The 72,089-nt window shown below is 37.0% G+C and overlaps 1 protein-coding gene and 1 non-coding gene across 2 annotated transcripts; one reads left to right on the top strand and one right to left on the bottom strand.

Moving 5' to 3' along the window:
* Nucleotides 1-330: 330 nt before the first annotated feature.
* LOC144999192 (small nucleolar RNA R71) lies at nucleotides 331-437 on the bottom strand. The gene has a single exon (XR_013660712.1). It is a non-coding gene; the product is annotated as a small nucleolar RNA R71 (small nucleolar RNA).
* A 30,485-nt stretch (nucleotides 438-30,922) lies between these two features.
* LOC144997621 (uncharacterized) lies at nucleotides 30,923-34,805 on the top strand. Its single transcript, XM_078957509.1, has 4 exons — nucleotides 30,923-31,046; nucleotides 31,125-31,303; nucleotides 31,389-31,596; nucleotides 34,390-34,805. The coding sequence occupies exons 1-4, from the start codon at nucleotides 30,968-30,970 to the stop codon at nucleotides 34,671-34,673; spliced, it is 750 nt and encodes a 249-aa protein (XP_078813635.1). The 5' UTR covers nucleotides 30,923-30,967; the 3' UTR covers nucleotides 34,674-34,805.
* The last annotated feature ends 37,284 nt before the right edge of the window (nucleotides 34,806-72,089 follow it).

Genomic DNA, 72,089 nt, shown 5'->3' on the forward strand with positions numbered 1-72,089 from the left:
ACAATGGCCCGGGACTTGTGCAACCCGCAATTCCCGCAACTGCTACCTTCGAGCTAAAAGGTCATATCCTAGCTTCACTCAAAGAAATACCTTTCTATGGGAAAGGTCATGAAGATGCCTACAAACATTTGGATGAAGTCAATGATGTAGCTGATTACTTCAATATTCCAAATGTAACCCGCGAAACTCAACTACTTCGTATGCTTCCGGTAACCTTTAAGGGTGCTGCTAAAGACTGGCTCAAGTCACTTCCCCCCCGGATCAGTCACTACTTGGGCCAGAATGAAGGAAGAATTCGTTTATCACTTTTGCCCACCGTCCAAGATAGCCAAACTGAAGAAGGCCATTGCAAACTTTGAACAACAAGCTGGAGAGTCGCTATATGAAGCATGGGAGAGATACAAAAGTCTGCTAAGAAACTGCCCATACCATGATCTAAACAGCCAGCAAGAAGTTTCCATCTTCTATGATGGAGTCAATGTCACAACCCGGAAGTTGCTAGACTCGCAAGGCCCACTTACAAACAAGCCACCCCCGGTGATTAAAGAATTGATTGAAGAATTCTCTAAACACTCTAGAGAATACCACAACCTTAGGCATGATATCACGAGGGGAGCCGCTTATGCTGCTACTGAAGACTTATCCGCGGTCATGCTATGTTAAAAACCATGGATAGGAGAATGGACAAAATGGATCAAACTATCCATGCTATTCGGGTGGGTTGTGAAAACTGAAATGGACCTCACCTCACTAGAGATTGCGATTTGGATGAGAATGGCAACAAGAAGGCGCAAGCGTGTTATTTGAGTGGTGACCGATATGATGAGGACTGGCGCAAACAAAAGAAAGAGTGGCTTCCTTACAAAGAGTACAAGAAGGCCAAGGAGGAGAAGTATAGACAAAAAGGGAGAGGATTTTATCAAAAGGAGGAGCCGGTGCAAGAAAGGAAGCCAAGCTTAGAAGATATGCTTACTAAATTTGTGGCTGCTTCCGAGAAAAGGCATAGTGACCATGATGCTGCTATCCAAGAAACAATAACCATGCTCAGGAACCAGCAAGCATCCATCCACAACATAGAAACGCAGCTTGGGCAACTTGCTCAACAACTTAACCAAAGGTCACCGGGTGAACTTCCTAGCAAAACCGAAAACAACCCACGAGGCGCACAAATAAACATTGTCACAACGAGAAGTGGGAAGATCATCACTCCCCTGGCCCCCATTCGAACTTAAGCAACCAGGGACTCGCAGAAGGAAGGAACGGAAGAACAAGCAGAAAACCAAGAATCACAATCTGAGAGTTCTACTCGCCGAGTAGGGCCGACGGACTCGGCGAGTACCCCATCAAAAACGAATGAACAACCTCCCTTAAAGCCTTACCAGCCTCCAATGCCATACCCAGCCCGAGCCAAGAAAGAGAAGCAGGAAGAGGAATATCAGAAGTTTCTAGACCACATTAAAACTCTTCAAATCAACATTCCTTTCATTGAAGTCGTCATGCAAATGCCCAAGTATGCAAAGTTCCTTAAGGAACTCCTCACCAATAAAAAGAAAGATGGAGGAAGTGCAGAAGGTAGTGCTTAATGAGAACTGCTCTGCCACAATGCTAAACAAGCTACCAAAGAAGAAGGGTGATCCGGGGAGATTAACTTTACCTTGCCAATTTGGCAACTTGGCTGCAATTCATGTCTTAGCTGATTCTAGAGCAAGTGTGAACCTTATGCCCTACTCATTCTTTAAGAAGCTAGACCTCCCGGAGCCAAGGCCAATTCGCATGGCAATACATTTGGCAAACAAGACTGTCACCTTCCCAAGAGGCATATGTGAAGATTTGATAGTGAAAGTGGACAAATTTGTCCTTCTGGCTGATTTCATCATTCTAGACATGGAGGCGGATCCGCAAGTGCCAATTATACTTGGAAGGCCTTTCCTCAACACAGCTAGCGCTATCGTAGACATGAGAGATTCTAAGCTCACCTTGCGAGTTGGGGACGATTCAGTAACATTCGGGGTAGACCAATCCATGAAGTACTCTAGGAGTAGTGACGACACGGCATTCTCAATCGACATGCTCGACGAACTATTGGAGGAAGACATACCTGAAGATTCCAGCAAGTTTGCAGCTTTAGATGAAGCATTTGACCCAGAAAATGACTTATTAGAGATTGAAAGACTGTTGGAAGAAGCGGAGTATGAAGAAATAATGAAGCAATCGGACAGCCCTACTCGCCGAGTAGAGTCGATCTACTCGCCGAGTACATCTGAAGAAAAGATAGAAGTCGTGAATGCAGCTGCAAACTCGCCGAGTACCACACCTGCACTCGGCGAGTCCGTCACTAAGAACAACCAAACAGAGCTTAAAACGTTACCTGACCATCTGGAGTATGCCTTTCTAGAAGAAGGAAATCAGAAGCCAGTAATCATAGTCTTGGATCTATCCAAAACGGAAAAGGAGGAACTAGTACACGTGTTGAAGAAACGGAAACGAGCCATCGCATGGAGCATCTCCGACATCAAGGGAATAAGCCCATCCTATTGCTCTCACAAAATCAATCTAGAAGAAGGAGCAAGGCCGGTGGTGCAACACCAAAGAAGATTGAACCCGAACATGCAAGAAGTCGTCAAGAAGGAGGTGGTCAAACTTTTAGATGCAGGAATCATCTACTCTATTTCCAATAGTCCATGGGTGAGTCCGGTCCAAGTGGTGCCCAAGAAAGGAGGAATGACGGTCATCACCAACGAAAAGAACGAGTTAATTCCGACGCGAACGGTAACCGGTTGGCGAGTGTGCATCGATTATCGAAAGCTAAACGATGCCACTCGTAAAGACCATTTCCCCCTTCCGTTCATAGATCAAATGTTAGAGAGACTATCTGGCCATAGCTATTACTGCTTTCTAGATGGGTTTTCAGGGTATTTTCAAATACCCATAGACCCAATGGACCAAGAAAAGACCACATTCACATGCCCAAGTGGGACTTTCGCCTATAGACGCATGCCTTTTGGACTATGCAATGCACCTGCGACATTTCAAAGGTGTATGACCGCCATATTCCATGATATGGTGGAAAAATTCATGGAGGTCTTTATGGATGACTTTTCTGTATTCGGATCTTCTTTCCATGACTATCTCACAAATCTTGACTCAATGCTTGCTAGGTGTGAGAAAACCGACTTGGTCCTAAATTGGGAAAAATGTCACTTCATGGTCAAGGAGGGTATAGTTTTGGGACACAAAGTCTCTAAAAAGGGAATTGAGGTGGATCGGGCAAAGATAGACACCATTGCCAAATCACCCCCACCAACTAATGTGAAGGGCATTAGGAATTTTTTGGGACACGTAGGTTTTTACCGGCGTTTTATAAAGGATTTTTCCAAAATCACGAAACCTCTAACACAATTATTACTTAAAGATGCACCCCTTTAATTTTACTAAAGAGTGTTTACAGGCATTTGAATTTCTAAAGGAAAAATTAACTAATGCCCCGATCATTATTGCACCAAATTGGAACTTACCCTTTGAGATCATGTGTGATGCTAGTGACTATGCATTAGGAGCGGTTCTTGGTCAAAGGGTTGATAAGCACTTTCAACCCATCTATTATGCTAGCAAGACCTTAAACCCCGCCCAAGAGAATTACACTACTACTGAAAAAGAATTGTTAGCTGTGGTTTATGCTTTTGACAAATTTCGCCCTTACTTGGTTTTATCTAAAACCACTGTTTTTACTGACCACTCGGCTATCAAGTATTTGTTTTCCAAACAGGATGCTAAGCCAAGACTGATACGATGGGTGCTGCTTCTTCAAGAATTCGATATAGAAATACGAGACAAGAAAGGAATGGAGAATGTAGCGGCTGATCATTTATCTAGGCTCGAGAACCCGCAATTGCAAGAAGATAAGGATGGCGACAACTTTCCGGATGAATACATTATGGTGTCAGTGGGAGAGGAACCATGGTTCGCAGACATAGCTAACTATTTAGCTACAAATTACATCCCGAAGGATTATAATAGTCAACAAAAGAAGAAATTCTTTGCGGAGATCAAATATTACTTTTGGGACGATCCATACCTCTTCCGAAGCTGTGCGGATGGAATCATAAGAAGATGTGTGTTCGGGAAGGAAAGCCGAAGAATATTAGAACATTGCCATAGCGGGCCCACGGTAGGACATCATGGAGCACACTATAATGCAAAGAAGATCTTTGACATTGGGTTCTATTGGCCTACAATCTTTAAAGATGCAGCCCAATATGTCAAAGAATGTGATGCTTGTCAAAGGGTGGGAAACATTTCATCTCGAAATGAAATGCCACAACATAGCATCCAAGTATGCGAGGTGTTCGACGTATGGGACATTGACTTCATGGGACCTTTTCCCACATCCAAAGGAAACAAGTACATACTAGTGGCGGTCGATTATGTCTCAAAATGGGCGGAGGCGCAGGCTTTACCAACAAATGACGGACGGGTAGTGGTACGATTCTTGAAGAAACTATTCTCACGGTTTGGTGTTCCGAAGGCCCTAATCAGTGACCGAGGCACACATTTTGCCAATGATCAATTGGAAAAGGTGCTCAAGAAATATGGGGTTACCCATAAGTTCTCCACGTCATACCACCCACAAACTAGTGGACAAACTGAAGTGACCAATCGAGCCTTGAAGCGTATTTTAGAGAAATCAGTGGGAAGCAACCGCAAGGAATGGTCGGATAAATTGGATGACGCGCTGTGGGCATTTCGTACCGCTTTCAAAACACCTATTGGTACTACACCATATAGGTTAGTTTATGGAAAGCAATGCCATTTACCGGTTAAGATCGAGCATAAGGCATATTGGGCTTTAAAGAGGTGCAACTTCGATATAGAAGAATTGAAGACCAACCGGTTGATGCAACTGAATGCCCTTGAAGAACTCAGAAATGATGCTTATTCTAGTTCGTGGCTCTATAAAGAAAAGACCAAGAGATGGCATGATAAAAGAATCAAGAGTAAAGACATTCATGAAGGCCAAAAAGTATTGCTTTTCAATTCCCGATTAAAACTTTTCTCGGGCAAACTCAAATCAAGGTGGGATGGTCCCTTTTTGGTCAAGACGGTGTTTCCACACGGGGCTATAGAGTTGATATCAAGAGACGGCACACCATTCAAAGTCAATGGTCATAGAGTAAAGAAATATGAAGAAGGTGTCCCCCGGAATGAAGGATTGGAGGAGTTGCTACTGTGCGGGATTGCAAATACGTAGACGGGGCGGAGTCCAGCTAATGACTCCATCAAAAGAAGCGCTTCTCGGGAGGCAACCCGAGTTTCAAGTTTGCATTTTCTTTCCTTTTCTTTATTTTTCATTTTTTTTTTTATTCTTCTTCATTTATTTTATGTCTCTAAATGCTTGAGGACAAGCTATGCTTAGAGTGTGGGGTGGATGGGCTAAACAAATGAATTATTACATTAAATTTTTCCAAAATACAAATTTTTTCAACCTGTGACATCTACTCGGCGAGTATATCGATTATACTCGGCGAATAAGTGCCCGATTGCAGCCAAACGTTGATAATAAGCGTGTTTACTCGGCGAGTAGACCCACTCTACTCGGCGAGTAGCCGGTTCAAATTCAGTGAAATAAAATCTGTAAAAAAACGTTATTATTCACCATTTCATCCCATTACTCGCCGAGCACTTTCTCTCAGCCGCCTCTCTAAGCACTTTTCAAGATCTCTCCAAATTTCTACTTGTTTCTCTTCATTCAAGCAACAAGGTAACATCTTTACCCTTTAATTTCATGAAAGGTACAATCTTTATCACATATCTGCCCAGATTTGATGTGATTTCGGATTTGGGGAGTTTTTCCCAAATTCTAGGGTTTTGATTTATTCATGACTTAGATGTTGTTAGGAGTAATTTCTTCAAGATTTATGGTTAGATAAGTAATTACAACAAAACCCTATTAACAATTTGGACTATTGCACAGATTACACAGATCCGATCTCGATCTGTCAAGAAGTTCATACTACTCGCCGAGTAGGTTCGTGTACTCGGCGAGTAGGTCACAGTCAGATCACATATTTTCTTGTTTTAATTACTGGGTGTTGTTTGTTGCTGTGTTCTTGATATGTGTATGCAGGTAGTATGGCAAGAAGAGGCCAATCTTCACATGGGGGAAGCCATGGTGATATGTCATGGTTAGCTTTTCAACAAATCACCTCCAAATCATCCAAAACACGAGCTCTAAACAGATTGGAAGCACTTCGACAAAAAGAAATCCACCTTCCAAATGCAGTGGATTGGGGATGGATGGGCAATGTTGGCTTGGAAGAAGAACTCACCCCATACTTGGTGAAAGATTGTAATTTGGGCTATGCCAACATCACTTGTGATGGTTGGTTGCAATTGTTCAAAATCCAAGAGCCGGTATACACGGAGTTGTGCTGGGAATTCTTTGCTACCATCTCATTCCGAGGAGGTAGTGAGTTTTACAATCCTAACACGATCTCGTTCTCTTTGGGCGGGGAGCTGCGACAATGCAGCATGGTCAAGTTCTCTTGGCGGTTGGGTATTTATGACCAAGACATGGCGATGACGGATTATTTTGAAGCCTTCTTGGAAAATACCTACAAAGAACTTCCCGAGGAGGTGGTGGCATCGACATGGTGGAGTACAATTACTAACCGAGTCTACATACCTTCCACTGCGCAAGAAGGTCACATCCGTTCTCCGATCCACCGACTCATTCACCGGTTCGTAGCAAGCACGATCAACATGCGGAAGGATGGGGACAAAGTTCCCACCCTTGACATCTTCTACTTGTGGAGTATCATCACTCCAGACGTTTTCTGCAACCTTCCTTACTGCATTGCCAAATTTCTTGCGGAGGGGGCGGTCAAGGAGAAGATAAATTCGAAGATACATGGGGGCATGTTCATTACCCGACTTGCCAAATCATTTGGGATCTTGGATTTGCCGCAAGCTCAAGCACTAACGATTATCCACCCTCCTCCGTTCAACACTGCACTTTATAGGAGGGCGCGAATAGTTGAAAAGTTTGGTGATTCCTTTACTATTCCGAATGAAGATGAGCCGGCGGTCCTCGAGGAGCCGGGAAGGCGGGTTCGGCCAAGGAGAGAACGGGTACGGGAAGAACCACCAGTTATTCCGGTGGAGGATAACGATGGTTGGAACCAAGTAGAGTACCGACACTACTTGGATGATATTGGGCGAGGGGTTAACTACACTAATCAATCCTTCGAGTATCTTTTCCAACAAATGCACATTGCCCCGGGACCTGGACCCGGCTACCCTTATATCATGGATTGGGATGAGAGGATGCGAAGAAGGGATGGAGAAGGAGGAAGTGGAGCAGGAGAAGCTGGAATGGAAGAGGAAGATTGAAGACTTTGTTTTGTTTTTATTTATGATGTTTTGTTTTAAGACAATTGTTGACATTTTGGATTTTGTTATGGTGGTTGAAATATTAGTGTCACTGTTAGTTTTCTTTTCAGGTATTGAAGATAGGAAGCATGCTAATTAGGAAGGGTCAAGAGAGGAATGAGAGACTTTTTGAGTAATTATGGAGTCTTGTCCCTAGGATTGAGTCCGTACGAGTCAAGAGTCTTATGGAGTGTTGCTGCTTAGGAAATTTGAGTGAGAGTACATTTATATTTCCATTTCAACACCAAAGTCAAGAGATACAGCAGTTAAAAGAGATCTGAAAATATACGCCCTACTCGCCGAGTGCACTAACACTACTCGGCGAGTACATATGCTTTTACACGAACTGCTTTGCCATCGAGTTCTACTCGCCGAGTCTTCGAGCCTACTTGCCGAGTAGTCTGCTGCTTGAGGAGTTTCTGAATTACTCTGGCTATTTTTACTGCAACATTTGTACATTCTTTATGAATTACTACTAAAGATTTTCCGACAACCCTATTCCTTGGAGTTTTCGAGCTATCAACCACACGAGACGTATGACACCCGTGCCATGGATGAGCTGTTCCCATGGCTAAAGTCAATAGAAGAAGGAGCTGAAGAGGAGAGTGTTAACCTAGCGACTGCTACCCCAGGGGAGTTTGTTCCAACTTTCTCTTTATTTACATTTTTAGTTGGTATAATATGCAATGAGGGCATTGCATAAAATAAGTGTGGGGTAGGGGGTTAGTCACATCTTAGAACACTTAGAATCTTAATTTAGGCTAATTTTTAAAAATTGTTGCATACCAAGAATGCTTAGGTCTTAATTTAGAAAATTTTGGTAAAAAAATTAGGATTCCATGTTAGAATTGTGTTAATAATGGCATGAAGACCCAAATGTTTAGTTGAGCCTATATACGTTTTAGTGCATTTGTGGCTTCCTTATTTCAGTGAAATCATGAGACAAAAACACAACCTTGCTCAGCCTGAGGGATGCAATATGTTTAGCAGCCTAAACCTGAAATGTATCCAGGAAAGTTTTTATCATTAGCCAATAAAGGTTGAGATTGAGCGCCCCTACTTAAGCATGTAGGGATTTGAGTGAAAAAAAAAATTGAGAAATACATTAAAAAAAAAAGAATTACTAGAAAAAGTTATAAGAATTTTGGAGCAAATGAAGTAAAGACTTAAAGATCAAAGTTCTGAATTCAAAAAGTTGAAGATACCAAAAATAATCAAGACAAGGTGGTGAATTCAAAGATATCAATGATCAAATATCAAGAAAGTGAAGAATTCAAAGAGCTCCATAGTGGTATCGAAAAGTTGTAATTCTAGAATATGTATGCTTGGGTTGCTTAATTAAAAATACCTTGAGGGTAAAGAGATTTTTTGAGGATGGATTCGGAGGGTTGCATAAAATGAGCATAGTTCGGGGTGAGTGGGCGAATGTTTATGAGGATTGTGAGTATTTGAAGTATGGGGGGTTTTTTAGGAAATTTTAGACACAAATGCATGCGTTGCGGTCTTAGCATAACGGCTGGGTTGGATTGGAGTTATTATATGTGATTCTAATATGTTTAAAATTTAGTTTTGCTTGGGGGCAAGCAAAAGTCAAGTGTGGGGTATTTTGATATGTGCATAATTAGTTAATTATTTAGCATATATTCTTAGTTATTTTTGATTAATTACGTGAATAATGTGGACAAAAGGTACTTAAAATGTTGTGAATTTTGTTTTTAGTCCAAAAGATATGCTTGGAAGTAAAAGGGAGAAAAGGGAAGCAATTGAAGATCAAAGATTGAAAAAAGGTGATCTACTCGGTGAGTAGATCGACCCTACTCGGCGAGTACACGAGGATGTTCCAGAAGATAAATACGACTGCTGATTCAAGACGGATAAGTATGGACATACTCGGTGAGTTGGTTCTGCTACTCGCCGAGTACACCCTGTTTTGGGATATCTATAAAAGACGAATCCTTATCTAATGGGATCACACTCCTGGCGATTTTTGAAGGTTCAGCTGCGACTAAGAACCACAGAAGACGCTAAGGAACCCTAAGCTTCAATATTTGGAAGAATTCAAGCAATTAGGTTAATTCTACCACTTAGACTTAGGAATTGAATATGTTTGCTTTAGTAAACTTTGTTTTTATGTTTTTTCTACTGCAATTATGAGCTAAATTCGTTTTTGTTTCTATTTGGGGAATACCAAAGAACTCCTATGGTTTGATTATTGATTTTTGCTTAATTGTCTATTGGTGATTTATTAAATTAAGTTTGTTAAAGAACCTTATGTGTTAATCACAACTATTTTCTGTTAATTGGAAGGCAATTGGGTTGCATGAACATCTCTTAATTGTTAACCTCATATGTCTATGTGAATACTAAACCATATGCTTAGAAGTAATGATTATGAAACTAAGATTAATAAGAAAATAGGAAGATTAATGTGTGAGCTTGTTTGAGAAACCATCAACAAGAGGTTAATTGAATTAATAACTTAATTGACCATTACAAATCTTATTTAATCCAAATAATTAATCTAGGGAATTAATTAGTTTAAACACTTGATCAACGCTTAAATTAGTTAACTGTCTAAGGGTTAGGAGTAATGAACATGAACCTAACTATTATAATTGGTAACCAATAGCAATTAATCTACCATAAACTTAAATAACCATAGGAGTGAATTGGTTGCACCTAAATGGAAACATCTTTATCAAATTTAGTGAATAGTTGTTGCTTTAATTAATTAGTTAATTTAGTTTGTCTAAGTTTCTGGTCTTGCAAAACTAGAGAAAAACACTTTACTTTTATTATTTGTTTTAGTTAAAATTAGTTATTAGTTTAGTTTTCCGTTCCCTGAGTTTGATACCTTACTTATCGATCTAGACCACTAAAAGACAGGTTCACTGCCTTTGTGTTCTCAATTTATTAATTAAAAGTAGGGATAAAACTAGTTGGTTTTACACACATCAAGCTTCCTTTAGTATTAGATACTTATTTACTTCGGGATATTAAATTTATCTGTTGTTTAGTATTTTAGTGCGGTTATAGTGTATTTCTTGTATGTTACCAATAGTGTGAGTAATAGTGGACCCCCATGACCTTCCCGGTCATGTATAGTGTAGTGGAGTAAAGCGATCCCTGGACCTGTGCGGCTTGAACTGAAATTAACAATCGGGATGTAATAGCTTCTGCCCCGTATAGATCTATACATATAGTGTCGTCTTCTTATCGGAAAACATCGGGCGTAGTGCGTAGCGAATAGAGTATCTCGTAATGGGTTAATGAATTATCTCATGATTAGTACTTTTTCTTGTATTATAGTGTAGTAGTCTTTTGTATAACTCGTATTGTATTCTCTTATTAGTGTATAGTTTCATAATAGAGAGGATTATAGTAGTGTAGAGTAGTAGTCAAAACAAGTGATAGAGACCTTAACTATACCTATTATAGTTAACTTAGTGTGTGTAGTTCTAGTCAGGTTAGTGATTTAGGCATCTAATGAAATAAGAAATACTCGTAATCCGTACTAATATACGAGATATATAACTAAGAAATCAACGACATTCGGACAGATACCCACTACCCTAAGCCCACAATCAAACAAGAACAGGAAATAAGGCGAGCTATCAGTCCTAAGTCCTTCAAGTCTTACTTATATAAATATATCAGTGTGGTTACATTTTTATAAGGAGATTTATTAAATAAAAGTATTGTACAAAAGAAACATTTAAAACTTGTTTGTTTATCCAAAATAGTTTTGAAAACAAATGATTTATTTATAAGGCATAGTGATAAATCACATGTGATTTGAACTACAGGTAGTGAATCACATGTGATTAATTTTGTAACATGAAAAATTGTCTTGTATAACTTTTCATAAACATGTATATTCAACTTGTATCCCCCCCCCCCTAAAACATATAAAACATTTGAAAGGTTCATTAAAGGGATATGAACTCACCTGAATTCGCGTAAATCGGGTGAATCGGGTAAATCGGGTAAAAGTGTCGGTTGAGCGTTTTGTGCCAAATAATGACTTGTGCACCTTTTAGGACCCTAATGTCATATGAAATATGTATTTTAGAAGAAATTAATCATTTTATGCTTTCCATTTAAGTATTTAGGCATTCTAGCATCAATTCGAGGTTTAAGGGCCTAGAAAGGGTTCCTGTGAGTGGTACAAGGCCAAGAGGGGTTTACGGAGAAGTCCATGAGTTCACTCCCTTGGAGTTTATGGCCCAAAGGCCACTCCTTGGGAGTTTACGGTCGTAAGCCCCCTAGGCTTGGCCGTAAACTCAAGTGGTCCTCTAAAATTGCATGTTAAGGCCTTTAATCACTTCCCTAATTTACTAGCAAGTGTCTTGAACTAATTTGGAGGGTTTAAACCATCATTTTGGGGCATTTTGGGGAGTTTACCGCCAAAGCTTGTGCTTAGGCCGTAAACTCCATTTTGTTCTTCAAAATGATTGTTTAAATGGTCCAAAACACACTCCTACATCTTAGATAAATGTATGAAGGCCTTATGTGGATTTTTGATGCATTTTGACATAAAAATTGGGGAGTTTACGGCCCAAGTATAGTCTTGGCCGTAAACTCTTATTTTGGCTTCAAAATGAGATGTTTAATGGTACAACACACTTCCATTCCCCTTACATAAATACTAGATGACCTTAGGTGAAGTTTTAGGGGCATTTTGGCACATTTATTGGGTGTTTACGGCCCAAGAATACTCTTGGCCGTAATATCCTATTTTTCCCTTAATTTGTGTTGTTTGATGGCCTTAAACATTTCCAAGGTTTATAGCTAATTTATTCCATGCCCTAGATGAGTTTTCGGGACATTTTTCAAGGGTTTTTGGGTGTTTACGACCTAAGCATAAGCTTGGGCTGTAAACTCCTTTTTAGGCCTCAATTTCTTATGTTTTAATGTCCAAACTTCCTTAGGTATATCCCTTAATTAGTATATAATCTTAAAGGAAGGAAAAATGGGACATTTGGCAAGGTTTTAGGTGTTTACGGCCTAAGGGACTTCCTAGGCCGTAAACTCCTTTTTGTCCACTAAATTCCTTGATTTTGGGCCTCTAAATGTTATGGACAATGTTTAGAACAAGATAGGGAAGAAACCCTTACGTTTGGAAACCGGAATTCGCGGAATTGGGGTCGGTTTCGGGTCTAGAGAGAGAAAGTAGTGAGAGAGAGTGGAGAGGTGGTAAAAGGCTTAAAAGTAGTGTTTCATTTGCTTATATATGTCTCGGTATTGCACCCGGTACACGGCTACCCGATGCTAAAGTTTAACAGGGTTAAAACTTTTTACCCGGGTGAAGTGGTTGAAAAGTAATATAACTCTATTTAGTTAAACGGGGTTAACATTTACAAGTTATAATTACTTATGATAATATCGAGACATATAGATAACTAGATATTTGTTTATTGACGACTCCAAACATTACAGAAAATAACATATAGTGATGCATTCCGTTAGTGAAAATGGGATTTGTAACGACAATATATTTGGGGTTGTCACATCATCCCCCCGTTGGGGGAAATTTCGTTCCGAAATTTAGAATTCATACGGATTAGACTTACAGTACTACTAAGCGAAGAGATGCGGATATTTGAGTTTCATTTGGTCTTCGCGCTCCCAAGTGAATTCCGGTCCTCGTTTGGCGTTCCACCAAACTTTCACAATTGGGATACGGCTTTGTTTCGTTCGTTTTACTTCCCGATCCATAATCTCCGCAGGCTCTTCCACGAAGTTGAGGCTCTCATTGACTTCAATCTCGTCGAGGGGAATTACGAGTGTCTCGTCTGACAGGCATTTCTTCAAGTTCGAGACATGGAAGGTAGGGTGTATGTTGCTTAGCTCGTGAGGTAGGTTGAGTTTATAAGCTACGGGGCTGACTCTGGTGAGAATCTCAAAAGGCCCTATGTACCTTGGGTTCAGCTTTCCACTCTTTCCAAATCGTATCGTGCCCTTCCAGGGCGAGACCTTCAACGGGACTCGATCTCCCACCTGGAATTCCAAGGGTTTTCTTCGTTTGTCGGCGTAGCTTTTCTGTCGATCCCTAGCGGCTTTTAGTCGTCACGTATCTGTACAATTTTCTCGGTCGTCTCTCGAATGATTTCCGGACCAGTGAGAGAGCTATCAGGAACTCTTCCTTTAGCTAGCTGAGTGTCACCCACCTCAGCCTAGCACAGAGGGGATCTGCACTTACGGCCGTAGAGGGCTTCGAACGGAGCTGCCTTGATGCTCGTTTGATAACTATTATTGTAAGAAAACTCCACAAGAGGTAAGTGTGTGTCCCATGATTTGCCGAAGTCAATCACACAAGCTCGCAGCATATCTTCTAAAGTTTGGATCGTCCTCTCACTTTGTCCGTCGGTCTGCGGATGGTACGCTGTACTCATGTCTAGCCTCGTCCCTAGCGCCTTTTGCAATGATTGCCAAAACCTAGAGGTGAATCTACTATCTCTGTCTGAGATAATAGATATAGGGACGCCATGCAGTCGTACTATTTCTTTAAGGTATGTTATGGTGAGTTTCTCCATCTTGTCTGTTTCTTTGATGGGTAGGAAGTGTGTGGACTTGGTCAACCTGTCAACAATGACCCAAATGGTATCTAATCCACCCGCTGTCTTGGGTAGTTTGGTTATAAAGTCCATTGTGATCCGCTCCCACTTCCATTCTGGTATCTCAGGTTGTTGGAGGAGTCTTGATGGTTTTTGATATTCGACCTTGACCTTCGCGGCAAGTAAGGCACTTACTCACAAAGGTAGCAATCCCCGCTTTCATGTTCGGCCACCAGTATAGATTTTTGAGGTCCAGATACATCTTATCTGAACCCGGGTGGACGGAGTAGCGAGTGTTATGTGCTTCCCTCATAACCAAGTCTCTAAAACCTCCATGGCGTGGAGTTTAGATTCGGTCCATGAAGTAGTAGGCTCCGTCACCCTTAACCTCCAGACTTTTATCCATTCCGCGCAGGGATTCTCCCATCACGTTCTCAGGATTTAAGGCTTCCAGCTGAGCCTCTTTGATCTGTGTGGATAGATGCGAATGGATAGTTATCGCCAACGACTTGGTCTTTTGACCAGTATACTCCTTCCTACTCAGTGCGTCTGCTACTACGTTGTCTTTTCCCTGGTGATATCTAATTTCACAGTCGTAATCGTTAAGTAGCTCGACCCATCGGTGCTGCCTCATGTTGAGTTCTTTTTGGTTCAGTATGTGTTGAAGGCTTTTATGATCAGTGTACACCACACTCTTCGTCCCGTACAAGTAGTGTCTCCAGATTTTTAGTGCGAAGACAACCGCTCCTAACTCGAGGTCGTGAGTAGTGTAGTTCGCCTCATAGGCCTTTAGCTGCCTCGAGGCATAGGCGATAACCTTACCTCGTTGCATCAAGACACAACCGAGCCCCTGATTGGATGCATCACAATATACAACAAAGTCTTCTGTCCCTTCGGGAAGGGATAATACTGGTGCGGTGCATAGGGCTCGCTTCAGGGTTTGGAATGCCTTCTCCTGTTTCTCTTCCCAGTCGAACGATACGCCCTTCTGTGTCAGCATAGTGAGAGGCTTCGCAATCCGAGAGAAGTTTTGAATGAATCTACGGTACTAGCCAGCGAGGCCTAGAAATTGACGAATTTCCATAGGCGTCTTCGGTGCTGACCAGTTCTCAATAGCTTTAATTTTGGAGGGATCCACGTGGATTCCCTCTTCACTAACAACGTGACCTAGGAATTCAATTCTTCGGATCCAAAACTCGCACTTAGAGAACTTCGCATACAACTTTTCGGATCGCAACGTTTCCAGGACTCGTCGTAAATGATCCATGTGTTCTTCCTCGCTCCGAGAGTAGACGAGAATATCGTCAATGAAGACGATGACGAACTGATCCAGGTATGGACAGCACACCCTATTCATCAAGTCCATGAATACTGCGGGGGCGTTAGTCAGTCCAAAGGGCATCACTACGAATTCGAAATGCCCGTAGCGGGTTCGGAAGGCTGTCTTCGGAATATCTTCCTCAAGCACCCGTAACTGATGATACCCAGATCTAAGATCAATCTTGGAGAAGTAACTTGCTCCTTGTAGTTGGTCGAATAGATCATCGATACGAGGGAGAGGGTAGCGATTTTTAACCGTGAGTTTATTGAGTTCCCTATAATCGATGCACATCCGAAACGATCCATCCTTCTTCTTCACGAACAAGACCGGAGCTCCCCAAGGTGAGAAGCTCGGTCTTATAAAGCCCTTGCTGAGCAGTTCGTTGAGTTCACCGGATAGTTCTTGCATTTCGGCGGGCGCTAGACGGTAGGGCGACTTAGCTACGGGGGTAGCTCCTGGGACTAGGTCGATTCTGAACTCAACCTGACGTTTGGGAGGTAAGCCGGGAAGATCCTCTGGGAAGACATCAGGGAAATCGCATACTACGGGAATGTCTTTTGGATCTTTCGATTTCTGGTTAGTGTCGACGACGTGAGCAAGAAAGGCGCGATATTCCTTGCGTAAGTATTTCTGAGCCTGAATACTGGAGATGATACGAAGACTCGTACTCGGCTTATCTCCATATATCAATAGGGTTTCGTGATTCGGAAGGTTCAGGCGAATGGCTTCGTCGGATCATAGGATATCTACGCGATGGAGACTCAACCAATCCATACCAACAATGACATCGAAATTTTTGATTGAGACTGGCATAAGATCGATTGGAAATGAGTGATCGTCTAATATGAGAGTGCAATCTATGTAGATTTCGCTAGAGCTTTCTGTTTTCCCATTAGCCATTTCTACAACAAATGTTTCTTTTAGTGGTTGAGGGGTTTGTTTGAGTAGGCGTTTAAAGTTATGATTTACGAAGCTTCTTTCTGCACCACTATCAAATAAGACATACGCATAGGAGTTGTTGAGAAGAAACGTACCTGTGACTACCGTGGGATCCGCTACCGCTTCATTGTGACCGATAGCGAGTAACCTTCCAGTTCCCCCAGTATTTGTAGCCTTCGGACAGTTCTTCTTGAAATGGCCAGCTTCGCCGCAGCCATAACATGTCGGGGTCACTCCCAAACCCGGAACTTGAGAAATAGGTTTGGGAGGGGCTTTGCAGAATCGGATAGTATGGCCCTTTCGGCCGCAGTTGGAACACTGCAATTCACGGCAGGGGCCGTTGTGGTGGAAAGGGCACTTGGGACACTTGGGTAGATTCCCGCTATAAGCTTTTGGCGGGGTTGGGGCTGCTGGAGTGGCTGGGATAGTGGCAGCATGGACCGCCACGATTTGATGGTCCTTTGAGGAGGTTTGAGTTTTCTTTCCCTTCTTCTTATCCCATCGCTTCCTATTTCTATCAGATGAAGCGGGTGGTGCAGTGGTTGTTGTGGTTACTGTTGCTGGAGTGGACGAGATTTCGTGGTTGATCAGACTCTGGGCCAATTCCTTGGCGCTGTCAAAAGTGGTAGGGCGTGAGGCTAGAACATTTCCCCGATACGGGGGCACTAAACCCCAGATGTACCGTTAAATCTTCTTGCTTTCGAACAGGATCATGTTGGGACACATAGCCGCCAAGTCGCAAAACCTGGCCGTGTAAGCTGTTATGTCAGTTCCTTTCATCTTGAGGTTCCAGAGTTCTTCCTCAAGTTTCTGAACTTTGCCTCTAGGGAAGTATTCCCCTCTCATGAGGTCTTTTAGAGTGTCCCAGCCCATAGCATTGGCTGTGACCAAGGAGAGTGAACTGACATGGCTGTTCCACCATGTCAAGGCCCTGTTAGTGAGAGTAGCAGTAGCAAATTTGATTTTGCTCTCCTCGGGGCAAGAGCACATTTCAAATATAGCTTCGGTTCTTTCGAACCATTGGGATAATGCCAGAATTCCTCCAGTACCGTCGAAGAAGGTAGGTTTACAGTTCATGAAATCCTTATAAGTGCATCCCTGCACCCTTTGATGGACTTCACCGAACCTGGAGTTACCACCGCTCGCGTCCCCAGAGTTCATTTGGGCCATGGCTGCTGTCACGGCCGCGGTCACCGCTGTTTGGAACAACACCGGTTCAATCTGCAGAGGAGAAGATGGTGGAGGAGGGGTTTGGGTTGCTGGTCTTCCTCTGCTAGGACGCTTTCGTGGAGGCATCCTTTACTAGAAGATCATAGAAATGATAGCAGTAGTAAGAGCCTATTGCAAATATGAATAGAGTGTCTCATGGATTGAATCACATAATTCAAGATCAGAATGAGAGCCATAACAATAGAGTAATTAACTGCCAATATACTGGTATTAATGATGTAATACAGGTTCATGAAAATTGACCTAACAGTAGGTCTTACATCAACCATAGAGAAAATGCTGGCAGGTTAGAGGTTTAACTAGAGTACTTTTAAGTTAGGAATGTTTACAGACGGGGGATCTACGGAACATAGAGAGAAAAAGGCTAGTCCTTTAAACAAAAGGATGAGATAAGTAGACGTCTTCTACTGGCGATGGTTACTTGTTGGATGAATCCTCAGATCCGCTAATTGACGCATAACTTCTTGAAGGTGTCGATCGTGAATCCTTTGGTGTGCTCGGAGCTCCCTAACTTCGGCTCGAGATGCAGTCAGCTGATGCTGCAGAGCCTCGTTGGTCCTCCTCGTCCTGTCCATGGCTTCTTCGAGTTGACGGATGCGAACCGTATTGAGATTCGAGTTGGCATCCACTTCTACAACTCGACCTATAGCAGCTTGAACTTGCTCGACATTCCTGGAAATCCTTCGGATCATGATGGGCAGAACCCGATCTGCTGATCCTCCTTCGCTTATGTTGTAGAAGCTTCGGTCTCCATTGTATGGCATGGGCTGACCCTGCTCCTCGCTCCATCTGTGCAAGGATATGGCCCACATAGGAGTGGGACCCTGAAATGTCGGACGGGAGTTGGGGTTCGGAGCTCCGGGAGGTAGGTTATTAACTTCTGGCTCGAAGTCGGAGTTATCCGAAAAGCCTTCTGCTCGGTGGTCATCCAGAGGGATTGGGTGATCATCGTCCAACTCTTCGCTGAGCCATCCTCCATTACCCTGGTTTGGGTAGTACAGGTCGCCTGGAGGGTGGAAGCCAGCCATGATATCTATGCGAGAAAAGGGAAAAGAAGATTAATAGGCGCACTAACCTAAATTACTTATAAGATGATCGTCACGAGTTAGACCAATACTTGCATAATGCACACTAATTACATGTGACCCAGGCAGGATAGTCCGTCGAATAAGTGACCCTAACTCTAAATCCAGAACCAAACAAGGAACAGGAAGTAAAGCAAAGATCACAGATTCTAAGTCTATAACACCCTAATCACATGTAACCGGAAAGTATCCATTTAGCAACTATTGCTCCATCAGTAACGACCCTTTTTAGTTCTCACACATGTATGTTTCAGAGGTACAGAATACTCTTATAGTATTCTTATGCTAACGTTATTGTGGTAGTGTTGGTAAGTTTTAGAGTTGTTGTAACACCACAACCAAGCTTAGGCACATGCTAGTCACTCCCAGGAAAACGTAGTTGATCAGGCTACATCCCCCTAAATGTGACTATATGTCTCTAAGCCCAATCGTGCTATCCAACAATCTTAATACTTTTGTTTTGTTCTAGGATGATACTGACTTCTGTGTTTTATAGTGATGTGTGCATATATATATATATATATATATATATATATATATACTTAGTTAAATCCTTTAGATACTTAACAGTATATATTCTTGGTTAGAGTGTTTTACTCCCGAAGTGTTTATAGTTTGTATATCTTTTATAGGTTGATATACTTGATTCACTATAAACAATGCTCTGATACCAATCTGTCACACCCCAAAACCGATAACGGCGGAATACGTTTCGGGGTGGAGGACGTAGTGTACGGTATCATCACAATTGCATAATAGTAAAAGCAAGAACATACAACCATTTCATTTACATAGTGAGTGTATTTACAAGTATGTGTTGTAATGTTCAACAAACACCAAAAGTAAACAAAAATAAGAGATGGGTCTTGCATGCTCCATCTTCTCCAAAAATGTTGCAGTTGTACCTGTCTATCTTTGACCTGAAGATACAAGTTATTTTGAAAAGAATATCAGCATAAAGCTGGTGAGTTCATAAGAGTTTAGTGTGAATTCTTATATAAAAAGCATTAGAATTGATAGTATGAAGGCTGAAGTTTACAGTCATAAGTAGTAGTAAAACCTAGAAAATCCTATATTTTCCAGAAATGTATAGTAAGTGAAAACCTTTAAAAAATATGACATTTTCATCTTTGAAAACCATTTAACGTGGAAGTATAATAGTGACTCACCAATAAGTAAAGCAATATGGTAAGTTATACTTGAAGTAAATAATAGTGGTGCAGCTTCCTTTAGTATTAAATACTTATTTACTTCGGGATATTAACTTTATCTGTTGTTTAGTATTTTAGTGCGATTATAGTGTATTTCTTGTATGTTACCAATAGTGTGAGTAATAGCGGACCCCCATGACCTTCCCGGTCATGTATAGTGTAGTGGAGTAAAGGCATCCCTGGACCTGTGCGGCTCAGACTGAAATTAACAGTTGGGATGTAATAGCGTCTGCCCTGTATAGATCTATACATATAGTGTCGTCTTCCTATCGGAAAACTTCGGGCGTAGTGCGTAGCGAATAGAGTATCTCGTAGTGGGTTAATGAATTATCTCATGATTAGTACTTTCTCTTGTATTATAGTGTAGTAGTCTTTTGTATAACTCATATTGTATTCTCTTATTAGTGTATAGTTTCATAATAGAGAGGATTATAGTAGTGTAGAGCAGTAGTTAAAACAAGTGATAGAGACCTTAACTATACCTATTATAGTTAACTTAGTGTGTGTGGTTCTAGTCAGGTTAGTGATTTAGGCATCTAATGAAATAAGAAATACTCGTAATCCGTACTAATATACGAGATATATAACTAAGAAATCAACGACAGTCGGATGGATAACCACTACCCTAAGCCCACAATCAAACAAGAACAGGAAATAAGGTGAGCTATCAGTCCTAAGTCCTTCAAGTCTTACTTATATAAATATATCAGTGTGGTTACATTTTTATAAGGAGATTTATTAAATAAAAGTATTGTACAAGAGAAACATTTAAAACTTGTTTGTTTATCCAAAATAGTTTTGAAAACAAATGATTTATTTATAAGGCATAGTGATAAATCACATGTGATTTTAACTACAGGTAGTGAATCACATGTGATTAATTTTGTAACATGAAAAATCGTCTTGTATAACTTTTCATAAACATGTATATTCAACTTGTATCCCCCCCCCCCCTAAAACATATAAAACATTTGAAAGGTTCATTAAAGGGATATGAACTCACCTGAATTCGCGTAAATCGGGTGAATCGGGTAAAAGTGTCGGTTGAGCGTTTTGTTCCAAATAATGACTTGTGCACCTTTTAGGACCCTAATGTCATATGAAATATGTATTTTACAATAAATTAATTATTTTATGCTTTCCATTCAAGTATTTAGGCATTCTAGCATCAATTCGGGGTTTTAGGGCCTAGAAGGGGTTCCCGGGAGTGGTACAAGGTCAAGAGGGGTTTACGGGGAAGTCCATGAGTTCACTCCCTTGGAGTTTACGACCCAAATGCCACTCCTTGGGAGTTTACAGCCGTTAGCCCCCTAGGCTTGGCCGTAAACTCAAGTGGTCCTCTAAAATTGCATGTTAAGGCCTTTAATCACTTCCCTAATTTACTAGCAAGTGTCTTGAACTAATTTGGAGGGTTTAAACCATCATTTTGGGGCATTTTGGGGAGTTTATGGCCAAAGCTTGTGCTTAGGCCGTAAACTCCATTTTGTTCTTCAAAATGAATGTTTAAATGGTCCAAAACACACTCCTACATCTTAGATAAATGTATGAAGGCCTTATGTGGAATTTTGATGCATTTTGACATAAAAATTGGGGAGTTTACGGCCGAAGTATAGTCTTGGCCGTAACTCTTATTTTGGCTTCAAAATGAGATGTTTAATGGTACAACACCCTTCCATTCCCCTTAGATAAATACTAGATGACCTTAGGTGAAGTTTTAGGGACATTTTGGCACATTTATTGGGTGTTTACAGCCCAAGAATACTCTTGGCCGTAAACTCCTATTTTGCCCTTAATTTGTGTTGTTTAATGGCCTTAAACATTTCCAAGGTTTATAGCTAATTTATTCCATGCCCTAGATGAGTTTTTGGGACATTTTTCAAGGGTTTTTGGGTGTTTACGGCCTAAGCATAAGCTTGGGCCGTAAACTCCTTTTTAGGCCTCAATTTCTTATGTTTTAATGTCCAAACTTCCTTAGGTATATCCCTTAATTAGTATATAAGCTTAAAGGAAGGAAAAATGGGACATTTGGCAAGGTTTTAGGTGTTTACGGCCTAAGGGGCTTCCTAGGCCGTAAACTCCTTTTTGTCCACTAAATTATTTGATTTTTGGCCTCTAAATGTTATGGACAATGTTTAGAACAAGATAGGGAAGAAACCCTTACGTTTGGAAGCCGGAATTCGCGGATTTGGGGTCGGTTTCGGGTCTAGAGAGAGAAAGTAGTGAGAGAGAGTGGAGAGGTGGTAAAAGGCTTAAAAGTAGTGTTTCATTTGCTTATCTATGTCTCGGGTATTTCATCCGGTACACGGCTACCCGATGCTAAAGTTTAACGGGGTTAAAACTTTTTACCCAGGTGAAGTGGTTGAAAAGTAATATAACTCTATTTAGTTAAACGAGGTTAACATTTACAAGTTATAATTACTTATGATAATATCGAGACATATAAATAACTAGATATTTGTTTATTGACGACTCCAAACATTACAGAAAATAACATATAGTGACGCATTCCGTTAGTGAAAATGGGATTTGTAACGACAATATATTTAGGGTTGTCACATAATCTCTTAGGTATCGTTTGGCAGGTAGAACAGAACAGGACTGAACATAACAAAACTTGCTAATATAGTGTTTGGTATGGATGGAACAAAAGTCAATGGAACAAGAATATGGTCAATAGGACTAAAATTGGTAAATTTAGTCCCGCCTAAAAGGGTGGAACCAATATGGACAAAATAAATTACTCTTTTCAAAGACAAAAATGCCCTCTCATCATCTACTCTCACGTTCATATGCAGAGCCTAAACCTCCACAAATTCTCATACATTGCCTCTCTCAATCGATCCTTGTCTGCTATATATAAATTTCCATTCATCATGTTGTCTACATCTAGGTCTAGCATACACGTATCTTCTCCGGACATGCCCTAAAATGACTTCACTTGGTACGACAATAGAAATGCTAATCCATCAACTGCTTTCTAGGAAATCGCAAAGCATTTTCTTCTTCCTTGAGATTTCTGTGATTAATTATTCCAAAACGTTGACATTTGATCTTCTTGATTAGGTTTCAAAAATGACGATTAAATTTTTGGAATAGATATAGAAGAAGGAGAAGATTGGTTAGGTTTTTTTTTACAGTTACCTACTTCTATAGTTCTTCGATTTGTGATTTATTGATAAAACCTTAGTACCTTTCTGTGATTTGTTGTTAAATCTTTCATTGGCTTGGCAATTGTGCGACACATTTTTTTTTTTCAATTTGGATTTGAGGTTTTAATGATAGTTCACCGTTTAATATAGTTGATAACTTATTTTTTTTTAATATATATGTATTTTGTTAACAACTCACAGTTTGTTATTAAGCAAATTTTGTCTTTGAATCCAAAAATCTTATATGTACAACACAAAGTTTGTTGTATATTTTTCTTTGTTAGAATGCAGGTCTCATTGGATTTCGTTTATGTTTGATTTGAGAAAAGATTATTGAAACACTCAAATTGAATTATCAATCAAAAAGACACAAATAAAAGTCATGATTTAAACAAGGGTAAATGGTACAAAAAACACTATTTTTACACAGAAATTCGATTTTGACATTGTGTTATTTTTTGTGTCAATTTTGACACCGTGTTTTCTAATTTGTTACAATTCTGACCACTTGACCGGTTAACCAGGTTATATGCTGACGTGGCATGATGACGTGTCAGTTTTGATGACGTGACATGTTGACATTATATGCTGACGTGTCAAAAATGAATTTATTCTCACAAAAAACACTAAGTTTTCATTTTTTTTTTTTCGATTTTGACACTAAGTTTAATTTTTTTTTTCAAATTTGACACTATGTTTTTTGTTTCAAATCCAACATCATTTTTTCCAATTTCGTTCAATGTTGATAATTTTCTATTTGCAATATTATAAATATTTTTTAATACATTTAAACCGTATAAATATGTTTTTTTTTCATTTAAAAACCATAGTTTTGTATAAATACATTTTTTTTACACTCAAACCATATTTTTATATATAAATATATATTAGTTATATAAAAATTGTATTTTATATAAAATATGCAACTTTAAAATGCTTTTGCAGGTTTGGAGGCATGTAGTCGATCAAAACTCAGATATCAAGTTTGCAATCCATCAATTTTTTACATCTTATCAGAAGCTTATGGTTAGTTTGATTATAAATGATATAACTAATGCTTTGAATGTAAGAGAAAAAAACATTTTGTATTTAAATAAAAATGTGGTTTTTAAACGAAAAAAATATGTTTATATGGTTTAAAATGTAATAAAAAAATATATTTATACGGTTTCAAATGGAAGATAGACAAAATTGAACAAATTTGATAAATGATGTTCGATTGGAACAAATTTTATTTCAATTTTGACACTATATTTCAATCGAACATCATTTATCAAATTTGTTCAATTTTGTCTATTTTCCATTTGAAACCGTATAAATATATTTTTTTTATTACATTTTAAACCGTATAAACATTTTTTTTCGTTTAAAAACCACATTTTTTTATTAAAATACAAAGTATTTTTTTTCTTACATTCAAAGCATTAGTTATATCATTTATAGTCAAACTAACCATAAGCTTCTAATAAGATGTAAAAAATTGATGGATTGCAAACTTGATATCTGAGTTTTGATCGACTACATGCCTCCAAACCTCTAAAACCCTTTTAAAGTTGCATATTTTATATAAAACACAATTTTTATATAACCAATAGATATTTATATATAAAAATATGGTTTGAGTGTAAAAAAATGTACTTATACAAAACTATGGTTTTTAAATGAAAAAAAAAACATATTTATACGGTTTAAATGTATTAAAAAAATATTTATACAGTTTCAAATAGAAAATTGTCAACATTGAACGAAATTGGAAAAAATGATGTTGGATTTGAAACAAAAAAACATAGTGTCAAATTTGAAAGAAAAAATTAAACTTAGTGTCAAAATCGAAAAAAAATGAAAACTTAGTGTTTTTTGTGAGAAAAAAAATTTAATTTTGAAACGTTAGCATATAATATCAGCATGCCACGTCAGCATATAACCTGGTTAACCGGTCAAGTGGTCAGAATTGTAACAAATTGGAAAACACAGTGTCAAAATTGACACAAAAAATAACACGGTGTCAAAATCGAATTTCTGTGTAAAAACAGTGTTTTTTGTGCCATTTATCCTTTAAACAAATAGTTTAAAATTTTATTAGTTTTATAATAAATGTTGATTATTTCGTATTATTTAAAATAAGGGTAATTTGGTAATTTTAACATCTTGTTCTATTCTTTACAAAGTTTCACCAAACGTTAGACATACAATCTATTGTGTTCACTTCTGTCCAATTCTATTTAGTTCTGTCCAATCCAATCCAATATTGTCCCACTGCCAAACGCTGCCTTAGTGTAATGTAACTTCGTATCGACAGATGTGATACAATAAACTGAGTGGGTCAGGTTGGAAAACTAGGTGAGTACATAGGGATTTCAACCCCACAATGTTATATCATATATATATATATATATATATATATATATATATATATATATGTGTGTGTGTGTGTGTGTGTGTGTGTTTTAGAACTCAAAGTATATACAATTTCACCTCATATAAACAATTTTACCCCACCCCATCGTTCCTCATGATGACACGATCTACACTCTCGGATCTAAAATTAACCTCTTCACCTAATCCATACTCCCAGATCAGTTATGTCTAGTCCATGCTCTCGGATCAATTACTATGCCCATTCCATACTCTCGGACTAGGGACAGTTGACTATGTGTAATCCATGCTCTCGGATCAATAATTATGTCCATTCCATACTCTCGGTCTAGGGACAATTGACTATGTATATTCTATACTCTCGGTCTAGGGACAATTGACTATGTATATTCTATTCTCTCGGATCAATAACTACGTCCATTCCATACTCTCGGACTAAGGACAATTGACTATGTCTAATCCATGGTCTGTGATTAATGATAAATCACCACGTCCTCTCCATACTCTTGGACTAAGGACAAATGACTAAGTCTAATCCATGCTCTCGAATCAATGACTAGTTTTAAAGTTCTACCGTCCATGTATATCTCACTCGTACTCATAAGGAGATACTACTCAATATTCATCTTAATTAATTTAGGTTTACACTGTATCCTAAATCATCATATATTATCAAATATGCTCTTAACACATATTTCAGGCAATATCAAATATTTCACACACAAGCATATATTTTATACTTTAATCAATACTTGTATTAAAATCATTTTCATGAAAGGGACTATGCACTCACTTGTTAAAGTGATGATTCCAAACTCGAGCAACGCTTCGCTTATAACAATTCTATTTTCCTTCGACGAAACCCAGTATCATTACCGCTAGATTTTAGTTTAATATTTATCGCGGCTAGTTACGAGCGATATTGTTATATAAGTGTTAAACAATAACTTTTCAACTACTATGTACAGACAGGGTCCAGACACGAAACATCGGAGGACAGGACCATTTTGGCATTTAAGCTGTTCTGAAATCCAACAACCCCATGCGACCCTTCAAACAAGATTCCCAGTACTGCGAGTAGTTAAAAGATATTATAATAACACTTTTTATAATACTTATATTGTTTATAGGTTCATAATAATGATATTAAACTTAAACATAATTTATACTTAAAGTAGGGTAAGCATAGCTTTCTTATAAGGGGGTATGGCTAGGAACCGGGCTCTGTAGGGGCAGAACTTCTGAGCCGAAAACTCTTTTTCTCGGAGCCTTATGGCTTTCCGGGACTCACCTTATAGCACTTGGGAAGTACTAGGGATAAGGAGGGGTTTAAAGAGATGTTTGAGAAAGAAATAAAGGTTTAGGTGTGAAGAAATGGAAGAAACCTCGCACCTATTAAGCCACGTTGGGCGTACTCCTCAGGGTACGGTGCACATACGAGGGCACAACTTTCAGTCATCCGAAGCGAGGTTGTCGGGAGGAAGCAAGGGCCGAGATTAATCCACGTCACCCTCCTTGCATCAGCATAATCTCGACTTTGAAATTCTGTAACTTTCGCATACGAGCTCTGTTTTTGACGTTCTTTATATCCACGCGTAGGTGGCGATGTAATCTACAACTTTCATCCAGACTCTTTCGGCTAATTTTGAATTTATTTTTAAAGTTATATTTTAACAGGCTTAGACATGTAAAGTCCGTTAAATATTCATAACTTTGCCATCTGACGTCCGTTTTTATCTGTCTTTATATTTTTGAGCTCCTATTAGCGTGATCTTTAATTCTATTTTAGGTTGTGTCGGATAAAAATCTTAGAAATATCATAATTTTCTCATACAAAGTCAGATTTTGACGTTCTTTTTATACACGCTTTCGGTTTAACATATACTACGACTTTCATTTAGATCGATAAGGCTAAAAAATTATTTTATCGCAAACTCACTTTTTACGATTCCCGGTATCGTAATGATTTTACCGTAAAAATTCGACAGGTCATAACTTTATCGTTATAACTCAGATTTCAGCATTCTTTATATGTACAGAACCCTTGTGACATATATTATAACTTGTTTAAGATTATTCATTCTAAATAATGTTCTATCAAAAGTTTATATTTGATGCTTATTGTCTCTAAATTGACTAGCCCGAATCTACGGGCGTTACACAATGTTGGGCATGTAAAAAGGAAAAATTTAACTAATATTTGACACTAATTGATTAATTTTTAGTACAAGAACCAAAATGTAATTTATTTTTTCTAATAACAGGAACTAAAACTATAAACTGTACAGGGAACAAAACTGTGCAAAAACAGAACTGTTCAAGGGCCAAACCGTATAGGGACAAAAAACTTCACATAGTCAAAAAAAATTCTTGGTATTGTAGAAAAAGAGAGGAGAAGCAGGTAAAACAGTTGGTGAGGATCCAATTGTTACCTTAGCTACACTTCATGAATTTAGATCTTTGTGGTTGCTTTGTTACTGATTTGTTAACTCTTTAAACTCTCCAATACTTCGTTTTCTTCAACTTGGAAAAGAAACATTTTGTTACATTTTTTCAAAAGTAATAAATGAGATATGACGAAACAGAAAACAACTAAACACTTAACAGAAGGAGATGAAAGCAATTGAATCAAAACAGAAAACACCTAAACACTTAACAAAATAATAATATACTCAAAAGTCAAAACATAGCAATCAATAGTTATATACATAAAAATTGGATTCAAACAATCTGAGAGACAGGGTGTAAAACATCGAGAAGATTTAAAACATTTGAAAACACAAATCAAGAAAATAAAAGGAAATTTTGAAAAGATAAGATATATGTCTTATGTATATATGCATGAAATGAATAAACAGAACATCATCTGATTAATCTCCCTTTTGTCCATTAATTAGGATTCAGTAAAGGTTACCGACATCACAAAGCAATCTAAAGAGTCGAGTAATCTAATCTCCAAACTAGAGGAAGATATTCCTAAACTACAAAAGAGTTTGGTGAATGAAGAAAAAAAATATTAGAGGAAATTTTGGAGAACTCAAAAGGTTTATCATATATTCTTAGTTTGCCTATAAGTTGGATATAGATTATAGAAACATGGATTATTATTTAGAGAAGAAGTTGTTAAGGTTCGAGTTGAACTAAAACCTTGGGAAAAGGAACTGATTGAGCACCAAGGAAAGCTTGAAGTGGCATCCACATAAAAGAAGCTTTTGTTACAGAAGGTGAGGGGCATTTTTTGAACGTCTATTGCTTAAATTATGATATTTGTTATAATGTTTAATGACATAATATAACATATTACATAATATTACATTTGATTTATTAAACATTGGTAATAAATGTCTTCAATTTGTGAATGTTTTAGCATGAAGCTAGACGCATGGTATGTTTTGATGCTCAAATACAATTGGATGATATACAAAAGAAAGTTGAAACAAATACTTCAAGCATAAAAGACATGGAAACCAAGTTAGAAAAAAAAAACTTTATTCTTCAAAAGCTCATTAAGTAGAACAAGTATGTTCACTTTCTTGTCTCTTTTTCATATTTTCCAACTCTCTACTCTTCTTGTCAAGTTATTTTAAAGTAAGTCCACTTCTCTTGGTCTTTTGTTGGGTGAGTGTTTCTATATGAAATATATGTTATATGCACAAAAATCTATTTCTTTTTTAGTCTGAATGAACTTTCTGAATACCAAAATCCCTATTTTACCCTTTTGTTAAAAACTAATGGTGGATAACAAATTAAATTTATTTCAAAACTATCATAAATAAATAAAATAGTTGTTTATTTGATATTACTGTAATAATTATAAATAGTTGTTTATTTGAAATTACTGTAAACTATCAGTCGGGAACGGGAACCCACAAATGGTGCAAATGTTTACCAAAACCAACACCAAAGTACCTAAAAAGAACTTTAAATTGTTTTGTACTAATTTTGTTATCGATATTAGAGAAGTTATAAATCATACTACATGATAATTATTGGTTGTGTAGGTATTGGTATTTTGAGATTCTCGATAGTTTAAAATCTGAGGATTCAATGAGTCTTGGAGAGCACCATCACATATAAGTTAAACAAAATGTCAAAGTGGAGCATAACGAAAGTTGAAAGTAGAGTTTTGAAAGATCGAAAAAAGAAGTTGACCAGCTTAAAAGATTGGTGGATATCAAATAGAATGTCAAAGTGGAGTCAACATAAAAGTCATAAAGTGGACCAAAACTGTTAAAAAACTTGAAATCGAGCTAAAAGCTCATAAAGAATCAAAATCTGATTTGTCTTTACAGCTAAAGAGAAATCAAAAATAGAATTTTGAGCTTGTGTGGATAGAAAGAGAGGTATGATTTCAATTTAGGGAAGTTTATTGTTTCAAATATTGTGGGGGCCAAGGTTCGAAGAAAAAAAACATTAGGAAGAGAGAAGAACAAAAACATACCTTAGTCGGACTAGGGCTTGTAGAGCAATCGTCGTAGTCTCCAATCAACGAGGTGATCAGGTGAGCACAAGGTCGCCGACGAGAACTGAGTGTGAGATCACCAAAGCAGAAATAGGCGTAAGGTCGCTGGACCGAATATTGTCGGCAAAGAGAGGTGAAGTAAGAATGTCGATTGTTGCAGAGGTCAAATAACCGATAAAGTGTTCTTGAAAAAAGCTCGATGAAAAATCCCTAGCTAGGTAATGGTCCTTGTGATTTTGTGGAATGCGCGCTTTTGAAAAAAAATTATAAGGCGACATATTTCTACACGTCACCCATTTAAAATATAAGTGTCCTCCGTGCTTGTAATTTTTTTTTCTAATAGACATCAAATTTAGAGCGTACACCAATGTATGTCCTCTATCCTTCAAATTTTTAAAAACTGTCATTTTTTTACGATACCCAAAAAAAGCATATCGTAAATATGTCCCTATCATTGTTTGCGTATCACTAAAGGGATATTTTCTAGTAGTGATAAAAGGTAGATGAGGCTATTTCTATAATTTTTCTTACACATGGACCAATTATGTCTATTTGAAAATTGCCTTAACCAAAAAGGAAAAAAAATATTGTAGCGAATGTGCTTGTAGGAACAATAGTGGTGTTATGAGAAGTGTGAAGATGTATAAGAGGATGCGGTGTGACCAATGAGAAGTAGTGTTACGGCTGAGGTGTCACCTCTTAACGTCGTCATAACACAAGGAACACCCCCCTCCCTCCCTCTTTCTCATTAAGGAGGTGTTATGGCATATCTTGATATGACGAAGAAGGAATGAAACACCTCTTTTGAGTGGTTGTTGTGTTCGACAACCAATAAATTCTTTCTTTCTTCCTCTCTTTTTATCTTTTAACATATTATAACATATTGCAAGGCCACTTCATTTTTAGTGATTACTATGTTAACATTTGGTACCACAATTTTGGATGTTATAATATTCGACATAACATATGGAATGCTCCAAGGTTTAATTTAAAAAACATATGGAATCAACCACTAAATTTTGTTTACATTTTGTTCGGGTAGACAAGTGGGTCCCATACGCAATCATATCTAATGTTTGAAGAAAGCATGACGTAATCGAGAAAGATGGTGCAAGAAGCATGAGCAAGGACTCTCACTTGCATACATAAATACAAACCCTCCACATCCACATTTACATCCACTCGCTCATATCCCAAGGAAGCAAAAATATGGGTGACCTTCACTCTATTCCGTACTTTAGCACCCTCCCCCATACCATTCAGCATGCCTCCTCTTCCTCTCACTACTGTAATTCTTCTTATTCATTCTTTCTGTGTGTAAGTACGTCTGTTATGCATACGCTGATTTTGAATGGTTGTGTTGCAGCTATGGACATCAACGACACTTCTGCATTCCACAGTCAGTCACCTTTGCATTCTCACGATCTCTCTTCAGGTTATCTTGAAGATGCGTTGTTTGAATTCAGATCTAAACGACGTAGATTGCTTGTCTTCCATGAGGATCAATATCAACCGATCTATCAAAACTCCACATCCTCATTTCCTGTAATTCGTCTACCTTTATCTTCCAACTTTCAGTTTTGATAACCAGTTAGATATACATGTTCTAACATGATGTATGAATCCACAGAGCTACTGTAATTCAAACTCAGTTGAAGACATGGAGAATTGTTATGAGAATTTCTGCAAGTTTTACACAGATGATAATGGAGATGAGAGAGAGATGAAAGGAAGGGGAACAGAGGAGACGAATTCAACTTCATCTTCAGAAATAACAAAAAGCAGCATCAATACTTTTGAAGAAACACTTCTTTCTTCACACCATTCCCTTTTCACTGGTAAGTCTTCTCTTTCACACCTACTCAATCACCAACCTTCCTATAATTAAATAATCGGTTTTTAAGTATAATAACATGTCTAATTTTCATTGAAAACTAATAATAGTTTTTTAGTTTAATTTACTTAATAATACAACAAGATTTAAACTTACTTGTTTAAATTCTTTTATTAAAAAAGAGTATTCTAATTGAAAAAAGAAACTGTAAATCTTAGTATTTTTTTTTTTCCTTTTTTGTAAAATTGTTCCAATTTTGACATTCATTAACTGATTTCTCGGTTCAGAATTAAAAACCAAGAATCAGAGAAATACTACCATTTTGGTAATTCCATCATCTTCAATACAAAGTGGTTATTTACATAGGTCAATATCATTAATTAAACATTTAGATTTTATTAAATGTTTTTTTTGTTTAATTTTCCAATTTATATATAATTTTCTTAATTGTTCAATTTTAATCATTTAATTCTATTTAATCCTTAAGACTTAATTATTTTTACAATATAATTTGTTTTATATAATATCGAATATTAATTATTATATTGGTAACTGTTAATTATTTATTATTATTAATATATTTTATATGTAAAACTACACATAGGAATTTTATCGTATTTTTTTATATTTAAAAAGATCGACACATATAGTTATTTTTATTGTTTGGATTAACTATTCCATTTTATGTCTATAAATTAAAATGTTGTTACAAAAATACTAAATATGCTTAAAATAACTAAACTAAATAATAATGTTTTAAAAAGATAATAATAACGCATTAACTATTAAAAAAAAAAAAGAACGATCAATAATCGAAGAAGGTTTATGATAACCGTTTTTTTTTTAATAAAATAAAGTCGGTAAAATTTGGTACATAATTTAATATTTTTCTATATTTTAGTGAATATAATAGTTTGAAATGTTCCTCAAAGAAAAAAAAAAAGGAAATTAGATGACAGAAACCCCACATGCATGCATGCTGCATGCATGATCATGATGTGATGTACATATAATGATGGTGTTTCATTGGCTGACCAGTTTATTTTTACTTAGAATAAATTCCATTATCTACAATAATTCTCAAACGTATCAGTTTTTTTTCCCTTCGAATTAATGCAACGCTTAAGTTATGGTGATTGTACTCTTGTATCTTAAAAGTACTTTTACCATTATTTTTATCAATACGTCAAATCAAATAATTAATAATAATTGTATTTTTTTACTTTTTATTATTGTTATCTATTGTCATTGTCATTATTTTTTTTATGAAAAATGTAATATATATATATATATATATATATATATATATATATATATATATATATATATATATATATATATAATAAAATTATACAATATAATATTTTAGAACACAATTTACATATATTAATCGATGATCAGAAAAGATACATCAAACAATTAGGTTTATATACAAAATAAACTTTATTTTGATATCATCTTTAACTTATTGATGGAATGATAACTATTTGTAATAATATTCATGTCTCAAATAAAAAAGTTAATTTTTGTAAGTTATTTTTTTTTTCATACAAAGCATAAAAGAACAAAATTTTAAGTGAAAAGATATACTAAATTTTTAATGTAACTTTTGGTAAATCATAATAAAATATTAAATAAGAGTTGTGATATTTACCGATGGGTCTTTGAGTTAGCAGTAAAAAAATAACTCCTTCAAAACAAAGTTTATGAGTTCAAGTTTTACAAGAATACATAAATAATATTTAACAGTAGGTTAGTTTGGTGTTTAAAAATTGACACCTATTGTTCATTATTATTATATTTTTGCAATAGAAAATCGTCGATATAAGTTACGTTTTAGTTTTATCTTATTACTAAAAAATGACTTGTCAAAAAGGTTTGCCGTTTAAAAGAAATTGTAATATTTATAGGTCTTTATTTTATTTATTTTATTAATTATATGTATTACACTAATACCCATTGTTGTTCATTATTTTTATATTTTGCAATAGAAAATCGTCGATATAAGTTACGTTTTAGTTTTACCATATTACTAACAATAAGAAAATCTTTTATTTTTCCCCTTAACTTACATAACATTTTTAGCTATACTTCTTTTATTTTAAATTCCTCCAAGTTTTGTGTTTCAACACGTGTTATACATATATACTTGCATGCGAGAACACACATGTGGACCACTTGATGAATGTCATAACATGCAAATACATAAAAACTGAGGCATGACTTTTGATCAGTTGGGTACTCTAAAAAGACTGAAACATTGTTTACACTAAAGTAGTTCAAAACCAACTTTAAACTCATGACTTGTGATCTTTATAGCTTTCAAATTGTTGTTTATTCTTCACTTTCAACGTGGTTGACAATGAAACAACACCAACATATATATCTTGAGTTAGTTTAATAACTATGGTTAATATATATATATATATATATATATATATATATATATATATATATATATATATATATATATATATATATATATATATATATAAGGTTATTTTTGTAACTAAATATAATCAAAAACCAAACACAAAAATAGTAACATCTTGCATTTATTGCATCACAAATTCCTATTGTTGTTTCTATCTATTAAAGCATTGTTAATATAATTGTTGTTGCATTAAGACAAGAATGTTTTAAGTTGATCATTCAAAGTATAATATTGTAATTGTATGAAACAATAGTAGGATGCTCTGATAACACAAATCAATGAAAATACATTGTTATTTCTTGTAGCAACCTTTATTACACTACATGAAACTTTACCAGCATGCTTTGTTTTTTTTTTATGTAGGAGCAAGAAACGAAGAGAGAAAGAGGAAGCTTATAACAAGAGTTGTATATCCTTTTGCATTGGTGAAGCCAGGAGGATTTAAAGGAGACATGACACTGAATGACATAAATCAAAGAATCCTAATGCCACCAACAAGGCCCTTGAAGCATCCGGTGGGTGACTTTGCATGTCGACCACTGGTTTCACCCGGCGGACCAGGACTCTCCGGTAAGGCGGTGGTGGCTCTAACCCGAATTCATACACAAGGGAGGGGTACAATCACTATTATTAGGACTAAAAATTAGTATATGGGATGGATACCAACAATAAATTTTAATGGATGGTCTGGAATTGTATAGTGACAATTGGGGGTATGTACTTGAAAGTAATTATTTATTGTTTTTTAGAAGTAGTATATATATAAACAAAATTATATACCTAGAGTGTTGGGATTTTATTCGAAAATTCTTTAAAAAACATAAACAGAGCAATAGAAGACTTTAGATTTGAACAAAATAAAAAACTAGTTTTATTCCCACCAAAAAATCATTTTGCAAGACATAGAAAGATAAAAACGACCATAGAAAGAAAATTGTTACAACCTTTGAAGACATTGATTCTTATGGCAGATTGGAAGTTGATGAAGTGTGACATGAAACTTTAAGGTAGAAGTTCTCGAGAGATATCCACCAACAATAAATCAACTTGATAAGATGTTAGTTTTCTTCTTGTAATAAACAAATCACTTATGTTGTTAAGACAAAGAAACTAGTTTGCCTTAAAAGAGATAATTCAAGTATCATCTTCATCTTTATGTTCTTAACACTTTAAGAGACAAAAACTAGAGAGAATATGGAGGTGGTAATACCAAATTTTTGTGGATTTAGCTTGTGAAAGAAGGGATAAAACTAGTTCTTTTAAGCCCTTACTTTAAGCATCTATCTCATGGGTCTTGGCACTTTAAGACCCATGCTTTATCAAATCAACTAGTCATGCTTTCTAAAATCATGTTTTGTTGAATACATTAATCAATAGCAAGTCTTCTTTCTTCTTTGTTGCCTATTTGAATATTTTATAAAAATAAAACCAACTTTTTATATACAAACTATTCTAATTTTTATAACTTATAAAACATATAAATTCGTATAAGAGCAAAAAAAAAACTTTTTGTCCAAAAAGATTTATATGAAATAATAAATCATACTTTATGATATATTTTGATACTTAACATTGAACATTAATATTTTTATGAAATAAATAATTTTTAGTTAATGACAAGAATTATACTTATTTAACAAGGATTAAATACTTATAAATAATATAATTGCATCAAGTTGTTGTTAGTGTGACCCTTTGGGATCATCATAAATTATTTAATAGTATCATTCTACAATGACTCTTTGGACATATAAATATTTCAATCTCCCACTTGCACAAGACTCATCATAGATTGATATATATATATATATATATATATATATATATATATATATATATATATATATATATATATATATATATATAATGGCAAATGTCTAATGACATTTCACTGCCCCCAGTAATATATTAATTAGTGCTTTTCTATCAACATCCAATTCCTAAAAGCTCAAAGCTTCAATTGATGTATAAAGTAAGTTTATCAGTTATCCTTTTGCCACAGACATCGTATTAAACATGAGACTTGGTGTCACACCCCTAGCCGAGGTGGCAGAAAATGTCAGGCTGTGCGACTTAGTTCATAGATCACAAGAAATTGAATATATATCACAAGCACATCATTAAAAAAATAGTAGTTATATTTCATCTTAAAGTTTGAATACAAGGTTCTTACAGATAATAATAGAGTACATGAGTTGCCTTAACAGGCAATCATATATAACAAAAACTAGAAAACTAGGCCGCCTGAAATCCATGACTATTTATTCGTCTGAAAATTTGATCAATGAACTCCTGAGAATACATGTTATTTTTAGGGTCAAAACAAAGTTGGTGAGAGTTACAGGTTTTCTGCTAGTGCAATAATATTTTTTTTATAATGACCAAAAAGTATTTCTTTTATAGGTAAAATCATGAGCATTTTTTGTAAGTAAAACCATATTTATGAATGAGTTTTTTAAAAAGCCTTTAAAGAACTGTGAAAGCCAAAAGGTGTTTTTCTAAAAGTAAAACCATTCTTGTAACTGTTTTGTAAAAAGAGAAACCAAATATGTGGTTTATTAAGAGAGAAGGAAAGAAGGAGAGGGAGGGAGAGAGAGAAAGAGAGAGAGAGAGAGAGAGAGAGAGAGAATGTGTGTGTGTGTGTGTGAGAGAGAGAGAGAGAGACTCGGTTATTGTTTATAGTGAGTCCCATAACCGACTTATGTGACTGAAGTACCCCCTACAACACTTCAATGGACATTGTAGAATGACTATAGATATTTATCACCCGCTTCGATTGATCGATCAAGGTTATAGCCTGCAACTGCAGGCGGAGATGTCAACCCTGTATAAATCTATAAATACGTATCTCGCACCGAGAATTAACATTTATAGTAGCATGGGTAGGCTAAGTGTTTAGACTTAAATGAAAAAAAGTCTCTCACTGTAAAGCCCTTAACTAATGTATATGATTAACCTTCACACCTAGCTTATATATGGATAAGTCACTAGGTAAAATGAATTTCGTTGTATAAAGATTATAAAGAGATGAGTATCTTTGATAAGTAGATACGTAAACGTAAAGGTACTCGCTTTTATAAAGAGAAAGTTCTCGTTTGTAGTGTGCCTGAGTACATGTAAAAGTCCAAGGTATAATATGTATAACTTATATATAAGTATTCAAACATATATATATATATATATATATATATATATATATATATATATATATATATATATATATGTATATATATATATACATACATACATACATACATACATACATACATACACACACACACACACACACACTTTCATGTAAGTTATGATCTTTGAAAAACTATAAAGGTGATAAGGTTTTATGACATTCTATTTATGACATACATTGTCACATAAAATCATAACTTTTTTGTAGTAAAATGATATGCTATTTTTGATTACTTGTTATGTGTTATAAAAATATATATCATATGTGTATCAAGTGTCTCACTAGTTTATTTGTAAATAATAATTCATTTGATAAAACAATATTTATAAACTAGATAATAGTTTTTCACATAAATTGATAACTTTTGTAGTATGTTTTGCATACAAAAGTATGTGAGCACATGTATACCCCCCCATTTATAAAAATTATAAAAAGGGGTCATACAAACTTAACTTAAATGTGTAAATTTGGTTTAGATGCCTGAAGGTGATAGTGTTCGGGAAACACCGTGAGATAGCACAAACTAGCAACCAACTTTGAAGCCAGTTTGGACTTAATTTAAACCGACAAAACTACACAAAAACTTGAGTCTAGAACTAGGATAACATCACAAAATAGGAAGCACAAGGTCGTGGAATGGTGGCTAATGGTGGTCATTGAGAGGTGGTTTACCGAAGATGATGGGGGTGCCATATGATGGTAGCCCTGTTGCCGTTCTTTACTGTCCGACGATGACAAAGGAAAGAGGGGAGGGGGTAGTAGGTGGAAAGGGGCTCTGGGTGGGTGGTTGGTCGTCGAAAATAGGAAGAGGAAGGGTGGTGTAGCCGTGGTTTGCGGTGGCTAAGACCCACCTCCAGTGGGTGGTTTACTAGCCAAGAGAAAAGAGAAATGGAGAAGGAGAGTGAGGGAGATGTTGGCTAATTTTTGTGGTGATGAATAAGGAGGGAAATGGATCATTTTATAGTCCTAAGGAAGCCTATAAGACCATGCAAGCACCCATACCCTTTAGGTTATTCATACACTAAAAAAATACCCATGCTTGTACTCTTTGATCTTTTGTGCACCTAATCAAGTATGCGGGAAAAGGGGAGAAGGTGATAGGGACATGATTATGGCCAAGAGAAGAGGGCATGGGCTGGTCACACACTCTTCCATGTAAGGTGGCAAGTTAGGTGATGTTATCATTCTCAAAAATACCCCCAAAACCATCCTAGTTATGCATGCCAAAATCCCGACTTCTAGTATTTTTTTTCAAAAGTAGCAAAAGATGGAGGCGAGTTCAAGGATTCCGAATACCTGAACGGATTAATTTTTTGAGTTGTAGAACTCCGGAAAATCACATTTAAAAACTATCATTTAATTGATCTGAAACATCTGTTTTTTTGAATTTTACAAATAGTTTAAATAAAGTAAACTGTGTACTGGTTTGTTTTGTATAACAATCGTCTCTTTTTCATACGAACTCCATTTTGGATGCTATTTATTTTTTCAAAAATATGTGAAGATGTACTACAAGACTAGAGTGACTCCTTTGCTCACAACTGCTCAATACAAAATTTCAGTTTTTCGGATGTATTAACTAGGTTTGCAGTGCGTGCTTTGTGATTCGTTTGAGATATTTCCACAATTCGAAGTAAGATATTGTATGATATGTTATTTTAGTTGTAATGACACTATCTATTTATCAAAATATGCATTAGAGCTCAATATGTCAGATCACAAAGAGGTTCGCGGTGAATTGACTGTCTACAATTTTAGACCTAAATTTTGGGATGTCACATTACCTCCCTGATAAAGGAATTTCGTCTCGAAAATATTTTGTTCTAGGTTAGTTTTTCATGAAAACTGAACTAATGGTAAGTGAGTATCCCATGCATTATCGAAGTCTATTACACAAGCATGGAACATGTCTTCCAGAGTTTGTATTTTTCTTTCACTTTGTTCATCCGTTTGAGGATGATATGCCATACTCATGTCTAATCTGCTTCCTAAGGACCTCGGCAATTATTGCCAAAATCTAAAACTGAATCTACTATCTTGATCCGAGATGATAAAGATTGGCACATCATGCCGTCTGACTATTTCCTTGAGATATGTCATGGGGAGTTTCTCCATCTTATCACTTTGATGGACATAAAGTGGGCAGACTCAGTGCAATGGTCAACCACTACCGAATGGTGTAATAACTATTTGACGTCGTCGGAAACTTCGTTATGAAGTCCATGGTTATATGTTTCCATTTTCCATTCAGGGTCTGACAATTATTGTAATAGACAAGATGGCTTCTAGTACTCTACTTTGAGCGTAGAGCAAGTTACACATTTACTGACATATGTGGCAATCTCTGCCTTCATGTTGAGCCATTAATAAAGTCTTAAGGTCAAAATACATCTTGTCTGAACCATGATTTATCGAATATTTCGAATTATGAGCTTCATTTAAGAATAGACTCTTCACTTCACCAAACCTTGGGGTCCAAATTCGCTTCACGGAATATCGTGTTCCATCTTCCTTTAGGTCGAATTGTTTGTCCATTCCTCGCAGCTTCTATTCTATGATATTTTTGGGTTTGAGTGCTTCCAACTGAGTGTCTTGAATTTGGGTTGTGAGATTGGAGTGGATTGTTAGGGTTAGAGCCTTTACACGAAGCGGTTTTTCTCATTCTTTCCTACTTAAAGTTTCTGCTATGGAATTTGCTTTACTAGGATGATAATGAATTTCACATACATAATCATTTAGCAATTCGACCCACCTTTGTTGTCTCATGTTAATCTCCTTCTAGTAGAAGATGTGTTGAAGGCTTTCGTTGTCGGTGAACATGATATACTTTGTTCCATATAGGTAGTGTCTCCAAATTTTTAAGACAAACACTACCACTCCCAATTCTAATTCATCGGTAGTGTAGTTGGTCTCATTTGGCTTAAATTATCTGGATGCATATGCAATGAATTTATTCCTTTGTATCAATATGCATCCTAACCCTAGGTGAGAGGCATCGCAAAATACTACAAAGTCTTATGTTCCCAATGGAAGAGACAAAATTAGTGCACTTCACAACAATTGTTTCAATTTATGGAATGCACACTCTTATCTGTCTCCCCAATCGAACTTCTTGTCCATCTGGGTTAGAGTGGTGAGAGATTTGGCTATTTTAGAGAAATTATCGATGAATATTTAGTTATAGCCTACAAGCCGTATAAATTGGTGTAATTCAGTTGGTTTTGTTGGTTCCAACCAATCCCTAATTGCTTCGATCTTCGAGTAGTACTAGGATCCTTGTAGCTGATCAACATCAATCCTCGGGAGTGGATATTTTTTCTGATGGTGAGTTTTTTCAACTCTTAATAGTCGATGCACATCCTGAACGATCCATTCTTCTTTTCAACAACAATATCGGAGCTCCCAATGGTGAGAAGCTTGGTCGGATGAAGCCTTTGTCAAGAAGTTCTTGAAGTTAAGTGGCGAGTTCTTGCATTTCCGATGGAGCTAGACGACAAGCAGATCTTTCCACTGATGTTGTACCTGGGATTAGGTCGATTCAGAATTCGACCATTCTAACTTAAGGTACTCCAGTCAGATCCTTTGGATATACTTCCGAGTAGTCGCACACTTGCAGAATGTTTTTTATTTCCTTACCCTTTCCTTGCATATCCACCACGTGGGCCAAGAAAGCGAAGCATCTTTTCAATAAACACTTTCTCGCATTCATGCAAGAGATGACTCTTATATTATTTCCTGATTTATCTCTGTAAATCATGAGGGCTTTGTGTGGGTTAAAGGTAGTCGAACATCCTTTTCATAACATAAAATCTCCGCTCGATGAGGCGATAACCAATCCATTTTGATGACTACATCGAAATTTCCAATGGTTATAGGCATTAGGTTGAGATGAAAGATGTGGTTATTCAAGGTAAGAAGGCAATTGGTGAGTATTTCTAAAGTGCTTTCTAACTGACCATTAGCCACTTCTACCGTGTAAGGTTCCATATGTTTGCATGATTTATGGTCAATCATGCCTCTAATATTATGAGAAATAAACCTTCTATCAACACCGTTATCAAATAATACGGAAGCATAAATATTGTTGATATGAACATACCAGTAACCACTTAGTCATAAACAAGCATGTATGAGTCGTATCGTATGATAGTGCATTGGTGTAACTTGTCCCTGAAATCCTACAAATTTTCAAATTACAAAGAGTGATCGATTCCTAAAATTCTACAAATTTCATAATGAGAGACAGAGAGAGAGAGAGAGAGAGAGAGAGAGAGAGAGAGAGAGACAAATAGACAGATAGAGAGACAGAGAGAAATTAAATCCTTTTGATTTCAAAAGATAGAGAGAGAACTGAAATCCTACTGATTTCAAATGATAGAATGATAACTATTAATATTTATGACCTTTGAAACAACTTGTTAGCTTGAACACTTATATTTCGGTTACATCTGGTTATACCTAGTTTCCAAATATGGACAGGGTTAGTAATAAAGAAAGCTTCATCCATTGAGAGATATTGCAAGGATAAGTGCTTGCATATAATCTCTTTTCCCATGATCTCTAAGCTTAACTTAAGGGTTGAAATCACCCTAGGTAACCTTGTTAGAGATTTATAATGTCTGATTAGCAGATTGGCTAGCTCCTTGAGTTGGGTATGAGTTTCACGCATCCTTTGATTTCTTACAATCATTTGATACTTAGCCTGCTTTAGGTCTATTGGACTTTATACTTTAGTGTATAGATTTTGTGACGATGGGTAACAACCTTCGTTTGGTTAATAGACATGATAACATAGCGTATGGGCAATGCCATTTTCATCATGTTGTTCTTTGTTTAATTCTCCAACTCTCTGACCTAGAGTTTGAGTAGCATAATCTACTACATCTATGTTTCTTATCATGGATTTGATTTGTAGGCTTAATTTGAATACTCCATTCAGTTAGAAGAAGCATAATGCTATCGACAAACTTTATGATAATAGGAACGGATATGAGGAGTCATGGATTACTTATCAGCGTTGTCCCTCGAGCGTATTACTTGTCTTTCAGCGTGTTTGTGAACCATCCCATCTCTTGTGAGTGATGTTTGCTTCCTTTGGGTGGAAGTACCATATCAGGAATGAAATGGAATCCTTTCCTTACGAGTATCCATATAGATCATTCCACATGAAATTGATCAGTAGAGGTAGTAAACTATTGGCATTTGAATGGTGGACTCTCCATTTATTAGTTCTTATTCTTTCATGTTTTCTCCAACTGGTTTATTATCTTTGATTGTTCTTTTCTCTTCTTTAGATTCCTCCCTTTAGTGGGTTCTTTAGATGGTTCGTCCTCAAAACTATCCTTGTCATCTTTGGAAGATAGGGGAGAGAGAAGTTTGGAGACTACTAAACGATTAATTGAGAATAATGGGGGTTTTTTTTTTTCTTACGAGGGCAGCGAAGTTATTGGTTCTTTGTTCCTCTTCAGATTTAGGTAAATCAGGAAAATCCGGGATAATAAATTTTAACTATTTATATGATTTTTATAATGTATGTGTTGCTTTTGGGAGTTGATATAAGGATTCTAAAGTACTAGGTATCTACAACGAATCTTTAGAACGTTCTTCAATCTCTAAAACTCTTAACCATTGTAGTATGTCAAATACCTTGCTCATGGTTCGCTGTGAAGGGTTTTGAGCATCCTACCAACCTTAAGGTGCACATACAACCCTAAATGATTTGGATCTATATTTTCCGTAATTATACATGCAAAATTATTTTCCAAAGCATTTCCCTAACTAGCATACAAACATGGGTACCAGTATAACAAAACTAGTTAGAACACATACCTTTTCTCGTAGCTTGATTCCTTGGACCTTTAAGAGACTAGGACCCCAAATATGATCCCTCAAATGCTTCACACAATACCACCAACGATGGAGGACTTGAAAGAGAATACTTGTACTCAAGAATCGGCTATGGCTCTTCCAAGAACACTAGGTTACTGATTTTAGGAGCAATGTGGTCTCTTATATAGTATGGCAAAACTAGGGTTACACTATGTAAACCCTAATATGCATGAACTTCCATATACCTTATGCTCCATGGGTTTAAACCTCCATAGATCATCCATGGGTTGTCACATGGGTGTAGCCCAACATAAGGAATCATGGATCATTGGCCCACACCATAAGAATGAATGATTTACCAAATCAACCCCTTATATTTAATTAGTCTATTTTGATCACAAAATTAATTCCAAATTAATTCTTGGTCAATACTAATTAAATAATATGATTTCATATTAATATATTAAAACTTATAATATACTAATAAATCATGAATATCCTCTTCTCAAAAAGTTTACCTTACAAATTGTTCTTGTGCCTTACAAATTGTTCTGGTTCCTTACAAATTGTTCTGGTGCCATGCAAGTACATACCGATTATAATTATGGGGTTATACACTAAATCCAACAGTCTTCCACTTGGATAAGTCAAATAACTATAACTGCAAGTACGACTTAAAACACCGACTAGCAATCGTAGCTCTTAAAAGCCTCTGTCGAACTGAGACGCTTCATTTTAGATAAGTGATCATATAATCCTTTGTTCTCAAGATATCAGCCGGACAAATACATGGAACAACGTCATACTTATTGTCCAACAGTTTTTTTCTCGATCTCCGATTTGTTTGACATAGAACTTAATCGAACACATCAATTTAGTTCTGACCGGGCCCGACACGTAGGTCAAAATAAAATCATAGAGGGACCTAAGATATCTCTTTCAATCCTTCAAGGACTAAAAGGAACAGATAAACTTCGACTCATATGCTTGTACTAACTACTCATTAAATTGTACATAACAACACATTTTATAGCATCAAGTTACTGAAGCGGTTTCGTACAATCAATGCACAACCAACTAATATTCAAGAACTCATATCTCTTGGTTTGAAGACTTATATGATATTATTGTCTCACGATCACTCGAGATAAATTCCATGAATTGATACAAGTTAATGTAGGTTTAATCCGATACTCAACCCTTATGAGCACTCATGAATGTTGCAACGAACTTTGCTATGTATAATACAATTCAAACAAATCTACAAGCCAAATTCATGACAGTCTTGCTTCAATACATACTTCCAACGTATGATCGACTGTGGATAGTTTGAATAATGTAATTATTATGGAAGTCAAAACATGCAGAGTGAAACAATAGTAAATGATTGACATAATAAAGTACCATACTAGTAAATAAAAAACACCTTTTATTTAAGCTTCAAATTACATTTCAAGTATTACAAGTTTCGAAAGTTATCTAATCATTAAAACTAATATCGTCCTTTAGCCCGATGCACCTCGCATGCGATAAGTGCTTAACCCTACTCACTCCCTTCGTGAGGGGATCTGATGGGTTCTCCTCAAACGATACCCTCTTTGCCACGAGGAGTCCTTCTTCGATTCGATGTCTTATGAAGTTATATTTTCTATCAATGTGCATGGATCTGCCATGATCCCTTGGTTCCTTGGCTAAGGCAACAACACTCTCGCTGTCACAGAAAATCTCCATATGCTCCTTTATAGCTGGTACAACTCCAAGGTCTCTGTTGAAGTTGTTCAGCCATATTTCCTCCTTCGTTGCCTCGCTTGCTGCTATATAATCTGATTCGCAAGTTGAATCAGCTACTATATCCTGCTTGGAAATTTTACAAGTTATTGCCCCTCCATTCAGGGTAAAGACCCAGCCTGACTGAGAGAGGAAATTATCCCTGTCGGTTTGAAAGTTTACGTCGCTATACCCACCACTCTCAAGTCTTCACTCCCACTGAGGGTAAGGACCCAGTCGTTAGTCCTTCACAGGTACTTGAGAATGTTCTTTTTCGCAGTCCAGTGAGCCTTGCTAGGATTCCCTTGATATCTGTTGACCACACTCAAAGCAAAGGCCACATCACGACGAGTACAAGTCATATCATACATGATCGAGCCAATAGCAGAAGCATATGGTATTCGACTCATCTCAGCTATCCTAGCCTCTGTACTCAGACTCTGAGCTTTACTCAGTTTGGCATTGCTCTGCATCGGTAAGTCACCTTTCTTGGAATCCTGCATGCTGAATCTTTTCAACACCTTATCCAAGTAGGTACTTTGAGTAAGTAAAATTAGTCTCTTTCTCCTGTCTCTCAATATCCTTATCCCCAGAATATAGGCAGCTTCCCCAAGGTTGTTCATGATGGGTTTTAGCCATAAGAACATCCTATGTGCTCATGCAACCCTAATGCTTGGATCTAGGTTTCTCTATTGTACATGCTATTCATCCAAGACTTTAAACCCTAGTTCTAGCATATGATAATCAATATTAACATAATAATGGGTTTAAGATATTACCTTGAGTGTTATGTAGCAATAACAATCTCAAATCCTCCTTGTAATGACTTCAGAAAGCTTAAAGTCACAAATGTCACTCCTCTAATGGCTCACAAACACCAAGAGCAAGAGGATGAATAATGAGGAGAGAGGAGGCTGCCCAAAACGTGTGGAGACCCTAAGGATTCAGTTCACCACGTTTTTGAGGCTTAAGGGTACTATATATACATGTAGGCTATTAGGGTTTTCAACTAGGAAACCCTAATTTGGATGCTTAGGCCCTAAGCAACCCACAGACCGTTCTTTAATAAGCCTTGGACGATTTCTAATGGGTTTCCCCATAGAATTCGTCCAACCTTATATTATAAGGTGATCCATAGGCCAATTGCAATTACCTTATAATTACAATTCCAGTCCCTTCAGTTTAATTAATCTCTTTTAGTCACAAACTTAATTCTTATTAATTCTTGACTAATATTAATTAAACAATATGATTTCTCCTTTAATATATTATTCTCATAATATCTTAATAAATCATAATTAATCGTTTCTCTCCATAATTCATCCTATCAAGTTGCTTTGGTGAAGGCAACCCAAAAGGACCATGCACCATCGGGTCAAGTACATACCAAAATAGTTATGGACTTAGACACTAATCCAACAGTCTCCCACATGGATAAGTCTAATAACTATTCTGCATATGACTTTAGATCCTGATCTGCAATCGTAGCTTTCTAAAGCTGCTGTCAACTCTAACCTTATCAGATACGCGTGTCCATTAGATAAGGGATCATATATTCCTCCATTCTAGATATCGTATAGATATGAGACGTGAACTTAATCATTCCCTCTATACTATTTCCCGACTTCCGATTTATGATGACTGACAACAAACTATAATTGAACACATCAATTTAGTCCCGGCTTGGCCAAGCGCTTAGTTGTCATCACTAAATCATCGAGGGGCCTAAAGATATCGCTTTTATCCTACTTTGGATAAAAGGAACATATAAACTTTGACTCAATGCTTTCTTGCACTCACTTACCGAATTACACACAACAATATGTTTTATAACACTAAGTTACTGGTGTGTTTACATATTATCAATGTGCAACCGATTCGCAAGATACAACTCACACATCTCGGTTTCAAGAATATAAGATGTTATCGTCTCACAAATCATTCGTGATAAAATCCATGAAGTGATCCAAGTGAGTGTGGGTTTAATCCAATGCTCAAACTCATATTCATAAGCACTCATGAACATTGCAGCAAAGAATTGCTTATGCCTAATACACTTTAGACAATCCACACACCAATTCACGACAGTCTTCATTCATACCTACTTCCAACATATAAATGATTGTGGTCCGTTCGAATAATTTGACTGTTCTGAACAAATTAAATAATTCAGGAAGTCAAAACATGCAAAGTGAAACACAAGAAAAATACTAATCCCATATGGTCTCAAACCTTTGATTATAAATAAAACACCTTTTAATCATCATCATATCGATTACTCATTATTTGTTGTTTCGGGTAATCATCTTCTTACTTGAATTATAGCTATACTTGCCCCATGCTCTTAGCATGCACACAATGTTTACATACGGTCCTTACTTAGTGAAATAGATCAGATGAACACATTTCCAATCATACTCATTTCACAACTCCTAATCCTTATCACAAGTGTAAGAATATCAAATTCTTGCGACTTATAGAATATGCTAGATTCTAACATTTTATGCAATGATCCTTTTGTAATGTCACTGCACTAAGGTCACAATGACTATTTCCAATGAATTACAAAGCTCTCTATCGGAAATTTTTACAAGACAATTCCATAGATGTGATGTCTCTCACTCAAAGTACATTCCATTGAACATCCTTTTGCATAAAAGTTTCTAATCTAGACATAGATTCTCAATATCTAACTCCCAATATGGAAACCTTTCCATACTTACCATATGACAACTCATTATCAATAGAATCTTATCTATTCATAATAATGTCGATATGCTCTATCCAATATCATACTTCCAACTACTCACAAGTGACCAATCCTCAGCAAGCTTTGGATCGTCCTTTGATAGTTGTTTAATTATCTTACTCAAAACAGATTCTTGTCCTTTTTCCCTCTAAATGCGCTAGACATTTGGAAAATTTTAGAATGGTCAAATATTATAGCATTTGCAATCGATCCTATACCCGAAGCGTACGGGACACGATGCATAATGTCTTACGTAATGATATGACACTTTGCCATAATATTTTATGTGTCTCGTTCTTACAATTCGAACTATGAAGAGTGATACCATAATCATAATCGAAATTTAAGAATACACTATGTATCCTTTGACTAAATTTATTAAAATTTCTTAATCTAAGCTTTAGATTTTGAAACGAAGTACAATATTCTCTCCCTTGATTATAGCGAAAGAACTATTCAACCCTTACGACTTTGCAAAGTATAACTCTTGTTTTCTATAATTCATATTGCTAACTTGCAATACTTGCCTTAATAATCATATGATCACAACATTTATGCTCCCACTATCATGATGATTATTATCATATAAGCACAACACTTATGCTCCCACTAGCTTTGACATGTATTTAGAAAACAGCTTAACTTACAGAAAAACAATACCTATTGAATTTCTTAAGTTCATATTTCTAATACTTAATGCTTTGATAATCTTTTATCTAAGCTTCTTAATCTCATACACCTTTGTCTAAGATAGCTCATATGTCTGTCTTAAACAATTCAGACTAATTGCCAAATCTCACAATTCAAATCATGGAAAGGGATATTGTAACCATAATCAAATTTGAGAATATAATTTTACAATCGCTATCTTCTTAAAATCTCTCTTAGTGAAAGCATTTTCTCACAGTCATTTTCATGAAGGAAAAATCTTATGACACTTAGATTTTAATGGTGTGTGTGTTCCTATCCATGAGAATTGTCAAAACCAAAGTTTGCAACAAATCCAAACTCTTATGGACGGAACTTTTTCAATCTTGATCTCTTGCCTTATGGTAACACGGCTGCCCACCATGTCTTCCAAGTAGTTAAGCAGCTCACCCTTTCTTATCAATGTACTTTTCATTAATCAAGGTGCTTGCCTTTTATGCGTTCAAATGAGAACTCATAGAACTTACATGCATAATTAACTCAATTGGAACGACACATAAACAAGATAGTGTCAACACGATAGGTTACGAACCTTAAGTCGTGTGCTAGTGATGATCGATAAGGTTTATTCTTGATTCGTTCTTGAAACTTTTCAAGATCATTAAGACTCCCACTGACTCCTTGACATATAAGATTCTTTTGTCAATGAACATTTCTTGACAAACGAATATTCAAGAGTTAGTGTAGCTTTTATCAAGACAAAACATTTCATAAAATTGGTTCTAGTTGGTCTTTGTCTTATTCAAGACATCACAACTTTCCACATATGATGAATTTTATCAACCTTCCTAATACTTGTCACTTAATGTCACAATCTTAACTCTAAGACTTGTTTTGGAACGAAGTATGATTGACTTTTTGATTTAACCATTTCTTCAATTCTTGATTCCTCTTCTTAGAGATACAATTGCACTAAGACTCACTTAGAGGATCAATTGATATATGGTTCTAATCATTAAGACCTATCATAAAATATATAAAAGGTACTCTCTTTTCTTCTTAGAATAGAGAAACTTTTATCTTTCTGCCTACTTGATTCCTTTTATTCATTCTGCTATTGATTTAAACTCTTTCAAATCAACTCGGAATTATACTTAATCTTATAAACATAATCATATCTACTAAACCTTTAGTAAATCATGACGAATATCTTTGTCACTCTTGCGGTGGACTTGATCAGCACACAACCTTGTGTACTTGATCTCCTAATCCTTCACTTAACACTTCGTCAACGAATTAGTCTAATTTTCCCAAATGTTAAAGTTTTTCATTCATCATACAATACTTGTTGCATGATTCCAAGTTTCTATCCACTTGAAACTTGGATGATGAAAAACTCTCTGTATTTGGTAAATTCTTGACATTTCCACAATTAACATAATTAAGAATCACATCCATTCGTTGTAGAAATATGCAAACATCAATTTTTCATAACGATTTCATTGCAGAGAAATAAATAAATAAATGAGTCAAACCAAAATTTATTTTATTCATAAAAACAGCGGAAAACATTTGTGTTTACAATGCAAAATCAACTGAAAGACTATGTAATCGAATATTCCTAACAACTCTGTCATAACTATCTAAGCTCAAAATCTAATCTTCGAATCCATGCAATCGAGATCCATTTCTTCGTGATTAGACTCATTTTTCTCTTTCATCAAGCTTCCTCTCTTTTCAATGATCCTGCAAAACATTCAAATGCAATCTTATCACATCATGTGTTAAGAATCAATGAATAGGAACTTAATGGAGTTAGATAGTGGATTTTACCTGAAGCACAACCATACTCTTTGACTCTCTCATCTTCTGGGCTCTTCAGGCTTTTAGGGAAGACTTGTATCCAATGCCCTTTCTCTTGACAGCAAACGCAGGTCGATTCTCCAAGAACATCCTCAGAAGCATGGTTGGTTGACTTTCCGAACAAATATGCTCCATTGCTTTGCCAAATCATTTCTGATTCAACAGCAATGAGCATGTAAGTTAGGTTAATGAGGTTTGCGTCATGATCCATCATATAATACTTTCTTTTGAACTCATTAAATGATTTAGGGAGTGACTGTAGAACCCAGCCTATAGCCAACTCATCAGGGAATGACGCACCCAACATTATCAACCTATTGATGTGTGATTTCATTCCTAGAACATGGCCACACACACGTTTACCATCTTCATGTTTCATTTCCAATAGGGCTTTAGTGACATTGAACCTTTCAATTCTTTGATCTTGTGGGTTAGGGAGAATAATTGGAGGAGGAGGAGGAAGTGAAATCAAACTAGTCCACTTTGATTCTTTACTCGAATAGCGAAATAGATTATTTTCAGCAGGAACACCTTTTCCTTTAAATTTGGGAAGACCATAAATGTCATACTTTGACATCTACAAAACGGGAGAAAACGAATTCAAGTTAGTTGATTTATTGAATCCTTAGTAAATCACCCAACTGATATACTAAGACTAGGACCCAGCACAATATTCCACAACTTGGGAGAGGGATGCCGTAACCCAAATTGTTGAACATTTGAAGGTAAGTGAATGAAGATTCACTAATTTTCCACCATGAAAAACGAAAAATAGATTAAGTTTTAAATGTATTGAAAACTCCTAGATCCTTTGAGATTCATTGAACTTTTCAATGGCATGTTTAAATCTCGATATGCCCCTCGATTTGTGACTGGGATGCCGAGGATCACAAAACAAGGTGTGAATAACCATGCAAATCTACATGGTGCCCCCACATGTTACAATCACCTATTCGATGTGCTGGTTAACCACACACGCTCCACCGAACTATGACAAACATTGACTCACCCTTTGCTACCTTTGCTTAGAACCATTTAGTGTGTTGGTTAACCACACACGCTCCACTAACGTCTTCGCAAGGGCTCAAAGTGTAATTTCATGGAATTGCATCAATTCACTTTTGCCTAAAGTAACTAAGATTGGGAATTTTATGAAAACATTTAGTTACTTTTGTACTTCATTATACTTATAATGGAAGGTTTCTATCCTATCCTACCATTCGGCTAACGACCCTCCACTAGTCAAGAGTGCGGTGGGTAAGAGTGGATACCCATTCAATCGCCATTTTATAGGCAATATCCTTAAACACCCCTTATAGACCAACTTCGTGAATGAGGCCTACTAACGGTAAGACTTACTTTTACTCATACATATATATAATGTTAGACTTTTAATCTTATATTTAGGGTGTATTTTACACTTTTAAAATACTAGGTGTTCTAATTTAATAATTATACTTTTAATTTAATTAAATTGTGAATCAAAACTTTATGGATTTACTAAATCTCTTTTAATTATACACTTTAATTAATTAATAAAACCATAAGGGTGTGATTTGAACTTTTCAAAACTATACTAGGGTTTTAGAATTGAACATTTCTAAATTAAACTTTTAATCAATTTTTTTTAAATTCCAAAACTTGAGGGAAAGTTTTGAAACATTTCAAAACATTAGGGTTTAGAATTCAAATATTTCAAAATCAAACCTTTTAATCAAAATATAAATTCCAAAACTTAAGGGCAAGTTTGAAACTTTTCAGAACACAAAGGCTCAAATAGGAAATAATTTAAATTAAAAAATTAATCTAATTATTATCTAATTTGACTTAAAATCAATTTCTTGCAAGATAAGTTACCCAATTAATACAAATAATCAAACTTTAATCAAATAAGGAAGTTATGATTAAAATTTGAATCAAGAATACACTCAAAATATAATTAAAATTTGAATTCTAATGTCCCATAATAGTTAAGGGAAGTATCCATGACCAAAACAGCAAGAAATCCCGAAATCCCCTCTTTCTGATGCTCGAACTCGCCGAGTTCCTCTATGGACTCGCCGAGTTGAGGCCTACTCGCTGAGTCCACATTGAAACAAGCTAGGACTTAACCTCATGTAAGGTTGGGATGTCATTTCCTATGAGAAGTATGCCATCCACATACAATACCAGAAAGCTAACTCTACTCCCACTAGCTTTGACATATACACATGAGTCATCCTCGCTTCTCGAAAATCCAAACTCTTTGACTTTCTCATCGAAACAAAGATTCCATCTGCGAGATGCTTGTTTCAATCCATAAATGGATTTCTCAAGCTTACACACTCTATTAGGGTACTTTGCATGGAAAAAACCCTATGGCTGACTCATGTAAACATCCTTAGCCAACTTTCCATTAAGGAAAGCAGTTTTGACATCCATTTGCCATATTTTATAATCATGAAATGCAGCTATGGCTAGTATAACCCTAATAGACTTAATCTTCGTTACTGGCGAGAAGGTCTCATCATAATCAACTCTCAGAGTTTGAGTAAAGCCCTTCGTAACCAGTCGCGTCTTTTATGTATGTACTTTTCCATCCATGTCGGTCTTCTTCTTAAAGATGCATTTGCACCCGACTGTCTTACGACACGGTACATTGTCAACCAAGCTCCAAAACTTGATTGTCATACATGGAATGAATCTCGTTGTCCATAGCCTCTTTCCATTTAGTAGACTCGGGGCCTGCCATGGCTTCCTTGTAGTTGTTAGGTTCATCCAAATTTACCAGCGTGCTATCACTGATAAATGTATCACCTTCTGAAGTAATATGGAAACCATAAAACTCAGGTGGAACCTTAACTCAAATGGAACGCCTCAGATTTACAGACTCGTCAATTGGCTCAACGGGAGTTCCCTCCTCAGGTTGATGGCTAGCGTTTGAGGTTCCTTCACCGCTTGACTCTTAAAGCTCTTGAAGGTCAATTTGCCTCCCACTGTTTCCTTGGCCTATGAGCTCTCTCTCGCGAAAGACTCCTCTTCTTGCAATGAAGACAACATTGGCACTCGGTTTGTAGAAGAGATAACCAATGGATATCTATGGGTAGCCGATGAAAAAACACCGCTCACTTCAAGGTTCGAGCTTGTTGTGAGTCTCGCGTCTCACAAAAGCCTCGCAACCCCAAACCTTGATGTTGTCTAATGTGGGGATCTTCCCAGTCCACATCTCATGAGGTGTTTTGGAAACCTTCTTGGTAGGGACTAGATTAAGGATATGGAAGGTAGTCTCGAAGGCATACCCCAAAAATGAGATAGGTAACGAAGCTTGACTCATCATAGAAGGAATCATGTCCAAGAAGGTTCGATTGCGCCTCTCAACCACACCACTAAGATGTGGTTTCCTAGGTGGCGTCAACTGCGAAACAATTCCACACTTCTTAAGATAGTCAAGGAACGCGGTACTAAGATACTCACCAACGCGATCAGATCGGAGCATCTTTATCTTCCTGCCCAGCTGATTCTCCACTTCCTGTTTAAACTCTTTTAATTTCTCAAAGGTTTCTGACTTATGCTTGATTAGGTAGACATAGCCATATCTACAGTAATCATCAGTAAAAGTCACATAGAAGTCGTTAGCATCCCTTGTGACAGTTCTGAAGGGCCCACACACATCGGTATGTATTTCACAAGTACTAGTAAAGGGTGACTTGGTCATATTTCCAAGTAAAAAATATTTTCAAGTGTCATCTGACCTTCATTCGAATGATTCCAAAACTCCAACCTTTTGGAGTTATCCTATGCACTTCTTGTTGACATGTCCAAGACGAAAATGCCACAAGGATGTCGTATCACATTCATTGGAAGATCAATGTGCAACACATTATTTCCTAAGTTGTCTACAACCATCACCGTTTCATATACACCATTACAAGGTAATGCTTTAAAATAAAAAACACCATTATAATAAGCATTAATAGCACCGATTTCATTATCAAATGAAAAACTAAAACCTTGTTTGTACAAACCAAGAAAGGAAATAATATTTCTCACCATATCAGACGAGTAGCAACAATTATTCAAATCTATTTCTAACCCACTACCAAGCAATAAAGAGTAAACTCTAATCTTGGTGACAGGTGAAACCTTCCTATCCCCCATGATCAAGTTTATCTTCCCGTGCTCCACATCCTTACTTCTTTTTAGGCCTTGCACATTAGAACAAATGTGAAATCCATAAGCTGTGTCAAGAACCCAAGAGTTAGAATGTGATGAGTTTTTAGATAGACTAGTATAAAGACATGCATGGGTGGGTTTAACCTTCCCATCCTTGACATCCTTCTAGTATTTGGGGCAGCTTCGCTTCCAGTGACCTTTCTCGTGACAGTAGAAACACTCTACTTCCTTAGGAATGGAAGAGGGAGCAGCAGAATCTGCCTTGGTCCCACTTGAAGAGGATCCATCAAGAGACTTTCCCTTACGGCTCTTTGAGGGAGCCTTCCTCTTCTTCCCTTTCCATTGTCCAATTGCTAGAACATGGATGGTTGCGGTAGGAGTGGAAACAACATTTTTACCTTTGAGACCACTTTTGGCAGTCCTCAAAAGCCCTTGAAGTTTCTAAGTGTGACCTCCTCCTTGTTCATATGATAGGTCATGCGGAACTGATCAAAGGCGTATAAGTCCTCATAGGACTTTTGGAGTTCAGTTGACATTGTGGCAAGCATGACACAAGCTACCTTGGTGGCATCCTTCTCATGTGCCTAAACTCAGCAATCTCCTCAGGAGTAGCAGAAGACTCATTGATTTCCTTAAGCTCCTTGTCTAGGATATATTCCTTATCCTCATAGCGAGTGACCATCCTGATGTTCCTAATTTAGTCATTGAAGTTGGACCCATCAAAGATGACACTCCCACACAAGTTCATGAGAGAGAAGGAGCCAGTAGGGTTTAAGCCAAAAGCAGTGTTCGAAGACATCTAAAAAACAAAGAAAGACAAAGTTTAGATTAGATAAAGAGTGCTTAATATAACACCCAAAATGAAATATTAAGGCTAGGACCCAACACAATATTTTACAAATTGGAAGCAGGATACCGAAATCCAATTTGCAGAATATTTGACGGTAGGTAAATGATGATTTACCAATTTCCACCATGAAAAACAAAATTGATTATTAAGTTTTAATTTGATTGAAACTCCTAGATCCTTTGAGATTCATTGAACAATTCAATGGCATGTTTAAATCTCGATTATTCCCTTCAAGTTTGTGACTGGGATACCGAGGATCACAAAAAAGGTGTGAATAACCATGCAAAATTTGCTTGGTACTCTTGATGTCATTTATCACCCAATCAATGTGCCAGTTAACCACACACAGTCCATTGATGTTATGATAAACATCGAGCCACCCTTTGTCACCCTTACTAGTCCAAGTTAACGTGTTGGTTAACCACACACGCTCCATTAACGACTTAGCAAGGTGTAAAGTGCAATTTTCACGGTTTAGCATCAATTTCAAATTTCCCTAAAGTAACTAAGATTAGGAATTTTGATAAGCCATTTAGTTACTTTTTAATTATCATTATACTTAATAAGAATTAATGTCTTTTCCTACCTATTTGGCTAACGACTCTCCGTTAGTCAAGGAAGCGGTGGGTGAGAGTGGACACCCATTAAACTGCCATTGTAAAGGTAGTAACCTTATACCCCCCTTATAGACGACTTCGTGAATGAGGCCTACTAACGGTAAGACTGACTTGATCTTATACATATATATATATATATATATATATATATATATATATATTATTAAACTTATAATACTATAAAGTATAAGGGTTGAATTGTAAACTTTTAAAATTTTAGGGTTTAAAATTAAAGTATCTTAAGTGTGACTTTACAAATTCCAAAACTTGAGGACAAGTTTTGACACTATTCAAAACTTTTCATTTTCTTAATTTATGAGTTTAATGAATTTTATGAAAAAGACTTTTGGTTTTCCATAACTTGAGGAATCCATTAAAAGGCATTTAGATGAAGAATTAAACTAACAAAAAGTGTCAAATAATATCAATCATCTAGACAAACTCATAAGCAAAGATAATTCACATCAACCATTTTCAGGAAATCATATAAACTAATATAAATCTTAAAAGTTTGACAATCATCTTTTAATTAGACAAGCATGATCATTACCTTATGAAAAAACATGTTTCATGGTTCAAAAAATAGTTTGGAGTAATGATCCTAATCCAATTTCAGGCAAAAGTTGAAAATTTGCCCACTGGAACACCAACTCGGCGAGTACATGAACTGGATTCGTCGAGTTGGTCATTTGACAAGGAGACTCGGCAAGTTCACTGGGTAGAAGGCAGAAATTCGATTTTTCACACTTTGAAAATCAATATAATATCAAGTATAATAGAAAACAATCCTAGGCACTAATACCACTAAAGGGTTTTGAGAATCCTAACAACCTTAAGGTACACATACAACCCTAAATGCTTTGGATCTATATTTTCTCTAATTATACATGCAAAATGATTTTCCAAAGCATTTCCCTAACTAGCATGCAAACATGGGTACTAGTATAACAAAACTAGTTCGAACACATACCTTTTATTGTAGCCTTATTCCTTGGACCTTTAAGAGCCTAGCACCCTAAATGTGATGCCTCAAATGCTTCACACAACACCGCCAACAGTGGAGGACTTGAGAGAGAATACTTATAATGAAAACTCAGCTATGGCTCTTCCAAGAACACCAGGGTGCAACTTTGTACCATCCCAAAAATACGATCCAAAAATTTCAATTTTAATTATTAAAATAAACCATAGTTATCAAAATCATTTTGTCCAAAAATTTAAATCAACGAATCAAATCAGAGTATCGTATCAAACACATCTCAATCATATAAGAGAAAAACATCCCAGGCTAAAACAAATGGTGTGTACATTGCAATCATAGCATGCTCTTCCCCTTACTACCGGAAGTACCTGGAACCAAAATTGAAAACTGTAAGCACAAAGCTTAGAAAGTCTCCCCAAAATACCACATACTATAGACATAATCACATGATCACATGATAACATACATTGGGCCTTGCCCGCTACATTGGGCCCTGGACGACATCGGACCGAAGTCCGACATCAGGCCCCGCCCAGCCCAACATCGAGAAAAGCTTGGTATACATATAACATATCAACAAATACACATAACATAAACATATAAACATTCCTTGGGCCTCGCCCAACATCAGATCGAGATCCAAAAACATATAAACATTTCTCGGGCTTTTCCCGACATCGGACTGAAGTCCGGAAACACATAAAACAAACACATGCAAGAATCACGAACAGATCAACCATACAAACATTTCTCGAACTTTCCCTAGTATCAGACCGAAGTCTAGAAACACATATACAACTACATTGGGCACTGTCGGCATTGGACCTTAGTCCGGAATATGCTAACATATATAAATGTCTCTACTATAGGAAAACTAACGTCAATTGTCGGGCACTGCCAGCATTGGTGCCTTCAACCCGTACCTACTAGAGGAAAACTAACCTCAAATATTGGGTGAAATAAATGAAACGTCTCTGCTCCTGTAACTAGCTCTACTCACGCCCTATACAGAAACTACCCCTTAGATACCATTATGTACTCAAGACCCCTTCACGAGTTAACCTTGGTCAAACTCAACATCCAATCAAAGTCAAAGTCAACACCTTGAGTTGACTCAACTCATCGAGTCATTCCTCTGACTCGCCGAGTTTCCATGCTCTGCAGAATTGTGATAAAATGAGTCAAATCATCGAGTCCCTCCTTAGACTCATCGAGTTCTGCCCTTTACAGAATCGGAACAAATCGTTCTAACTCATCGAGTCCCTCTATGGACTCGCCGAGTTCTTCAGTCTGTTGCTTCATCTTAATGCATTAAGCCCCTACTCTTTAGATCTAAGCTTCATACTTCATATATACCTTGAAAATGTCCTTTTAAGGGTAAAATTTTCAACTTTACCTGTTAATAGCCTTACATAATAAGTTTAGCTCAAACCATAATTCTTTAAGACCTAGATCTTGATCGAAAGGCTATAAATACTCTAAACTAAGGCATATAAAGTGATATCTAGACCATAGACACTACAAGAACACGTAAAGCTTCCATCTTTTTCTCCATGCATGGCCTTTTGGAGGTTAAAAGACCAAAATGACATCCTAAAGCTTGCATGGGGCTTCAATGGCCATAAAGTTTGCACCTTTATGCCATCAGAGCTCTTCTATGTTTTAGAAATGAAGGTTTGGTTACTTGGAATGTTCCTTTCCCAAAGATCATGCTTCTTGGATCAAAAACCAAACAAATGATAATAAGGATATCTAATAAGTTACTAAGAAAGTTTGAGACTTGCTTACCAGGAAATGATGAGAATGAAATGGAGTCTTTGGATCTACTAGCTTCTTCTTGAGTCCAAAAGCTTCTCCTTCCTTCATAAGCTTCAACACACAAAAAACTTCACTTAAAGATGGCTCATAAGCTTACAAATCCATTAGGGTTTCTTGATTTAGGGTTTAGGGTTTGGAGGCTGGAAATGAGGCTAGCATGAGGGGATTAAGGTGCTTAAATTGGGTGCAAAACCCCGAAATTAGGGTTTCACCCCTGCTAGCCTACTTGTCGAGTTGAGGGCTCTCAATTCGTCGAGTAGGTTGCTTAAAACAATCGTCTCTTCTGCTCTCTACTCGATGAGTTTGGGGCTTACAATTTGTTGAGTTGTTCCTATAATTTGAAAAAAAAAATACTAAACTGAATGCTTACCAGAAATCAGGCGTTACAGTTCTCCCCCACTTGTCTTAGACTTCGTTCTCGAAGTCTGATGCCTCAAACAAATATGGGTAACGCTTTCTCATCTCCTCCTCGGGCTCCCAAGTCCACTATGAGTCCTTGCGGTGCTACCACTGCACCTTCACCAGCTCAACCCTCTTGTTCCTCAACTCTTTTGTCTTCCTATCGAGAACGGCTATCGATCTCTCGATGTAGTTCAGGCTGTTGTCAACCTGTATATCTTCTAAAGGAATAATTGCGGAGTCATCCACTAAGCACTTCCGCAATTAGGAGACATGAAAAGTACTATGGATCTGGTTGAACTCTACTGGAAGATCCAAACGATAGGCCACACGGCCCACCCGATCTTTAACTCTAAAAGGGCCGATGTACCTGGGGCCCAACTTGCCCTTCTTCCTGAACCGGATGAGACCTTTCCAAGGTGATACCTTCAGGAGAACCATGTCCTCCACGTGAGACTCCAAGTATGAATGGTGCTTGTCGGTATAGCTTTTCTACCGACTCTGAGTAGTCTGGAGCCTGCTCCGGACCTGCTGGATGCTCTCAGTAGTCTTGAGTACTACCTTAGTACTCCCCATGACCCTCTGACCGACCTTGCCCCAACAGATTGGGGTCCTACACTTCCTCCCGTAGAGTATATCGAAGGGAGGCCGATCTATGCTAGTGTGGTAGCTGTTGTTATATGAGAATTCTGCTAACGAATGACAACCGTCAAATTCTGGTCAAGTCAAAGTCAAATAAATTCAACAAGTCAAACTAGTCAACTCAACTAACCCTTGTATACTAGGGTTTACGTTATGTAATTACTGTACAACTCATTATTCTAATGAGAAATCATCAATTGAAAAGTTCGTGTATCTAAATTTCATTAACCTAAAACTATGGTAAGTAATGAACCAAATCGATAAAACAATGTTGCATACCCATCGGGAGTGTGTAGGACCCTTAAAGATGGCTTAACGGGGTTTACGGACCTTGCGTTGCGAAGTTGGACACTCACAAATGTCACACACGAAACCTCTCTCAATCGTTTTCACTCTATCTCTCTCTATTTAGAATCTCTCTCAAATCTCTCCCAAATCTCTCTAAGTATGAGAAATCTCTCCAAGTATGTGAAATCTCTCCTAAATCTCTCTAAGTATGAGAAATCTCTCCATGTATGTGAAATCTCTCCCATATCTCTCTCACAAATTCGTTTAACTTTTTATAGTCTTTCGGGCCATCCCGACCCTTAACTGAGTCAAAAGCCGCTTAAAATGGGGTAAAAACAAGTAAAATAGGCTTAAGGACCCGAAACCCATCCTTTTGGGCTGAATCCTCTTAGGGTCGAAAGTCCCCTATAGGGACCGAACCCTATTGACCCGAAGCCTCTGCGAACCAAGGAACCAAACCCGAACCTTCTCTCTCGGACCGAACCTCACATGATAGATGAACCCTTCGCTCTATTTCGCTTCTGATCCCTTCGGTCCATTTCGCTTCCTAGTCCACCTTCGCCTTCGGTTCCAGCCTCTAAGGATCGAACCTGGTCACTTTCGGTCCCTCATGCGAGAGGCCTCGCAGAAAAGCCTTTTCTTCCCGGTTTTCGACTAGTTTTGCATTTTAGGCCCGTTTTTAATTATTTTAACGCGTGATTTTCACCCAAAACTTTATTTTAACATATAAGGCCCCATATTTATTATTTAATCACGTTTTTGGGGATAAATCTTATCCAAGAAGAGTGGGTGAAGTACAAGAGGTGGAGTGTTAACTTTTCTTTAGCTTATGACACAAGCAACCACCCACATCCACTTCATGACCAGCCACACTCCTTCTACCATACCTAGGTCATGTCAATGTACTTTATCATCATTTCCAACCATTTCCTACGTTCTTAGAGTTGGAACATCCATCCTCTCTCCTCACTCTTCATTCATTCTCTCATTTTCCTCCAAGAATCACACACCAAACTCTCTCATCTTTCTCCCTCAATTTCGAGAACTTCAAGGCATACTCCAAGGCTTATCTCCTTCATTTGTGTTAGATTCTCGAATCTTCAAGCAATCCTCCAGGTGTTCTTGAGTTGAACACTTCTCTTCTTCAACATTCACCCACTAAAATCATATAAGGTGAGTTCATACCCCCTATCTTTTCATGTTTTATTATGTTTTAAGGGGGAGGGGGATACAAGTTAAAACACCAAGAACACAACTAAACTTTTCCAACAGCTTTCATGAAGAAAGTTTAACTCCATTCACGGACTATTTTGGTCAACTTAAACATTTTAGTTTTCAAAACTGTATTAGATGCAAATAGTTCAGGTTTATAGCTTTAAAATGACTAGTTTCACATCTCCATACAATTTTTCTACGATTTATGGTGATTTTTACAAAACAGCCTATCATTTCAAGAACAAATCCGGAACAGTCTGTGAATATGGACATTTTATCCCAAGTTAAAGAATTCCAAAAATCATAATAAAAATTATGGAGAAACTAGACACATTTTATGAACTCTCAGAATTTACGGATTCACTTTCGACTTCGTATGATTTTTCTATAATTTTTCTAAAACACTGCAGAAAGGTTAAAAACTAGTTAACAACTTATAACTTTCATAACACTTTGTATTATGTTGAGCAAAGTGTATAACAATAAGTAATAAATATTGAATGTGTTTTCTTGTTAGTTTATCATCATAAACTGAAATTTAGTCATTCATGATAAGTTTCTTCATTCATTTAGAACACATACAATAAGCTACAATAACCATAGTTTATGGATTCATAGCATTAATGTATTTTCATAAAAGAGTTCTTTTACATTACAAACGTTTTGGATAAACTATAATAGGTATATTTTATGTATCATTTATATTTCAAACTTATTCACCAAAGGTTTTCAGTTCAGTTCACATAAATCTGTTAATGAATAAATTTGTGAGTCATTCCCTTCATGTTACCTTCATGGTAACAAAGTCAAAAGTCCTGTAAATTGTAACCAGAGTCTCTTGTAGGAGAGCGTGATAGTTGTGTATAGATCTATACTGGGTTTGACAAACCCACACCTGAGCTGCTTGCAATAGCTAGACCGGCATGTCTGAGGTGACAAGTGCCATTTAACGTGCGACGCCTAAAGAACGTTGTATTACAAGGTCGTCTGAGTCTTAGCATGGTTATAATAGCTCACATGTGGTATTAATAAATCATAAGATTTACGGGTTCTACTTTTAAATTAGCGAGTTATGTCAATTTAACTCACATGAATTACTTTAAGTATGGAAAAACACTTGTACACTTTCATATCAAAAAGGGTTTTATGCCGATTTAAAGTCACTTTTATATCTTTAAGTACGGAAAATACTTGTTTACTTTCGGTCCTGGGATTTACGACTACCTAACTCTTATAAGGAAAATATTGGATTTTCTTTGGAAACATAATTCTGTTAAAACTACATTCATCTAGAATTGTTAGGCTTCAACTATAATTTCTAAGTGTATATGTTAGAGTTATATAAGAATCTATTCATAATCGACTTAGAATTGGTGGGCCCGCCTTTCTTCCAGCTCCTTGTTTGGTTGTGGATCTAAGGCAGGCCCATTATATTCGATGGTTTATTTAATTAAAATCTTATATAACTTATATACACTGAGTGATTATAGAAGGAATCTACGGGTCTTTCTAGGGTTCATTATCGCATAACATAGGATCATTCATTTCACACTTAACAAAGAAAATATTAGGTTTTCTGTAAACATACTTTGTCGCTTTTACAAAGAAAACGGTTTCTTTCTCAAACAAACTCTTATGAACTCACCAAATTAATTGTTGACACTTTTTCAAAACTACTTGTATTCTCAGGAAATTAGTGAAACAGGAAAACCAACCACATTTTGAGGATGGGACGTTACTCCGTCAAACAGTTCATTTTGTCATCATAAAATAATTGATTTGAAACATGTAAACATATACTTTGGTGTAACTTTTTCAATTATATTTATGGTGGTTGTATTTACTTTGAGCACTATTATACTCGTTGTTGTGATTCTCTACATGAAGTCCTCCACCCCCGGACGTTTCCGCCATCCTTGGTTTGGGGGTGTGATACAACTGCCGCTGAAATCCAATACATAAGCACGCAACATGTTCTCTAGGGTCTAAATCGTCCTCTCACTCTGCCCGTCCGTCTGAGGGTGTAAAGCAGTACTGAAGTTAAGACGAGTACCCATCTCGTCATGAAACTGCTTCCAAAACCTGGAAGTGAAACGAACATCTCGGTCTGACACCACCGAAACCGACACTCCATGACGTGCCACTACCTTGTGTACGTAGATCTTAACTAGTTTCTCAGCCGATATACTCTGCTGGATCGGGATGAAATGAACACTTTTGGTGAACCGATCCATGATGACCCATATCGAATTTACTCCACATGCGGTCCTAGGAAGCTTCATGATGAAATCCATAGTGATATCTTCCCATTTCCACACAGGAATATTTAACGGATGCATCTTGTCGTGAGGTTGCTGGTGTTCGGCCTTGACTTTCCGGAAAGTCAAGCATCGATCTACGTACCAAGCTACGTCCCGTTTCATGTAGGGCCACCAATAATCAGGGTGAAGATTCTGATACATATTTTTCACCCCGGGATGGATGGAGAACCTCAACTTGTGGGCCTCATCCATCTTAACCTGCCGTACACCGCCCCAGTACGGATCCTAGACCCTCCCATGCAGAGTCAACAACCCATATCTTTCTTAATCAAACCAGGCCACCTGGCCTATGATCCGCTCATACTTCTAGCACTCTTCCTTCAAACCCTCGACCTGCACCTCCCGGATTCGTTCCAGCAACGGAGTAATCATTATCATCCTTAGACATGTGTCTCGAATCGGAGCTACAACCCCCTTGCGACTGAGTGCATCTGCTACTACATTGGCCTTCCCTAGGTGGTAAAGGATCTTACAGTCGTAGTCCTTCACCACATCTAATCACCAACGCTGCCTCATGTTCAGATTCAGCAGATGCATGAGGTACTTGAAGCTCTTGTGGTCCATGTAAATGGTAGAACGAACCCCATAGAGGTAATGCTGCCAAATCTTGAGGGCGAAAACTACAACCCCAGCTCCAAATCATGCGTCAGGTAGTTCCCCTCGTGAGGCTTCAACTGCCTCGAAGTGTATGCTATCACGTGACCCCGCTGCATCAACGTTGCATCCATGCCTATGATCAAAGTGTCACAGTAAACCACGAAGTCAATGATGCCCTCTGGCAATGTCATAATCGGTGCCTCGCACAACCATTGTCTAAGATTCTTGAAGGTTGCCTGCTCCTCAAGACCCCAGCTAAATGTCACTGACGTATTGGTCAGTTGGGTCAGAGGAACAGAGATCTTGGAGAAATCCAGTATGAATCTCCGATAGTAACCCTCTAGACCAAGAAAACTTTGAATCTTAGTTGGAGACCTCGGAGCCTCCCACTGCATCACGACGTCTATCTTGGTCGGATCGACGAAAATGCCCTTCTAGCTGAATAGGTGCCCAAGAAACTGCACTTCGCACAACCAGAACTCACATTTGGAGAACTTGGCGAAAAGCCTCTCCCTCCTCAGTGTCTCCAGCACCTCCCTCATGTGCTCCTCGTGCTTCTCCTGAGTCTTGGAATAAACCAAGATATCATCGATGAAGACTATCATTGAACGGTCCAACATCGGTCTGCACATGCGTTTCATGAGATCCATGAACGCGACAGGAGCATTAGTGAGCCTAAATAGCATCACCACGAACTCATAGTGACCATAGCGAGTCTGAAAGGCTGTCTTCTGCACATTGTCGTCCTTGGCATGCATCTGGTAATAACCCGATCATAGATCAATCATGGAGAACCAAGATGCACCCTAAAGCTAGTCAAATAAATCATCAATCCTTGGGAGGGGATAACGGTTCTTTACTGTTACCTTATTCAACCCCCTGTAGTCTATACATATCCGATGTGACCTGTCCTTCTTCACAAACAGGATCGGGGCTCCCCATGGCGAACTGCTCGACCTGATAAATCCCTTGTCTAATAGCTCTTGCAACTGTGTAGACAACTCCTGCATCTCTGGAGGAGCCAACCGATATCGTGTCGTGGCTATCGGAGCCGCACTAGGAACTAGGTCAATCCTGAACTCTACATGTTTCTCCGTAGGTACCCCATGCAACTCGTCTGGGAATACGTCCGATTATTCTCGCACGATCGGTACATCATCCACAGTCTCCTTACCCTTGTCTCGGGTATCCATAACATAGGTGACCTAACCTACGCAGCCCTAATGAAGATAGCGCCTAACGCTCGTTGTTGAACACAACGTCGATCCACTCTGCGGCCGCTCACCCTAAATCACTAAACCTCCCCCACTTGGGGTCCGAATCCATACTAGCTACTGCTCACAGTCGATCACTACCCTATTGGGGCTCAACCAGTCCATACCCACTATAACCTTATTCCCTCGCAAGGGAATGGGGAATAAATCCACAAAAAAACTGCTCATCAAACAACTGCAGTGTACATCCCCGATGAACCCTCACAACTCAAATGGTCCTATCATCTACTACCTCTACATCTAGTCCACAGTCTAGCTCCCCTGGAGCTCCCACAAGCCACTTGCTAAGCGCAAGAGACACAAAATATTGGGTAGCCCCCGAATCAAATAACCCTAGAGTAGATGTACCGTACACAAGGAATGATCCTATAATGAAATACATAAACATAAGCAACAATCAATATAAATAAAGAGATAAGAAGAAGATACATACCCGTCATAACATCAGGAGCTGCACGTACCTCCTCTGCTATCAGCTAAAAGGCCTTGCTCTTCACCATAGGCGCCTCTGACCGGCCCTATCGGCCATCTATAATCCTCAGGGTAGCAGAAGCGAGTGCTGCCACCTGTCCTACTGCTGCTAAACTCGAGCACTGGGACTGCTTGTGTCTCATCTAACTGGACTGGAAGCAAATCATATCTGATACTGTCGTGGTGGTGGTGGTAGCTGTACAACTCCTGCTAACATCACCAGTTCAGCCACACTTAAAGCAGCCTGAACTCCACGCCTCGCACGTACCTTCGTGCAACTTGCCGCACTTGCCACAACGGTTGTAACCCTGCCGGCTCGTAGGTAGGTGATTTGATACCTTGGGCTTCTTGCCCACACTCCCTGACTCAACCCCCTATAGTTTCCTCTTCTTCTCCATCTCTAAATCCAAATCTCTCTCTCTCTCTCTCTCTCTCTTGAGCCCTCTCAATCATATCTTATAGCGTCTTATAGCTGGATCGGCTCACAAACAGGCGGATATCACTCCACAACATCTCATGGTATCATGCTTTTTGATCCCCTCTTCTGCCACATACTGCAGAATAAGAAGGGCCCTCTCCCTGAACATTGGCGGTGATCTCAGTCACCATCCCAGTCGTCTGTAGGAGATCCTAGAACTCCCTAGCAAGCTGCTGCACCTCAATCACAGTTGCAAACTTGGTCGTAAACCTGGCCGAGAAGTAACGCCATGTCATAAAATCTAAAGCTACATCATCTCCAATGGCATGTTTGTTGGAACCTGAAAGTGAACCTCTGACAATCCTATCTACTCCTTCCGAAGTGTGCATGTTCCGAAGTGGGGAGTTGTCCGGAACACGGTCCGGACCAGGAAAGAAGACGAAGCGAAGACTGAAGACATTCTAGAGTGACTCTCATGTCCATAATGAATGTTGATCTGAAAGAACTTTATTTTGTCTTAGTGCATTTATTGTATTTGTACTTGTATTGATGTAACATTTCATAGGACTGTCTTTTATCTTATTTTGAAAATCAGAATGTCAGAAATATTTCTTTTGTCCGGTCCTATGTAAACATTCTAGTTAATTCATTGTAACCTTCACTCCTATTTAAAGGAGCATTCAATACAAGTCAAGTACGAATAGTTTACTAAACTTTTGGCTCTTTACTAAGTTATTTCAAACATTCTCCTTGTTCTTCATTTATTAACTTTACTTTGATCATTTACTCTTATTCTTCATTTAATAACTTGATCATTTATCGAATTCATTATCTAAGACTTGACCGGTCTTTCCAGGCTTGACTTGCACATTTATTAGCAAGCATATATTAATCTTAAGCATTGACTCATGGTTTGAGTTTTCATATCGTGTCCCTGCGCATCGATCTTGTTCTCACAATTGGTATCAGAGCTTGAGTGGTTGTCCTTTGAATCCATAAGATCATATTATAGTTGGTTTGAGATTACTTTGGTATTTAAACCATTTCTGTGTTTAGGATAAAAGCTCTTCTATATACCACTTTAGCTTGAAGATATCTTAACTTTAATGGCTACTTCTAATCCTCAACAAATGATTTCAATGCAAATCGCAAATAGTGTGGGTGGCCCTAAACATGCCTCATTACTAGTTGTGGAAGAATATTGTGACAACTGCCAATTCAGGTCATTCTCGGACTCATGCATCTTTATAAAAACCATTCATGCACAACATGCCATGGCCTAGTAGGATAAATTACGTCAAAATCTTGCATAAACTAGTATCCAACTAAGGTCTAGGACTAATATACTTGATACTTACAATTCTAGTAAGTTGCTTAGCTACAATAGGAAATGCCAATACTATAATTAGAATAAAGCTTCAGGCTTTGTTATAATTAAAATAGGGTATAAAACCCTAAAAATAAATTAAAACATTCTAATTATACTTCAACATGTTGTTGAATATCAAACAATATTCCAAAAACCCTAAAGAGCCAAAAATCCAAAGTTATAAATTATAAAGCTTAAAAACCTTATAAAATTTGGCTATAAACTTCCTAATATCAAATTGTTATTAATCAAATTATGAATTATAGTCATGAAATAGAAATTAAATTACCAAGTATTAATCATAATTTATTTGTTGAAAACAAGATTTTTAAATAAATCAAATCGCTTAATAAGCATTTTTATATAAAAAAAAAAATGAATGGTTTTATATAAATGATAGAGGTGAAGTTTATAAAGTTTAAAATTTTGGAGAGAGGAGGCCTAAATGCATGTAAGAACCAGCCATCTCCCCTCCCCATACACTCTCTCTTCCCAAAACACAATCATTAAGTCAAAACCCTCACTCCACCTCTTCTTTCTTCACTCTCTTACACTCCACTCTTCACACACTTCACTCTCTTCTTCCCTCTCTCTAAACTCACGAAAATCCTCTCATTCCTCTGCAAAATTTCGAGATTGTGAAGCCCTTGAAGTGTTCTTACTTCCCTCAAGATCATACCAAAGGTAAACAACATCATCTTCTTCCATAGTTACATGATTTTACTTCTTTTCTTTCTTAGTTTTCTCTTCTTTTCGGATTCTATGCCATTCCATGGCTAGAAATATTTATATTTTCCCTTGTGGTTTGTAGATTCTCACCATAACACAATGCATGTGTTAGAGATGATGAAAATCCGGGATCAAACCCATGCAAGGAGTGAAAAAGATGCACATATGATCATGTGACATCAAAACCTAATATTTCATGTTCTTCTCCATTTCTTTTGTGTTCATGCATGACCAAAAGCATTTAAACCATTTCTAGTACATCTTGGATGCTCATTCATTCCATTCATGTGTTAGAAATCGGGCCTTACCAAAGGCATGCATGATGTTCTTGTTGAAATACCCTAATAATGCACACAAACAAACATGCAATCTGCCAGATTACTTTGTTCGACTTTGAACGGCCATAACTCAGTCATTTCTTAACCAAATCATGATATTCTTTTTGTATTGGTTGGTTCCACGAGTTCACGTTCAAACGCAACTGATCTCACTGTGAAATATTAAATATTCGATTTTTGGCAATTTTTACAAAATGGTTGCGCATACAGCTCTTTTTCTGTGATCACTATTTTTGTCTTACATGATCAATGGCCTTAAACCCAACCATAAATCTGAGGAAAAATACCTTAGAAACTTAACATATCTAGTGAATAATGGTTGAAATTTCGTGGCTTAAAACCTCACTGAATGGGCTACACAAATTCATGAACTTCAGCCACATCTACACTTCATGCATTATTGCATGCAACTTTTCTTAAATTGTTTGGAATCATTACCCTTATTTCTCTTCTGAATACATTTTTCACATTTTTACTTTTGAAAGCTCTTGCATGCATGAGATAATCTGGAAATTTTCAAGAGCTTTTGTTCTTCCTTTGATTTATTAGAATTATTGCTAAAACCAAGGGCATAAATCATATAAAATACTTCCAGAGGTCAATAAATCTCAACTACATTCATGGATGATCCTTATGGAGAATAATGACCCCTCACCAAATTTCAGTAATTTTTGTTACTGTTTAATATGATTTCTAATTTTCTTTTGTTTAGGACATGATAAATTACAAAACCACTTTAGACGATGTGAAAATTGTATCTAACAATTTTCGCATACCTTACCTGTGAATGGTGACTCCAGAAAATAATTTCAAGATTTTTCATCATGCCTAACGATTTTTCCCAATTTTTGGTATTTATAATGGTCTAAAAATGGGAAAAATAGTCCTGATTATCCAAAATTCATGAAAAATTACCAGGATATCATACTATACAGTAGGAGGCTACATAAAAATTTTGAGGATTGTTCTCTACTGTAAAATATTTTTCTCTTGTTTTCTAAAGTTAATTGCATCAAAATACACTTAAATACACATAAATACCCAAAACCAGTTTATACATTATGAAAACCACTTTTGATATTTTTCCCAGGTTATTTATACTGTAAATGATGTTACAAAAATTTATGGTGATTTATTTTAACTGTTTAATATTATTTCCTTAATTTATGACTATTTAAAGGAATAAAACAAGGAAAAATAGAAATACGCACTGAAAAATATCTTTTATATTTTTCCCTGCCTAGTTATGTATAATAACAATTAAATAAAAAGTTTGGGTAATTTTGGAAATTGTCTTCTATTTATTTCAATTTTTATTGGAATAAATGTCCATAAATCATAAAATATAATTAAACAGCTTGGAAATCCATTTTTATATTTTCCCAGCTTAGTATTGTGTAATAACAGTCAAATAAAAAGTTTGAGAATTTTTATCCCTCAAATGCTATTTTTCGTGAATTTATGTTGTTATAGAGACTTAAAATTTGGAAAATTAACCTTCCAAGGTTGTAATTAATCGTACGACTTGTAAAATTTTAATATTTCAGCAAAAGTGTAACCAATTGATATAAAATCCAATACTAAAACATTAATTGGCATTTCCCTATATGTAGAGTTTAGTATATTAGCATTAGATTTCGACATGAAAACTCACTAGTGTGTGTGTTTGATGTCGTAGGATCCCGGTAGTAAGACGTTGGTGCATCCCGAAGTACCACTTGTGCCTACACGAAATACCGTGAGTATTCACGCACTCCCCTATTTTCGGTTTTTATGTTTTGGGGTGGAAAAGCATGTCCAGAAAAACTACTGTTTGCATGTTGTATTTAAATTGATTATTATCAAACATGATTGCTATTGTATTGCTATGTTTCTTTATGTATGTCTATGCAACACGGAACATGAGAACTTATCGTACTAAGGCCCTTCCCTTATCTCTAACCATTAACTCTTTGAGCCAATGGTCATTATGGATAGCGCTATTAGGAATTGACAACTCCTCACTCGCCCGAATCGCTGGAGTGCATGATACCATATTCATCGATGGAACGATAAGCATAGATCTCGATAGGGCTTCAGTCATAGGTTTGGTTGAGACTCATTGTTTGCTCATACACATACAAACTCGTTCTCGTTACAGCAATAAACTTGTATTCATTAATAGCAATCAACTTGTTTATCATCGAAGCAATGTACTTGTATTTACGAAAAGCATTATTGTACCCTCGATTTTATAAACTTGTGAACTCACCAACTATTTTCATAGTTGACGCTCGTTTTACATGCTTTTTCAGGAAATAATTAGTAAGTGGATGTAAAGATTCATCATCATAGAACATGTTGCATCGTGTTGAAGCTATCATGAAGTTATATTTTGAACAATGTTATTTTGAAAAACTTGTATTTTGTTTCTTTTGAAGCTATGGGTTGTAAACTTTTAAATACTGCTATGGTGATGTATCTTTATCTTTTGAAATGAAACCGTTATCGCTATCATACCTTGCGTTTCCGCTTTAGCGGGGTGTGACAAATATGATCACTGGAAAGTTAGAATGGAAAGGTTTTTGCTGGCAAAGATAAAGGTGAAGAAATCTAGAGCTCCGTCACATGCATGAAGATGAAACATGTTCATGTAAGAACTAGAGCTCTGGCAAAGACAAACATGTTCATGTAAGAACTATTATAAGAGATGCAGTTGCTCAGCTCATGCATGAAGATGAAACTCGCTCAGCTCCTCTAACTGCAGATGATATCGAGAAGCTTCATGTTGATCAAGTTGCTTTCTCTGAAATGGTGTTTGGTGTTCCTCCTTCACTCTTTGAGCACATCAAGCTTTGCAAATCAGCCAAAGAGATTTGGGACACTCTTCAGGACCTGATTGAAGGTTCGGAAAATAAGAAACACAAGTGCCTCACCTCAGTTGTCAACGACTTTGACACCTTCACCACCACTCAAGGTGAATCAGTGGCCTCTGCCTCCAACCATTATCATATTGTGGTGAACAACATGACTGTTCATGGGATTGTCCGAACTCCCTTGGAGTACAATCTCAAACTCATAAACAGTTTGTAAAGGATGGAAAAATGTAAAATCTTGTCTTCAAAGAAATGGTTCCTTGAAAAAGTTGAAGCTTTATCAACTTTCGATGAACTTCAAGGACATGAGTCAAATGTTGCTCAAACCATAAGGGAACTCTACGGAGGGCCTCTTGCCCTTGTCAGTTCTTTTGAATCAACCATTCCAAACTCATCTACATCGAATCCCTTCAAACCCATTGTTCCATCTATTCAAACATCCGTACCTGCCTTATCTCCACAAACTTATCATGTTGATGATTCTGAAGCCATGGACTATCAACTTCGTTTATAGTATGAGTTTTCTTTACTCTCAATGAAGTACAAACGTCCTTTCAATTACTCTTACAAACCATACCAAAACGAATTCCATGCTCCTCACCAGAACAATCCTCAACCATACTCAGCTCCCGAACGTATACCCTCTTCGGAAAATCCTCCTGCATACAAACCAAACCTCCCTAAA

Source organism: Lactuca saligna, chromosome 5 (genome assembly GCF_052625555.1).
Source record: "Lactuca saligna cultivar CGN05327 chromosome 5, ASM5262555v1, whole genome shotgun sequence".
Taxonomy (NCBI): domain Eukaryota; kingdom Viridiplantae; phylum Streptophyta; class Magnoliopsida; order Asterales; family Asteraceae; genus Lactuca; species Lactuca saligna.

What these genes read in the sequence shown, in the direction of transcription:
- LOC144997621 (XM_078957509.1), top strand. Translation starts at nt 30,968, where the DNA reads ATGGGTGACCTTCACTCTATTCCGTACTTTAGCACCCTCCCCCATACC. An exon ending in ACTCCACATCCTCATTTCCT is followed by an intron (nt 31,304 to 31,388) that starts GTAATTCGTCTA and finishes ATGAATCCACAG; the next exon opens with AGCTACTGTAATTCAAACTC. An exon ending in ACACCATTCCCTTTTCACTG is followed by an intron (nt 31,597 to 34,389) that starts GTAAGTCTTCTC and finishes TTTTTTATGTAG; the next exon opens with GAGCAAGAAACGAAGAGAGA.